At 34.2% G+C, this 72,089-nt stretch overlaps 3 protein-coding genes across 6 annotated transcripts in view; all 3 read left to right on the forward strand.

Moving 5' to 3' along the window:
• Positions 1-17,766: 17,766 nt before the first annotated feature.
• On the forward strand, positions 17,767-19,590 carry LOC136234170 (polyubiquitin). Its single transcript, XM_066023951.1, has 2 exons — positions 17,767-17,924; positions 18,041-19,590. Exon 2 carries the CDS (start codon positions 18,041-18,043, stop codon positions 19,412-19,414), a length of 1,374 nt encoding a protein of 457 aa, XP_065880023.1. The 5' UTR covers positions 17,767-17,924; the 3' UTR covers positions 19,415-19,590.
• Positions 19,591-20,390: 800 nt separating this feature from the next.
• On the forward strand, positions 20,391-26,842 carry LOC136234171 (protein translation factor SUI1 homolog 1-like). 4 transcript variants are annotated; one of them, XM_066023954.1, is made up of 5 exons: positions 20,391-20,595; positions 22,664-22,781; positions 24,709-24,914; positions 25,538-25,591; positions 26,565-26,842. In XM_066023954.1, exons 2-5 carry the CDS (start codon positions 22,745-22,747, stop codon positions 26,607-26,609), a joined length of 342 nt encoding a protein of 113 aa, XP_065880026.1. In that variant the 5' UTR covers positions 20,391-20,595; positions 22,664-22,744; the 3' UTR covers positions 26,610-26,842. The 4 variants fall into 4 exon arrangements, with proteins under 4 accessions (XP_065880026.1, XP_065880024.1, XP_065880028.1 ...); XM_066023952.1 differs by having other exon boundaries at positions 20,394-20,595; positions 22,653-22,781; XM_066023956.1 differs by lacking the exon at positions 20,391-20,595 and adding an exon at positions 20,607-20,695.
• Positions 26,843-70,710: 43,868 nt separating this feature from the next.
• The window catches only part of LOC136233085 (MYB-like transcription factor ETC1), a 1,636-nt gene continuing 257 nt past the window's right edge, over positions 70,711-72,089 (forward strand). The window contains exons 1-2 of the mRNA XM_066022635.1: positions 70,711-70,848; positions 71,974-72,052. Coding sequence (XP_065878707.1) covers positions 70,794-70,848; positions 71,974-72,052 — 134 coding nt within the window. The 5' untranslated portion in view covers positions 70,711-70,793. The remainder of the gene's footprint in view (positions 70,849-71,973; positions 72,053-72,089) is intronic.

Genomic DNA, 72,089 nt, shown 5'->3' on the forward strand with positions numbered 1-72,089 from the left:
TTTTACTTGTGAGTTGGGAATTAACGCTTAAGGACAGCTTCCAACTCAGCACTCTGATTATTCAGTGTCAGCTTATACAATTTATATTCTGAGTAAATTAAGCAAGCAACACATACATATATATTGAGAGAAAGGGTTAGAAATTACTCAGCAGATTTATCCTGGTTCGGCATCACCGCCTACGTCCAGTCCCTAGAATCCTTCCGGGCTTTTTCAATCCAATACTGAGCTCTTTAAAGGTAGAGCACAAACCGTTTACAAGCAGTTGAGAATGCAAGAGTACCTTCCTCTATTCGTCTACTCAACTCTACTCAGCGCTATAACCGAACACTTAGATTTTCTCTACCGCTGAGTACTAAAACCGAGTACTCAGCACCACTCTCTCAATTTATACAATTGATACAAACTTGTTCTTTTTAGATGAAGAACACTTTAGATGAATACAAATTCAATATAGCTTTTACACAGAGATAGAAATTTGGTGTAAGATTTTTTTCTTGTTTGAATGTGCTTTGTATGTATGCTCTTTTTCTTTTTGTAATTCGGCAAAGGATCTAAGAGTTAGACTTGTCCTTTTATAGTGAATTTCTGATGCCACAATCATTTGAATTCGGATGTATCCGTTGAATCCAAACGGCTCCTTGCGTCATTCACTGGTCAGCACACAGATATTGCAGGCCAATCCTGTCGTCTGAAATTAGTAGGCGTCAGGGTTGTCTTCTTCCGACAGGTTCGTCTTCTAGCGCCAATTTCATCTTTTAGCTAACGGCCAGTTGACCCATGCGTCTCGAAACCGTCTATTTGCATGATTCCAAGGCTTCTGAATTGACGCAGATCTGTCATTTAGTAAACGGATCACTGGCACTGTCTGATGAACACTCAGCTTGACATGTTAGACGTTGCCTTCGATCTTTGATATTGACGATACTGAGTTACATTATACTCAGCTTCCATGGTCAGCTTCGTCTGCAAGCTTTAGTTCCGAAGAAGACTTTTCTTCTATGATGCTGAGTTGTGTTCTACTCAGCTTCCATGGCTCATGCTGACTTCGTCCTGTCTTACTTTTTATTTCTTTTCTCATTTATAATTATACCCAATCATTGAACAAACACATTAGTACAATTAAATCAAAGCACTTAAATTTAATTGTCTCTTAATCGTGGATTAACTTAAATAATTTTGTCAAATCAAAATCATGTGGAAAGGTGTTTCAACATAAGGAACAAAATATTTGTGTTTTATAATAATGTTTGAAATTTATCCAACTTGTCAATATTAGGGGTAAAATTACTCTTATCTGTCAACGTTATGGGTAAAATTGCACTATTTTAGATGTTAGGGATAAATTTACTCCTGACTGTAAACGTTAAAAATATTTTCGTGCATTATCCCAAATATATATATATATATATATATATATATATATATATATATATATATATATTATATAACTCAGATGGAATTCAAATAAATTAATTAAATTAAATTATAATGATAATTATAATTATGAAAAATACAAATAAATTTTAGTTCAAAAAAAAATACAAATAAATTTAATATATAATTGTTATATCTAAACTGATTATATTTTGTTATTTGATATGTAAGTTTATATTTTATATCATCCTTGTTTTTAATTTGGTAGATTTCAAAGTTGAAATGATGCCCTCGTTTCATGTCACGCTAGTAAATAAGGACATTAAAGTCCCGTTTGTTTGGGGGAAAATATTGTGTTCTGAAAAATTTTATGCAGGAAAATAAAATATTTTTTTGTGCTTGGAAACAACACTAGAAAATATTTTTCAACCACTAAAAACGTGAAAAAACACAAAAAATATTTATTAAAAACATGGAAAAAAAAGTGGAAAAACACAAAAATGTGAAAAAAAGTTAATGTTAAAAACACGAAAAATGGTTTTTCACATTTTCGGCATTTTTTGTACGTTTTCTCGTGTTATTAACGTTATTGTGTTTTTTTGCATTTTTTCATGTTTTCACTTTTAGTTTTTCGGTTTTTTCTTTTTTCACGTTTTCTTTTTTTTCGCGTTTTTTATTTTTCTCACTTTGTTACTTTTTCGTGTTATTCACGTTTTCATGTTTTTCATATTTTTCATGTTTTTGTGTTTTTTTACGTTTTTCGTATTTTTCATGTTTTTGTGTTTTTTTACGTTTTCGTGTTTTATTTGCATTTTTCGTCTTTTCATGTTTATCGCGTTTTTCACTTATTGTCACATTTTTTTGTTTTAGCATTTTTTCGCGTTTTCGTGTTTTTCATATTTTTTCACGTTTTTGTATAATTCGCGTTTTCTCACTTTTTCGCGTTGTTCATGTTTTGTACTTTTTCAAGTGTTTTTTTTTTGCGTTTTTGTGTTTTTCATGTTTGTTCACCTTTTCATGTTTTACGGGTTTTTTTTCATATTCTCGTGTTTTGTAACGTTTTCACGTTATTCATGTTTTTTCGTGTTTCATATTTTTGTATTTTTATATTTTTTAACGTTTTTCCCATTTTTCTATAAACGTGTATGTTTTGGGAAAAATGTGTTACCCTTTTGAAAATGGTAAAACATTTTCCTTTATTTCTTCCTTCATTTTCCATTGACTTGCCACTTATTTTTCTTTGACTTATTTTCCTACCCAAACAAATACTGGAAAATTAGGAAAATATTTTCCTGCAGAATATTTTCCCCCAAACAAACAGGACCTAAGAGTCTGTTTGTTTTACCTACTGTTAGTTGTTGCTATTTGCTGTTAGCTGTTACGGTTTGATATTTGCTGTTGGAAAAAACTGTTTTTTCAAAAAGCAGTGATTCTCTAATTTTGTAAAATGTTGTTTTTTAGGTGTAAAAAGCAAATAGAATGTCACTAACCAAACACTTAATGTTGCTTTTCAGGTGTAAAAAGCAAACAAGATGTCACTAACTAAGCACCTAAAACTCTCCCTTTTGAAGTGAAAATGCAAACAGGAACATGAAAATGAGCAACCAAACACCCCTAAAATCTGATAAATTTTAAATATGATATGTCTATGTAAATTTAAAAGTGTTAAAACAAATTTAATATAAAAACATTAAAGTTTAGTAAATTGATTTAAAAAATAAGTGAATTTAATTTTAAATAAATAAAAAATATCTGATACAAAACTTTAGGAAAAAATATAGAAAATATAAATAAATAATATAAAATCAGAGTAATCTCAAATCAATTTCAATTTTAGTGTGAAACAACTAAATACTCTTCAAAATTAGTTGTAAATCACCTTCCAATAACATCACTTTATGGCCATATTGTCTTTTTTTCTCCTTTCATATCAAATTAAAGATAAATATTTCTTCTTCTTTTTTTTTTTTGTAAATTAAAAGATAAATATTTCTCATTGCCTATTATTTGCCTCCATCATTATGTCAATATTGAGTACTACGCTTTGTAGTTACGTTGGTAAAGCAAGCTGGGTTTGTAGAAAAAATCATTGTCCTATGAAATAAATCTATTGGAAGTACTATTAAGGGTAATATTGTTGCTTTGATCTTTTAAAGAGGAAAACAAATGTGATGTTGGGGTTGTTATAAGGCGGTCTATGAAGCTTTAAGACACTCTTTAGTATTTTTAGATCTCGTTTGTTTGTCGGAAAATATTGTACAAAAAAATATTTTCCTGATTTTTTGGTGTTTGTTTGTTAAAAAAAAAATTAAAGGAATATTTTAAGTTAGGTGTTGTTTGATAAAACTGAAAATTAAGTGTTGAAAAAATAAGTACTAAATTTCAAAGGATGAATATTATAAGTGCTGAAAGTATTGAATGATATAACTTTTATAAAAATATTAATTGATAATGTTTAACTTAAAATGTTAAGTTAAATATTTTGATTTACCAAAATAAGTGATTTTTAACTTAATTAACTAATTTAAGTGGTGGAGAAACAATCGTTATCAAACGCACTTAAATTAAATAAGTGCTGAATATTTTAATTTAAGTAATTAAGTGCTTTATCAAACAATACCCTAGTCAACATAAAAATAGATATGAAAAAAATGAAAAAAAAATATTTTACTCTTTTGAAAATAGTAAAACCTTTTGGAATCATATACCATAAATAGCAATTTTTTTGTTGAAGAACCGTCAAATAGCAATTTCAAATAATTGAATTAAGTGAATAAAAGATACTCTCTCCGTTTCATATTACATGTCTCTTTAGAGAGTTGTATAGATATTAAGGATATTGAAAAAAAGACATTGTTTCCCATTATTTATTGATTCTAATATTTATATATTCTATAATAAGTCCATTATTCTAATTAATTTCCGTAAACCCGCGCTTTATAACAGAAAAAAAAGATGACTTAATGTGTACTGATCATATAAAATGACATGTAATATGATATAAAAATGTCACATCCGTATCCTTAATTTTAATTATTATACCCTAATATTATGTTACATTATATTTATTTATTGATTGGAGAGTTAATTGAGTATTATGGATATAGTTTGGAAGCTAATTTCATGCTTTGAGTGTAAAATTAAAAGTTTAGGGTAAGTTTTAAAAGAAGTTAAAGTTTAGAGGGACCAAAAGAGAGATTGTCCCTTATTGGGAACACAAATCTCACAATTCAATATGTGAATTTCGTGCATAGTGATCAGGTGCATATTCTATTAGCAAACTCATCTCATCTTCTCCATCTTTGTTCTTCAAACACCCAAAACCACCAATGTTTGATCATACCATGATATCTAGATATTGCACCGTCGGATCAAGCTGATTTTTTTACAGTAGGTTCTAGACATCCTAATACACATTGTGGTCGGTGTGATTTTGATTTGGAGATTGCTACATAGGGTTCGAATTTTTTACAGTAGGTACCCGGTGTGTATTAGGATGTCTATAACCTACTGTAAAAAAATCAGCCCGATGTCTAGAACCTATGTAGCAATCTCCAAATCAAAATCACACCGAGCACAGTGTGTATTAGGATGTCTAGAACCTACTATAAAAAAATCAGCTCGATCCGACGGTGCAATCTCTAGATATAATGGTATGATCAAACATTAGTGGTTTTGGGTGTTTGAAGAACAAAGATGGAGAAGATGAGATGGGTTTGCTAATAGAATATGCACCTGATCACTATGCACGAAATTCACATATTGAATTGTGAGATTTGTGTTCCCAATAAGGGACAATCTCTCTTTTGGTCCCTCTAAACTTTAATTTCTTTTAAAACTTACCCTAAACTTTTAATTTTATACTCAAATCATGAAATTAGCTTCCAAACTATATCCATAATACTCAATTAACTCTCCAATCAATAAATAAATATAATGTAACATAATATTAGGGTATAATAATTAAAATTAAGGATACGGATGTGACAATTCTCCCCACCTTAAAGAATTTCGTCCTCGAAATTCATATTCTCTAGTATATCTTAATTTTCTTCCGAAACTGTTTTCACGATCATGAAGTTATTTCGAATCACCAAGATTTCTCATAATAATTATCGAACCATAAACTCTAATATTTCATCTCACATCCTTTATCATTGATCATCATTGACATCTCTGTATCAATCATTTATATATAACTCTAAGTAACTCTAACTTTCAATCCAGTTAATTCCATCACCAATGTATCCACAATAAAACTGCAAATATCATATATTCAATTTTATATAATATGATACACTTTATATTTGTATCTTCCTAAAATTAAACCAAATCCCACTTTAATAAATTTAAATCACAATTGATTTCACTCATATATATCAAATATATTTCACTTATCTCCAAGTTCTGTAGATTTCTAAAAAATCACTTGTGAACCACTAATATCTATGATATTATATTGTTCTTAAACTTCAAATAATCCGAATCAATGATTTGCATTAATATATAATCTTATTTTACCATAATAACAATACTTGTATCTATAATTTTTCACTCCAATCATGATACACATTATTAACATCAATCATCATCGATCAATCAAATATGAACCTTATTATTATGATACAATTTCCTATCAATAAAACTCATTTCATAAAATCTTAATGTCAATATCACTCTTATAATTCTCCATTTAACTCCTCAAATTCAATTGAACTACTATACTATATTTTTTTATATATATATATTCACCACCATATAGACCATTAATCCAACCAAATAAACTTCAATCTTTTCTCCAAACCATATAACCAAGGAATATATAGTACCTAAATTACGATGATCAATGTTTTTTCTTCTTCTTCTCCAAACTCCAAATGATATCTTTACACATATAGAAGTCAATAAAATTTATAATGTCATCCAATTTTCTTATTGACCTATAAGCTTTTAATTTGATCTTTATATAAACTTACATTCTAATCCTCCAAACTTCAACTAAAAAAATAACTTGACTATAATAAAAGTACTATATAAATTTAAATGTCAATATATGTATCCTTAATTGCGTTTAAGATCAATTTTTTTTTTATCCTCAACATTCATATCCTAATTATTTTCTCAAACAATATTTATTTTCATGTATTAATCATCAAATCATGAACTCTAAGATTTTCTCTCACTTTATTTATCATTGATCACTAACATTAGTATTTCTCTACACATCATTTATATATATAACTCTTATCCATTCTAAACTTCAACCCAATGGAGTTCACCAATAAAACAGTAAACTCAAATTTCATATCTCATTTGTTCAGCTTCATATTCTATAATACACTAAATTCATGTTATAATCTCCAAATTATTAATCAACCTCCAAAACCATTAATTGAAATCTCCATGTTGTATCTTTCTCAATCTCATATCTATTATTTTCAATTTATCAATTTATCATTTCTTCAATTTCCTATATTCTTAAGAAGACCAACCTATGTCATTTCAAAGTCTTCTAGCCTTATTTCACATCTAATATATATAGTTGTAAGCTAACTATTAAACTCTCCAATATCAACTCCAAGTCATACTTAAGATCATGTATGTAAACCATGTCACCAAATATCAACTAATTTACTAATTTTCAAACACCCTATATATTACTAACCATCAAATTTCATTTTTACATCTCATTAGCTATTTAATCAATCCTCGAAATTTTTCAAATTATTTCTTAGCTATCACCAAATATCCATATTCCTCAATTGCTATCAACTATTTCTTAGCTATATATCACTAATTATCCATATTCCTCAATTACTATCAACCTTAGGTCTGAAGAGTTTAACCTAGGCTCTGATACCAAACTGTCACACCCGACCCTAGACGACCTTAATCGGCATCGGGCGTGATAATAAAAGATCACAATCGGCACTTAACAGTCTCCAAAATTTCCCAAATACCATAAGTTTCACATTTTCAAGATTTCTCTTTGATATATTCTGAAATAATAACTCATATTCCTACTACATTAGTCCTTCAAGAAGCTCCAACATATTTACCAACTCTCCATCATATTACAATTGAAATACTAAGGTTCTAATAATAATTCCAACAATAGGCAATAACTTCCAATCCTCGCCTAATCAGTCGGTAATCTTCTCTATATCATGTACTTTCACCTAAAAACATTAAAACATTTAAAACGGTGAGACAAAAATCTCAGTAAACAATTATCAACTACATAAAGTACTTATACTCAAAATAGCTATATATTTTTTTTTTAATTTTCAAAATGCATCATATAAAATCATATCCTTAAAAATGAACACTTTATGGATTAAACCATAATAAAATACTCAAAGTTGTACTTTTAACCAAATATGCATTTTCAAATATCATAAGTTTGCTATCATTTCTCAAAATACCACACATAGTCAAAACGTAAATCACTGTATTAAAACACTTAATATAAAACTCATATCCAAAATAGCTACATATATTTTATTTGTTTAAAATCTCAACTATACAAAATAAATAGGTTCGTAATTAACCATTTACTCAAATCAACCGTAAATCAATAAATACTTCATAAATCGTATTTCGATAAATATTTCATAAACTGTATATCGATAAATACTTCATAAACTATATCTTAATAAAAGCTCCATCAACTGTATCTCAATAGATACCTCACAAATCGTATGTCAATAATTACTTCACAAATCGTATATCAATAAATATTTCGCAAAACGTATCCATCCGAGAGATAATCCCCGTATGTATCAATCCCCACAATATAATAGAATCGAGATATCTCATAATTTTGTCTAACCCTGCATGGTCTTACTCAACACTTCTTTGCCATGCCCTATTAGGTCTTAACTGTGTACACAAGCCGTATTTCTCACTAAATACGGACTTTAATTAAAGCCACCTATCCGGATTACTCTTGATGGATACTAAAATTATTATAATTTCATAATATAATTTAAAAACAGAAATATATATATATATATATATATATATATATATATATATATATATATATAACTCATAAACAAACATCATAAAGTTTTATCAACACCTTTACTCAATCAATTTCCAAAATATTCCATCATAAATCATTATTGTACTAAAATCATCAATAAATAATTTAAAAATATACTTTATTTCAATAAATCATAAATTCATCAAAATTGCAACTTTAACAATCTTTAATTAAAACTAAAATTTACTTTGAGAAATAAATTTATAGAAAATCACTTAATATATAAATATACCCTTATTCATAAATCAATTATCAATAAAGTTTCTCAATAAACTTTTCTTTGAATTTTAACTCTTCAAAATATCAAATCTTACACAAATATTAATCAAATATACTAAGTTCATCAAAACCAAACTCAAATCATGTATACATAAACATATATTATATGTTGAAATTGACATGCAAATACATATATAATCAATTGAACCTAACTTTAAGCTCATGTTAAAAACTAAATCATAAAAACTCCAACTAATCAAATGCATGTCAAAAATCACAACAAAAATCTAATTTTTCTGAAAAATATAGAGTTATATATACATATATATACATAAAAACTTTAAAGGGTAGTTGATAATTACTTACTTTAGCACTAATTGAGAGAAAAACACATTAAAACCTCAAATCCACCACCATAATCTGCCTAGGTCGAACCCTATGTAGCAATCTCCAAATCAAAATCACACCGACCAAAATGTGTATTAGGATGTCTAGAACCTACTGTAAAACAATCAGCTCGATCTGACGGTGCAATCTCTAGATATCATGGTATGATCAAACATTGGTGGTTTTGGGTGTTTGAAGAACAAAGATGGAGAAGATGAGAAGATGAGATGGGTTTGCTAATAGAATATGCACCTGATCACTATGCACGAAATTCACATATTGAATTGTGAGATTTGTGTTCCCAATAAGGGACAATCTCTCTTTTGGTCCCTCTAAATTTTAACTTCTTTTAAAACTTACCCTAAACTTTTAATTTTATACTCAAAGCATGAAATTAGCTTCCAAACTGTATCCATAATACTCAATTAACTCTCCAATCAATAAATAAATGTAATGTAACATAATATTAGGGTATAATAATTAAAATTAAGGATACGGATGTGACAAAAAAAACATCTCTAGAAAGACATGTAATATGAAACGGATGTAGTATAATTTTTTCGTTATCACGTTACCACAATATTATAATTAAAATTAATACTTTTCAACGTGATTGTCATGTTGCTATTACAATGTCTTTTTTTATCTGAATTGATTGTCATATTGCTATTACAATGCCTTTTTTTATCTGAATTGATCGGAATCAATTTATTGAAATAAAAAAGAAAAAGAAAAATTTAATGATTCTATTAAAAAAGAACCTTGAATGAACTTTTTGAAACCAAACTTCAGTGACCACAAAATTTAACCATGTACTTAACCATAAAATGTACTACCATGTTGCCAATTAGTATTAACAATTTGAATTGATAGCTCTAGAATTACAAATTCCCAACAATTTGCAAACCAGAAGTATAAATACCAAATATTACAACCATAACACCAATTCCCCCAATTAGTACCAACTCACAACTAAACCAAAATAAGCTACTTTTTATTTACCTATAAATTCATTTAGATGATGCGGACAAGTCTTAGTAAGTTGGAGTCTTGCAAATGAATTTTGTATAGACTCTTAAACATGTTTCAAAGGATCCCAATATGCTCAATCATATATTTACTACCGAAAATATTTCCATCTCCAATCTCTCTTGTCCTAGCCTCTTCAATTATTTGTTCTATAACAGCTTCAACCTCGGGATAATATGAACATCCAATGACAAAATATCAGTACTTTCGAAATTCTAAAGAATTACCATTTGGAGTGTTTATATTATTGTACATGATCTCTGCTCACCACAATCATCATCTTAACTTTAGCAACAAACTTGTCTTCAGAAAAATCTCATATTCTTTCTCTTTCTCTTACTCAACCACCCAGTCTCAGCCACTACAAAGTTTACTAACTGAACATTCTAGTGGCTGACAAAAGACTAAAAGTAGACTATTTGTCAATCAAGCATATAGTAGAAAAATATCATCAATTAACTTCTACCAAAAGTGCAATCTACATTTCTCCAATTGATTATATCACAAAAAATAGCATCGTATATCAAATCATTTTTAGCAATTTGAAAATAAAAACAGAAAAAGCCCAAGAAATGCAAGAGAAAATCCTAATCCAACCAAATTACCGGATAAATGGTGACGCTGCAGAGGAAGTCCGAGAATCGCAAGGGACAAGTCCATTCGATTCAAATGCAAAAATAGAAGTAAGAGAAAAAAAATCAAAACACAAATTAAAAATAACCAAAAAAACACAATATATGGGTAAAAACAAACTAACCTTGGAGATTCATTGAAAGAAGAAGAACATCATGAAAACAGGAAAAGAAAATGCTAAACAACAAACAGTGAAGAGGATTTAGGCATAGCAAATAAAGAGAAGTTAGGATAAAAAAAAACATGATAATGAAAGGGATTTGAAAAAGAGAGAACATCTGGATTGGAAGTTTGTTTGTTCAATACGCTTATTGAAAGTTTCACAACTCACAAAAAGGCCTCTTAGAATTAGTTATCGAAATGATACTTATACCATTTCTTATAGACATTTATCTTTCCTCTGAATCTCACATGAATTAAACCTTAATGTATAAAATGAAAGACTCCAATGATCCTGAATTCACTTGATATTTTAAATTTAATTTATGAAGTAATGGAGAATCTAATTTGTCAACCTAATCAAATTCACACATACCTTGCTTCCAATGACTTCTAAATGAATGTCTTCAATATCTTGTGCAAATTCAAGGTTGATATGCTTCAAATTATGGTATCTTGACTGCAAAAAAATCAGAAGTACACTATTTGCAAATCGAACATATATTATTAAAATACCATCAATTAAGTTCTACCAAAAACTCAATCTACATATTTCCAATTGATTATATCGCAAAAATAGCATCGAATATCAAATCATTTAGCCATTTGAAAAAAGAACAAAAAAACACAAAAAGAAATTACCATGATTACTAGTGAAAGAGCTGCTATAAGTATATCTCCAGCCTTATTCATCTCACGAAAGACAAGGACCTTAATTAAAGGGAAAAAGGAACACAAATTATGGAAACTATTCAAAGTAAAAATTGATGAGCAAAATAAAAAAGACAGAAAATAAAAATACCATCCAGAGAGGAGGGTGAGAGATGAAAGTGTGGTGAAGCCAAGATCTGACAAGTAGAAGAGAGATTAGGTCTCTTTGAGAAAGTTTGGTACTCACTATCTTCATCACTCTACGCATGGTTTCTCTACTCCATGTATATGTTAGCTAGCTCTTATTCTTCCTCCTCACTATTTTCCATTCTATCCTTCCTCAATTGCGGTGTATTCCTCTAGCTGGTCGAATTTTGATGATTTTATATGTGTGTGAGAGAGGCCTAACAGGTTAGAATTTGAAATAGGTAGGGGTTTATCGCGTGAAAGAGGGTAACATATATAAAAGGATGGGATTTGGGAGCTGTTAAATTGCCAAAAAAACAGGGATAGGGAGGAATTTGATTTTGAATTGGGCATCTGTTAGTGCGGAATAAAAGAAATATTTAAATTAAATAAATATAAAAAATTCAAAATTCCAACAAAATGATACGTCAACTTTTTACTCTCATATTGTGCCACATAAATTAGGAGGTACTCTATTCTTGTGGGCAAATTATTAGAAGCACCCGGTTTTCCATGTCAAATGGAGGACCTCTCATACATATTTTGACACATATAACACGGATCCACATATATTATAAGAGACCCACTATTTTAATTATTACGAGGGGTCACACTATACGTGTCCAAATATGAATTGGAGGTATTCCGAGTGACATGAAAGACCGGGTACTTAATATAAGAACTCATTCTCGTGACAAGTGTTACTTTTGTTCCATACTTTATATATATAATAGATTAGCTAAAGTTACTGCTCTTTCGTGATAGTATCAGGTGGGTACTATCCCTTATCCTGCAACATGTTATTTTGGAATGTTATACCAAGATTGTTTGTAAAGTTATTATTTCACAAAATAAACCACAAACTTTGTGAAAAAAAATAGAGTTTTACGTAACACGTTTGAACTTTACGTAGATCTTTAAATTTTAGACATAATTTACATAAAGTTAGACTTAATTTATGTAAAGTTGTTATTTTACTAAATAAACTCATCAACTTACAATGAAAAATCAAGTTTTATGTAAAACCTTTGAACTTTACATAAATCCATAATTTTTAGATTAAATTTATGTAAAGTTATATTTTACAAAAAAAAATTGAAAAACTTTACAAAAAACGAGTTTTACTTAAAACCTTTGAACTTTACATAAATTCTTTATTTTTAGAAATAATTTACATACAGTTTGACTAAATTTACATAAACTTGCTAGTTTATAAAAAAATCCACAAACTTTGTGAAAAATCGAGTTTTACGTAAAACCTTTGAACTTTACATAAATCTTTTGTTTTTAGACATAATTTACGTAAAGTTTAACTTAATTTATGTAAAGTTATTATTGTACAAAAAAACCACAAACTTTGTGAAAATTAGAGTTTTACGTAAATCATTTAATTTTAGACATAATTTACATAAAAGTAGACTAAAATGACATAAAATTGTTAATTTGCAAAATAAATCCATAAACCTTTTAAAAAAACTAAAACCTTTGAATTTTATGTATTTTTTTTTATTTTTAGACATAATTTATGTACAGTTTGACTTAATTTGTGTAAAGTTGTTATTTTACAAAAAAAAAAAAAACAAAAAACAAAAAAACACATATATGCATTGTGAAAATTAGAGTTTTACGTAAAAACTTTGAATTTTACGTAAATCCTTTATTTTACACATAATTTATGTAAAATTGTTAATTTATTAAAAAACTCACAATTTTTTTGAAAAATATAATTTTACATAAAACCTTTGAACTTTACGTGAATCTTTTATCTTTAAACATAATTTACATAAAGTTCGACTTAATTTACGTAAAGTTTGACTTAATTTACATAAAATTGTTAATTTACAACAAAGATTACATTTTTTTTGAAAAATAGAGTTTTACTTAAAAAATTTAAACTTTACGTAAGTTCAAAGGTAAAGTTGTATTTAAAAAACAAATTAACTCTGAAAAAAACTTTGAACTTTACATAAGTCGTTTTTTTTAGACAAAATAAAGGTAAAGTTGGAATTAATTTACGTAAAGTTCATTTTAGATAAAAAAACCCACCAACTTTGTGAAAAATAGTGTGTTACGTAAAACTTTTGAACTTTACGCAAATCCGTTATTTTTATACATAATTTACGTAAAGTTTTATTTTACGTAAAGTTTATAATTTACGTGCAATTGGATGAAATTTATGTAAAGTGGTTATTTCATAAAAAAAACACAAAACTTTATAAATAGAGTTTTATGTAGAACCTTTGAACTTTACGTAAAATTTAACTAAATTTATGTAAAGTTGTTATTTTAGGAAAATAAAATCCACCAACTTATTAAAAATCGAGTTTTACGTAAATCATTTGTAATTTACGTAAATGATTTATTTTTAAACATAATTTACATAAAGTTGGATTTAATTTACGTAAAGTTGTATTTAAAAAAATAATTAAACTTGATTCATAAAAAAAGACAATAGCAAAATTAGTTATTAGCATTGCTATCGTATTAAGTTATTTGGCCTGATCTCAAGAAGGCCCAATACAACATAAAGAATTCAGATGGATCCTGGACAGTGCAAGGAAAAGAAGAATGACGATATCGACCGAAGCATTGACTTTAGGTCATCTTCATATTACCGAAGGCAACCTTAAGAGTACATTTGCGAAGGACACATGGACCAATCAAAGTACTGGACTCCAAATGCACGCTCCTCGCTCTCATAATCATGAGAATCATTAATCCAATTTTCAAACTCCTTCATTTTGCTACTGAGTTCATTACATTAAACAATTATTTTGCAAGTTATATCCACAAAAATTGCTTTTTCATCTATGTTCTATAGTGTTCTTCATTAATAATTATTATTTGGGGCATTAAGAAATATCGATTTGGAAAATTCTTAACCGTACACAAGAATTTCAACGGGTTAGAATATCTTACGAGAGGGACGTGGTTGATTATTACTCAGTGTAGATGCGCTGTTTCCTTTTAAAGGACAACGCAACCAACGTGTTTCAATCCACAAATCCATAGGCTATTTTAAAATTTTCTCTAGTTTATTTGTTGTAATTGGTAGTGTGTATTTGAACTTATTAGTATGCTTAGTTATTGGCCCTGTTTGGTAAAGAGCGTTTTGGGATAAAAAGAGCGGTTTTGACCAACTTTAGAGGTTTGACCACTAAAACCGCTAATTGGAGTGTTTGGTGGAGAGAGGTTTGGGAGAGAGTTTTGGGATGAAAACGCTAATTTAGAAAAGGCTCTTAAAATGAGCTTTTTCAATTAGCGTTTTGCAATATTAAAATTAATGGACTTCTTTAACCCTAATAGATAGACTCCCTCTTCTCATGCGCCAAAATTAATGCTCTTATTCGTCTTTTTGCACAAACCGCTATTACCAATCAGCTAATTTTTATCAAACAGGTCTACACAAACAGCTAGTCAAATCAGCTAATGTAATCAGCTAACAGCTAACAGCTAATGTAATCAGCTAACAGCTAACAGCTAATTCCCAAATAGGGCCATTATTTATTAGTTAGACAATACTTTTTCAACACTTCTCACTTTATTTTTTTCTATTCTTTTTTCCATGTCTTTGTCTACCAAAAAAACACAGATGCCAACTATCACATATAGTTGCAAAAACATACTACACGCTTTTGCTATAGACTTATCTTTAGCCCTAGTAATTACATCACTCTTGATGATCCAAATGACGAATTTGCTGATAACTTTGTGCCCATTAGCTACATTTATCACACGTCTTTTATTTATAGGACCAAACAAGGTGAAGGACATGTCTTTGATCTAACTGCCGACAAAACAAATAACTACGATGAGGCTCTGAAAGCTGCTTGCAAGGTTATCAAAACACTAAAAAAAACGTTATAAATTTGATATTGTTGCTTACAATTATTCCAAAACAACTGAACATCGAGCTTATTATGAAACCACCTTAGGGGAACACAACAACAGTCTATCAGTTTTACTATATTTGGGAAGATGCAATGTTATATTGACTTGTAAAAAAACTATTAACACACTTATAAAGGGCATTAAGCATGTTGTTTTCGAAAATGAATAGTTTGTTTTCGTCCTTTTAATTAAATAAAATAAAACTCTTTACTTTCTTTTTCTTTTTTTTATACTTTTCTTCCCGAAGTGAAGCTCAGATAAAATTCTCGTAAAATATAAAAATGAAGATAATATTGATTTTTTTAACATATCATACATCATCTTCGATTTGAGATGGTTAACCAAAAAAAAAATCTTCGATTTGAGATGTAATTAAAATTGTTCAAATGTTATCATCACCCATCTTCATTTATTTTTCCTCTTAATTATACTTTGTACATTTCTCTAAAAAAAAAAAAAAACTTTGAACATTTACCTTACTTTATCTTGCTTTAAAAAACCTCTTTCCAAACAAAGTGGTAGCCAACAATTATAATTATTTAAAGAGATAAGGTTCAAAAATATCCCTAACATTTACAGTTTGGAGTAAATTTATCCGTAATGTCTAAATGGTGTAATTTTACCCCTAACATTGGCATCCAAGATCAATTTCACCCCTAATGCTGCCAGATCAATTTGAGAAATAATTAATCAAACTGTTTCATAGTCATGAACCTTGTCATATATACTTCATATGTAAGTCATCTTATTACTCGCATATCATAAACATATGATTAGACTAAAAATATTTTTTAAAAAAATTAAAAACTATAATTTTTTTTTTGTACGAGATAGACAAAAAAAATTCAAAATATTTCACCGAATTTATAAATATTGATCTTTAGTTCTATTATAAAATCACATGAAATGTGAAATCATTTTTTAAAAAACAAGATATGCAATTGGTGCAGAATAAAATATCCGTGTTTTATAATAATGTTTGAAATTGACCAAATTTGTCAATATTATGGATAAAATTGCTATTGGTTACCAACGTTAGGAGTAAAATTGCATAATTTAAGATATCAGAAGTAAAATTGCTTCTATCTATAAACGTTAAAGGTATTTTTGTAAATTATCTCTTATTTAAATTGAATTAAAGATCAAAATAGTTTCCAAAAATTAGTAGTTAAAGATGTTTTTGTAAATTATCTCTTATTTAAATTGAATTAAAGATCAAAATAGTTCCAAAAAATTAGTAGATATGTTTAATTTAGTCTAAATTAAAATTTGAGTATCAATTTAGTTCGGAAGTTTTAAAAGTTAGTTGATACATTTAATTTAGTCCAAAGTATTAATTTAATTCGAGAGTTGGTAAAACTTGATAATTAATTTTAAGTATTAGGTGTTTCTATACTTACCGTTTTCCCTATCGCTTTTTCTCCTCTTCTTTTAGAGGATAGGATTGAGGTTAGCTTTTCTAGGCTAATCCCGGTGTAGTTGCTTGTTTTGTTTTGCTTTTCTTTCATTTTCTACAAAAAAAAAAAAGATTGATTTAAATTAATTTATCAAACTTCAATTAATTGCTGATTTTAGGAGCGATTTTAACTTTTAATAATAATTAAAATTAGGGTCTTGATACTTACAGTTCTAATGGTTGTAAATAAAAATTCATTAATTACTATATTATTAGTACTAATTTAGATTTTCAAGATAATTTTATAATAAAATTTATTAATACTTTATGAAATATTTATAAAAACTAGTAAATCAATTATATTTTCAATACAAATAAATGATTTAGAATTAAATTTTTTATTTTATTTTATTAAAAACATGTGGAAAATTAATGATTATATACAACCTTCAAACCTTCAAGGTTGTATATACCTTCAAGGTTGTATATATTATTTACCTTAAAATTATTATTGAGTTGGTATAATGTTGACATCACTTAAAAAACATATGGGGCTACCAATAATGAATTGAGCCATTAATTTGTGAAATAAACAATTTCCCCGTACCAAACAAGGTAGCTTTCAAGTTTCAAAGATGTCATTATCATTTTCTTCCGTGTAAACTCCGTCTAAATAAACGTTAACTTTGTAACGAAGAAACGGGCCCTACATAAATCATCGGATTCCCATTTCCAAACGGCAAGGCTATCGTTTTCTCCATGCCAACTTGCAGACGACACGTCATATGGACACGTGTCGTATTACAATTGCTCGGCTCTATCATTTGCCGTGACGAAGTCGGCTATTTCCTCCTATAAATCAGACCCAAAATCCCCATCCCTTCCACCATTGTTATTCTTTCTCCTTTCTCTGTGAAGTTTCAGAATCATTCAAATACTTCTTTCAAGGTATGATGTTTTTAGGGTTTTCTGAGTTCTTTGTTTTCTGATTTTGATTCTGTGTTTTGTTTGTTAGATTTGGATTTTTGCTTAATTGCGTTGTTGTGTTTTGTTCTGATTTACAGATGCAGATCTTCGTGAAAACCCTAACCGGAAAGACCATCACTCTCGAGGTTGAGAGCAGCGACACCATCGATAATGTCAAGGCAAAGATCCAGGATAAGGAAGGAATTCCCCCAGACCAGCAGAGGCTGATCTTCGCCGGGAAGCAGCTGGAGGACGGCCGTACCTTGGCCGATTACAATATCCAGAAGGAGTCCACCCTCCATCTTGTGCTCCGTCTCCGTGGTGGTATGCAGATCTTTGTCAAGACCTTGACCGGAAAAACCATCACTCTCGAAGTTGAGAGCAGCGACACCATCGACAACGTCAAGGCTAAGATCCAGGATAAGGAAGGAATTCCCCCAGACCAGCAGAGGCTGATCTTCGCCGGAAAGCAGCTTGAGGACGGCCGTACCTTGGCCGATTACAACATCCAGAAGGAGTCCACACTCCACCTTGTCCTCCGCCTCCGTGGTGGTATGCAGATCTTTGTCAAGACCTTGACCGGCAAGACAATTACCCTCGAGGTTGAGAGCAGCGACACCATCGATAACGTCAAGGCTAAGATCCAGGACAAGGAAGGAATTCCCCCAGACCAGCAGAGGCTGATCTTCGCTGGAAAGCAGCTTGAGGACGGCCGTACTTTGGCCGATTACAACATCCAGAAGGAGTCCACCCTCCATCTTGTCCTCCGTCTCCGTGGTGGTATGCAGATCTTCGTCAAGACCTTGACCGGAAAGACAATTACCCTCGAGGTGGAGAGCAGTGACACAATTGACAACGTCAAAGCGAAGATCCAGGACAAGGAAGGAATTCCCCCAGACCAGCAGAGGTTGATCTTTGCCGGAAAGCAGCTTGAGGACGGCCGTACTTTGGCCGATTACAACATCCAGAAGGAGTCCACGCTCCACCTTGTCCTCCGCCTCCGTGGTGGTATGCAGATCTTCGTGAAGACCTTGACCGGAAAGACAATAACCCTCGAGGTGGAGAGCAGCGACACAATTGACAACGTCAAGGCGAAGATCCAGGACAAGGAAGGAATTCCCCCAGACCAGCAGAGGTTGATCTTTGCGGGAAAGCAGTTGGAGGACGGTCGTACCTTGGCCGATTATAACATTCAGAAGGAGTCCACACTCCACCTTGTCCTCCGCCTCCGTGGAGGAATGCAGATCTTCGTGAAGACCTTGACTGGAAAAACCATCACTCTGGAGGTTGAGAGCAGTGACACCATTGATAATGTCAAGGCGAAGATTCAGGACAAGGAAGGTATACCCCCAGATCAACAGAGACTTATCTTTGCAGGGAAGCAGCTAGAGGATGGAAGGACTTTAGCTGATTATAATATCCAGAAAGAATCAACCCTTCACCTTGTCCTCCGTCTGCGTGGTGGAAACTAGACCGAATTGTTATCGGTGGTGCTTGTGACAGCTTCAATGGCTGTGTTTATGTTCTATTATGTTCTTTAATTTCCTTGAGAAGTGTTTGTGTTTGGCCCTGTGAAGGCCTTGTGAACAAAGTTGTTAATCTTTTATTTCAATAAATCAAGTACCGAGTACCGAATTTCTGTGTTCTACATATCGTTTCTGATAATTTACATATGGATTCATTCTAATTACTGTCATTACCCTGAATCATCAATGTTTGGAGTTTGCTTGATCTTGTTCATGTCTATTAATTAGTTCAGCAATTACATAATTCATCGAGTGCCTAATTTCTGTGTTCAACACGTTCCTGATTATCATCCCATGAATTTATTATAATTGTAATTTTCAGTCTTTCCCCTGAATCATCTATTTCTGTAGTTGCTTGTTCACGTCTCTTTCTGTGATTCTTTCAGGCCAATCTGAAAGACCAACCCATAGTGGAAGAGGCCACCCCCACCTAATGTCAATGACAGAGATCAACCCATCTGTGAGTACTGATTTTTGCATTGAAGGGGTGATCTCAAAATTATCTCGGAAAAGACCAACCCATCTGAAAAAGATAGGATTTATTTCATTAAATTGTGACCTTCCATGCTTATATCAATGGATTTCAATCCATCTGAAGAAGATAGGATTTATTTCATTAAATTATGACCTCCATGCTTGTATCAATGGCAGAGACCAACCCATGTGAAAAAGATACGATTTATTTCACTAAATTGTGACCTTCCATGCTTATATCAATGGCAGAGATCGACCCATCTGAAAAAGATAGGATTATTTCGATTGAAGTGTGACCTTCCATGTTTATCTCAATGGCAGAGATCAACCCATCAGCAAGTGGATTGGACTTTTAACCTTTTTATTTGCAAAAACTTAGATTAGCTAAATTCAAGGAGCAACCTCTCTTTATCCAAATGTAAAATATAAGGAGCTGGATTAATGTGAATTAGGTGGGCAAGACTTTACATATTTGTGGCGTAGAGAATTTCTCTACGAAAATAAAAACCGACAAAAAATCTCATTACTTTTCCTTATTCTATTATTATTATTATTACTACTCTATTGTTGTATTGTGTCTTGCTTCCATCATTTCTCTCTTCCCAATCTTATCCTGTTCTTTCTATTTTGTCTCTTCCTTTACACAACACCAGGTAAATAGCTCTTCCTCTTTCTTTAGATTGATCTATCTCGATCTCGATCTCCTCATCCTTGTTTGATTTTGCATCTTCTCTTATGTTCATGATTTGAAGGGTTTGTATTCTGTGAATTTTGATTTTGAATCTTATGTTCATGATTTGAAGGGTTTGTGTTAAGAGAGAACATATTTGAATTGAAATCTCAACCTTGGTATCTTCAATGGAGTTTCTTGGATACATAGATCCCTTAGGCTCCCGAGATGTCTGTTCAAGAGTCGCTGGTTGGGCCTTTCTGGGCCTAGCTTCTTGTTGGAAGCGTGTCTAAGCTCCAGAGATTTTGAATCTTTTCTTATGTTCATGATTTGAAGGGTTTGTGTTAAGAGATAACATGTTTGAATTGAAATCTCAACCTTGGTATCTTCAATGGAGTTTCATGGATACATAGATCCCTTATCAGAGTCTTCGTTTGTTATTTCTAGAACTGCATCTACTTGTTCTCTATCTTATCCTTTGTAGTTTCAGTTTGTGAATCTTAGGTAGAATCAATTTCTCAGATTAGTTGATTGATGCACAAAGAGGGTATTCAATCGAAGCTTTTATATGCATCACAGTAAATCAAAGAAAGCCATTCATATCAAGGGTATATCCTATCCTTCAGTTCTGAACCAAGTATCAATATTATCCTTTATAGTTTCAGTTCGTGAATCTTAGGTAGAATCAATTCCTCAGATTAGTTGATTGATGCTCAAAGAGGGTATTCAATCAAAGCTTTTATATGCATCACAGTAAATCAAAGAACGCCATTCATATCAAGGGTATATCCTATCCTTCAGTTCTGAACCAAGTATCAACATTCAAAATGTCTGAACCATAGTTGTCAAAGCCGTAAGAGGCGCTAGGCTCCCGAGATGTCTGTTGAAGAGTCGCTGGTTGGGCCTTTCTGAGCCTAGCTTCTTGTTGGAGGCGCGCGTTAAGAGAGAACATATTTGAATTGAAATCTCAACCTTGATATCTTCAATGGAGTTCCTTGGATACATAGATCCCTTATCAGAGTCTTTGTTTGTTATTTCTAGAACTGCATCTACTTGTTCTCTATCTTATCCTTTATAGTTCAGTTTGTGAATCTTAGGTAGAATCAATTCCTCAGATTATTTGATTGATGCACAAAGAGGGTATTCAATAAAGAAAGCCATTTATATCAAGGGTATATCTCTTTCAGTTCTGAACCAAGTATCAACATTCAAAATGTCTGAACCATAGCTGTCAAAGCCCTAAGAAGCGCTAGGCTCCCGAGATGTCCGCTCAAGAGTCGCTGGTCGGGCATTTCTGAGCCTAGCGCCTTGTTGCAAGCGTGTCTAGGCTCCAGAGATGTCGCCTGAAAAGCCAAAAGGCGGGTCCTTTCTGAGCCTAGCTTCTTGTTGGAAGCAGGTGTCACCTGAAAAGCCAAAAGGTGGGCTCTGTTCAAGAGTCGCTGGTTCGGCCTCTCTGAGCCTAGCTTCTTGTTGGAAGCACGTCTGGGCGCAGTTTTATAGGGCAGACTGTTTTTTCAGATTCCAAGTTAAAAAGAAGAAAGAAGCAGAAGAGGAAAAAAAGCTTTCAATGGAAGAACTATGGAAAAGTTTAATGAGTGATGATGGACTATGGTTTTTGTGTATTTAGTCTTGATCTAAAATAGTTATTAGATTGGATGAACTTTACTCTTCAGATTTAGAATTCATCATTATAAACTACAAGCATAGCAAGAGTTAGTAGTTAATATGGAATCTAGATTAATATTATGAATAATTGGATAATTGCATTTAGAAATTTTAATTGTTCTATTTATGATCTTTTATATTATATTTTAGCGCGTTGTGTCATTTAGTCATGCATCTAGGCCTTGCGCCTAAGCTCCAGGATCCCTTGGGGACGCTTCTTTAGTGCGCCTTAAGCTTTTAGTAACTATGTTCTTATGAATATCTTTCTTTCTTCGGATTCGCTATGTCGATTTTTCTTTCAGAATAACTGTTAGTAGTTGTTTTTTTAATCCTAACTGAACTTTTTATCAACTGAAATTCTTATCAATGTTTTAGGCTTATTGCAGTTTTTTGCTCATTGAAGTTCTTCAAGTATATTCAGAAGCATAGTCAATTTTTGTGGTTCCTTCAATTGATCAGAAAGGTTCATGTCTGAACTCGACATCCAAATTCCAACTGCCTATGGTATGTTCTTATTTTGCAAATTATCCACTTATACATGGAAGAACTTTAGCACTTAGATTCTAGGAATAGGTACAAAAATACTCCAATTGTTGTTAGCTAAGAATAAGTTCACTGTTAACGTTATAAATTTTATAATTGATGTTAATTGATGTTGATAAGTTGTGCTGTGAATTTTGTTATTCTACTTCATATGTCTGTCATGTTATTACTCAATGCATCGTGCGAGGAGAAATTATTAGAAGCACCCGGTTCTCCATGTCAAATGGAGGACCTTCCATACATATTTTGCCATTTGTAACATGGACCTACACGTATTATAAGAGGCTCTACTATTTCATTATTAAGCGGGGTTACAATACACGTGTCCAAATGTGGGTCCTCCAAGTGACATGGAAGACGGGGTGCTTAATATAAGAACTCTTGTGCGAGTCCCATCTCGTCCAAATTTCAACATGTTTTGGACAAAAAAATAAAATGATTGAAAGGCTTCGATCTTAAAGGCATTCCTTCCCTAGTTTGTTCTGAAATTGCAAAAGAACCCGAAATCTTTGCTTTCGTATTTATAAATTTTATACAACTGGTGCAGAAGGTTTGAACAAAATATTTCTATTTTGTTTAATGATGTCTGAGCTAACACTAGGCTCTCAAATATATCATTTATGATTTTAGGGGTAAAGTTACTCTTGGAGTTTAACCTTTGTTTCACAAAGGTTACCGAATTTCATTTGCTTTTAATAAAATCACTAAACTTATATTTATTCCAATAAAGTCATTCTGACCAATTTGTGAACAAAAATCTACTGGAATCTTGACATGACTCATAAGTGACATATGGAATGTTTCTGACTTCTATGGCTGACATGGCAACCATCTCTGTGCCACGTACACATACTAAACCACACAAAAAATCATATTTTTGTCTGACATGGTGCTAGTTAGCATATAGTCAACTGTCCTTTATGTCGGTCTACAGTCCTATAAGTTTTTATACACAAATTGGCCTATAGAATGACTATATTGAAATCAAATGAGAAGTTCAGCGATTTCATTGAAAGAAAATAAAATTTGATTTCATTGAAAGAAAATAAAGTCCAATGACTCCCGTGAAATAGCCCCAAATTTCATTGACCGTCAGCACAATTTAGCCTAATGCTAATAGAAGTAAGGCCTAATACATCCCCTGCCCTTCCAAGTTGTCCAAAAATTGCAGCCGACTCCAGAACTTTAAAACACACTTGTTTATCTGGAACAAATAACCCTTCAAATAGGTTAATATTTGTGATTTTGGGAGTTTTTTTTTTGCTTTTTTGTTAATGTACCAGCAGATTAGTTAAATGTAGCAACAAATATTTTGGACATCTTTTATGTTGATTTTTTTTTTTTTTTTTTTTTTTTTTTTTTGGATTTAGGGCTTATTTGTACCAAATAAGCAACTTGAGGGATTATTTGTTCTAAATAAGCAAGTTGAGGGGTTAGTTGTAACGCTTTGAAGTTCAAGGTCAGTTGCAGAATTTGGATAACTTGGGGGGCTGGGGATGTATTAGGCCTAGAAGTAATTATAATCTTAAATTTGCACCTGAAATCAGACCTCTTAGCATCAGTTTTTGGATAACTTGGGGGCTGGGGATGTATTAGGCCTAGAAGTAATTATAATCGTAAATTTGAAATCAGACCTCTTAGCATCTCTATGTTGCACGGGAACTCCTCTTCTTCAGTAGCATTTCCATTTCGTGTCCGTGTCAATTTTGTTTCCGTAACCTGGCTATGTATTGAAGATTATATTTTAGAAATAACACTTTCCATTTCCTTGCTATATAGCTTAGCATTTTTTGGTTCAAAATCAAACTACTGCATATTACTGATACAGTGCAAGTTCACATTTTCTTTCCATTTTCAACGCTTTAGCAATTTCTTGTATGATTCTCAGATCCGTTCGCTGAGGCAAATGCTGCAAATTCTGGTGCTGGAGTCAAGGAATATGTTCATATTCGCGTTCAACAGCGAAACGGTAGGAAAAGCCTGACGACAGTCCAGGGTTTAAAGAAAGACTTTAGCTATAACAAGATTCTCAAGGATCTAAAGAAAGAATTTTGCTGCAATGGTACTGTTGTCCAGGATCCAGAGCTGGGACAGGTACTCTTTTCTTTTCTGAAGTGTCAAAATAGGTTGTCGTTCATGTTGTATGCAATGTCGGAGCAAGGGAGCTGGGGGGTGCTGGAGCACCCTTAGGTTCCAGACCTATATCACCGCTGCTGGGACTGCAAAATTACACCCTAAGACAAAACGCGCAGCCCTAATGAGTTCGAATATAATATTTCTTTATGTTAGTTTTGGTCTAGGATGGAAAAAAAAAAAAAATTAAGCCTAGCATGTGCTTTTACCTATTTTCTGCATCCCAGGATAAAAATGACATCGCTTTGGTTTGCAATAGGGGCAAAAAGAATTTAAACACAACTCGTACGGGCTAAATTTTTTAATTCTTATCTTTTTGCACCCTTAACCCGCCGCCAATATTTATATGGTTCATATAAAAAAGATAATAGTCGTGTCAGTAGGATTGTTTTTGTAAATCGTGTTATGTCAGAAATTGACAGTCCTAGTTCTTTAGCAGTGTTATATATATATATATATATATAGGTGTCAGTCCGATTGTCTTTGTAAATCGTGTTGTCAAATCAGACAGTCGTAGTTCTTTGCAGTCTTAGTTATTTGGGAGAGAGTTCATATGCTCAGTTGTGGAATTTCTGTCATTACAGGTTATTCAGCTTCAAGGTGATCAAAGGAAAAATGTTTCCACCTTCCTTACTCAGGTTGCTATGGTTTTCTTTCTGATAAATTACATTTAAATTTATGGTCCTTGAACTTTATTGCTACTCATATTATGATCTTTAAACTTTAGTTCATGGTATAATTACATTTACATTTATGGTCCTTGAACTTTATTGCTACTCATATTATGATCTTTAAACTTCAGTTCATGGTATAAAAATCCTCGTACACTACTGTAATGTCAAAATTCTAATCAACAAAAATCCGTTAAAAATTTAACCAAATGATGAATCTAAAATTAGATATTCGGCCATAATTTTTGGTGAAACGGATAGAAAAAGATCTATGATGTAGTCAAACTTGTCTAGATCGTCATTTCGCTAACTTTTTACAGATTTTTGTTGTTTTGAACTTTCATGTTAAGAGATCCAGTCTATCTCGAAAGAACGGATCACAGATATTCTGTCTTCCCATTCTTTTTACCAAAACCGTAAAAGTCAGCCCTTTCTTGTTAGACAGAGACCGAAAGAATCTCATAGCGTAGTTAACAGCTTCTTTCTTTGACTTGGTTTGCCTTCAACTGAGCGGGCAATGGATGTATTTTACCAATTTTCATCCTATTTGCTTGTTTCCTACAAGGTATAAGTTACAAATTTAGCCCTATGGTGATTAAGAGAGCCGATATAGTGTTAGCGTACAAAATCATGTATTCTTAAGGCTAAATTAGATTAATGAGTTTACTAGATGGTGCAATTTCAACTCTCATTAACGAATAGTGAGTTTTTTCTATTAAGGGTGGCCAGAATACTAGAGGTTGCAGGATGTTCATAACATGAAATTGCATAACAAAAAAACTAAAATGAAGTTTGAAATTGCACCATCTCATAAACGTTAGGGTTTGCACTGTTTTGCACGAATAACGTAGGACTAAATTTGTATCTCGTCCCTTTTGATAATCTTAGGCTGTGCAGTTTCTTAATATTATTATATTGTTGACATGGATTTGGTGAACAGGCAGGAATTGTGAAGAAGGATAACATCAAGATTCATGGATTCTAACTGTATTTGAAGTGTAGCTAATGCAGAAATCAGAATACATTCAACTCTTCAATCAACAAATCTCTAGTTTCTTCTTTTTTGATCATTTACTGTTTTTGATATTGTTTTTAAAGCGCTGTTAGGCATTGAAGTGTTTGGTTTATAAGCTTGGATTATGATTTCTGAGCATTCAAAGCTTCTGATATTGTATCAATTTTAATCTCTGATTTTGATATAACATAGATATTTTTCGAGTTTTCTGTTCCGATGAACACTTATTTTGTTGGGAGCGAAGTTCAAACTATCTTTCCGTCCAGTACTCAAATGCTGACGGGTTAGTAGAACTGTTGACATGTTTCAGACCACATTCCGAGTCTGGCACGTTAGTATAACTGCTTTGAGCGGTTTTGGACTAGTGTAGTTCAAAACTATCTGGCATGTTAGTATAACTGCCTTGAGCGGTCTTGGACTAGTGTGGCTCAAAACTATCGAGATATGGATGTTTGTCTTCAAAAAATGTTGTGTCTAACCTAACACTTGAAATTCTCATTTTTAAGGCAAACCGAACACTCCTAATTATCTTAGACATAATTAATATTTGAATGATTTAAATTGACAGTTAAATAACAATCAAACTAAGTAAATTTGCCAGTCGCTGTTGGATCTAAGAGTTAAAATTTGAGGAGGGAGAGTTAAAAATCAGTTCTAATAGTATCCATAGATTAAATTTTGTTTAACAACTATAGGTAGGTAGGATTCCTTCTGAAAGAGGACCTGATTCGTGAACTAGAGGATCAATAGAAATGGAAGAGGTGTCTTCTTTGAAGATCGTTTCGACTTATGTTTACTTTATTTTATAAGTTAACTTCTCGTGAAAAAGTAATACTGCCGCGTGGAGAAGAGAAAGTGAGAGTGACCCCGTATGGGTACGCCTACAACGCCACCCGGATGGTTCTTATCTTTCACCTTGGCGAGCTTTCTCTTTGCTTCGAGCTTGTGGATTCCAATCTTTACCAATTCTGTCTTTGTTCCACGAGTGAATTCATATTTCTCATCACAAGAAGGAAATACCTTAGTTGAGTTCCAAGCCCCATTTGTCCCTGCGCTTAGTTCATCTTGTCTTCCTCCTATGATGCTTCCTTGGTTGTTGGGGGTGGATTTACGGGTAAGGTATAGCTAAGAATGTTGGATCCCGGGTAAGATAAGTGCCCAGAGGTTCGAAGATGCTCGACGTTACCCAGAGAGGGTAAGATTGGATCTGTTCCCTTACTCGAACCAAGCTAGCTTGGCTAAGAATCCAATATAGAATCTTTACCCCATGCATCAAACCTTAGGGCATTACTCAGAGAAAGAAAGAACAAAACTAAACAACCAAGCTCGGTGTGCTCGGATGCTTCCGATCAGTCCTTGGCAATGGGATCTGCTACGCTTACTATCATGGTCAAGCCTTGACCGTCCGGGTCTAACTAATCCCGCTTGGAGACAAACCAATAGGAATCCAAATCAGTGCCAATCACATTAAAAAATGGATTGAATTCTCATTACATCCAATAAGTAATCTTAATTTTTATTTTTAAAGTTCAATTTAACTTCTCATTTATCAAATCTCACTTCTCATTATTCTAAAAAATAATGTCAAGCAAAGGTTCAACGCCTTACCACTCGGACCAACCCTCATTGGCTAAGTATGTTAAAATCTTAAGATGGAAATTAAAAGCATTTTAAAACTTAAATCTAATAAATCTAAATCATACAGTAAACGACTAAATTCATTTTAGTATGGAGATGAAAATAAAAAGCATAATAAATCTGAATCTAATGAATCTACATCATACAGTAAACGTACTAAATTCATTTGAGTATGAAAATTACCCTGTATGTTAACTTGGGTCCAACAATAGCTGCAAACAATTAATACAAATAAAAACAATGGCTTGTCTATTCCAATATTTTTTTTGAACCTAAAAATGAAACTTAAATAGATGATGGATTTGCATCCATATGAATAGTGTTCACAAGCCAGTCTGGCACAACAGTAGAAACAAAATCGCTAGTATTGGAACAGGCAAGCCTAGCTACCAAATAAGCCGCACTGTTCGCTAAGCGAGAAATAAAAACTAATTTAAAAGAAGGGGTGGATCTTAGCAGGATTCGAAAATCTTCCACAATCATACCAAATTCAAAAATGCCCTGCTTGTCAGAGTGAATGGCATCAACCACAGCCTTAGCATCAGATTCAAAGATAACAAAAGAATAGCCCAAATTAGCAATCCATAACAAACTCGTGCGGATTGCAAGAGCTTCAATGACACGTGGTTCCTTAATGCTTGGGATAAGACTGCTGCTACAAAAGAGAAAAGCTCCATTTTCATCCCTAATCACTGCTCCCATTCCACTACTATTTAATTCTTTGAAAATGGCCCCATCTATATTGCATTTGATAAAGCCCGGGCTAGGCGTATACCATTTATGTTGAGGGATTGGCAAATAGTGGTTACCTCTAATGTGTGTGCCTTGTGCTTGCGGGAGTGGCTGTGCGGTTGCCGTTTGTATGTGTGTTGTTTGCGTGTTTCGGTTGCCCAAGGATGACGCCTTCTGTTGATAGGCCTTCCAGTCCTGAACAGCCTCTAAACTGATTCGCCAAGCCGTGTCTGCCGGCCACCATCTCATGTGCCACAGGACTCTGTTTCTGTGGTCCCAGATTGCTTTGAGTGCACAACAGGTTCTAACAATTTCTTCCAAATTCGAGTTGCTCAAGGCTTGGAGAAACCACTCGTCAAGGTAACTGTTACCCACTCTCGGCACAGGAATGCCTGCTACACGCCAAATGTCACCTGCGAAACAACAATCAATAAATAAATGGTTATCCGTCTCTACTTGCTCCACACATACTGGGCATTCAGCTGAAATGGGGACTCTTCTCTGGACTAACCGAGCTCTAGTGGGTAAGCACTTTGAACACAGACGCCAAATAAACTGTTTCAGTTTAGGGGGGATCATCAACTTCCACAACCTCTTCCAACCTTCATGAACTCTGCTAGCTTCTACTAGCCCCATACCTGACAAGTAGCCAGAGTGAACATTATAGTGTCCATCCCTTGACCAATGCCAGATCCTCCTATCTTCCCCTGCATTGTATGGCAAGATAATATCACAAATGGCCTGCACTTCCACTTCGCTAAAGCAGCTGTTTAGTCTCTGCATATCCCACCCTCTCCCATTTTCAAGGAGCAAGTCCGCCACCATCAGATTTTCCATTCCAGGGACCAAAAAGGAATTTATGCAAAAACCCTCTAGATTAGGAACCCACTCATCCTCCCACACTCTGATTGATCTACTATCATTCACTCTCCATCTAACCCCTGTTTTCAGTATACTAATGCCTTCCCATATGCTTCAAACCATACTAGGATTATTGCCTAATTTGGAGATAAGTAAGTCCTCCCTAGGGTAATATTTAGCTTTGAACATTTGACTCGCTAAAGTATTTGGGAATTTTAGTAATTTCCATCCATGTTTACCTAACATTGCTAGGTTAAACACATGTAGATCCTTAAAACCCATCCCACCTGAATCTTTAGATCTACACAATTTACCCCAATCAAACCAATGAATGTTTCTTCTACCCTCAGGTTTCATACCCCACCAAAAAGAATTCATTATTTTTTGCAGCTCATCACAGGTAGATAAAGGTAAAAGGAACGTACTCATACAAAAGGTTGGCAAGGCTTGAGCCACAGACTTAAGAAGCACCTCTTTCCCAGCCTGGGACAGGAATTTGAGACCCCACGCACCAAATTTCTTACGAAGCCTGTCAATCAGGAAAGCAAAAATCCTGCGTTTGGAACGCCCAATGAGAGATGGTAAACCCAGGTACCTGCCTGTGTCGAGAGGGGTGCACACCCCCAATAATGCTTTGATCTGTGATCGCAAAGGTTTAGACACATTTAGACTGAAGAAAACCCCTGATTTGCTCAAGTTTACTGCCTGGCCCGAAGCCACTTCATAATCAGACAGGATGTTCATGACCTTTCTAGTCTCATCGATAGTTGCCCCAAAGAACAAAAAGCTGTCATCAGCAAAAAAGAGGTGTGTTACTGCCGGAGCCCTTCTGCAGATCTTACACCCTGAAATAAGCCCTTCTTCTTCAGCCTTTCTGATAAGTTTAGATAAGACTTCAGCACACAGGATAAACAGGTAGGGAGATAGGGGATCCCCTTGCCTCAATCCTCTACCAGGGACAACTTGGTCAGAGCACTCCCCATTCACTGCCACCTTGTATTTCACAGTTGTTATGCATAGCATCATCCATCCAATCCAGGTTTCATGAAATCCCATTCTGCCCATAACTGCTTTGAGGAAGTCCCAATCCACTCTGTCATAGGCCTTGCTGATATCAATTTTTAAGGCAACTTGCCCAATCTTCCCTCTATTCAATCTCTTCATATAATGTATGCTTTCAAAAGCCACCTGCACATTGTCAATTATAGACCTTCCAGGAACAAAAGCAGATTGAGTTTCACCAATAATCTTAGAGAGAACCCTTTTCAGATGATTAGCTAAGGCCTTGGCAATTATCTTGTAGATGATGTTGCATAGGGCGATAGGGCGAAAATCCTTCAACATTCTAGGATTGTCGACCTTTGGAATCAGAACAATTGTGGTATTGTTTATTCCACTTGGAAATTCCCCCTCACTAAGCCACTTTGTACAAGCTGCTCCCACATCTGCTCCCAATGTGTCCCAAAATGCTTGAAAGAAGCCCGGATTTAGCCCATCAGGACCAGGGGATTTGTTAGGACTCATAGAAAATAGAGCTTGTTTAAACTCTTCCTGGTTAAAAGGAGCAATAAGTGATTCATTCATGTCAGGGCTGATACACGTGTTAATTGCCTGCACAGTGTCACCCCTACTCAAATTCGTAGCCGAGAAAACATCCTGAAAGTAACTCTGTGCAAGGTCCAGCAATTCGGCTTGGTTCTCAATCACAACCCCATTCTTATCTGTCAAAGAGGTAATTGAATTCTGTTGACGTCTAGTTTTGACACTAGCATGGAAAAATTGTGTGTTTCTATCCCCTTCTGTGAGCCAGAAAACCTTAGCCCTCTGTCTCCAATAACTCTCCTCAGCTTCCAGGGTATCATTAAGCTTTCGTTTGGCTAGGAAATAGGCGGCAATGGAATCCCTGTTTCTACTACCGTGAAATCTTTCCATTTGGGTCCTCCATTTTCTAATTTGGCTTTTAAAACGCATATTGAAACTTTTTCCCCACACTGCCATTTTCTGCACACACTCCTCCAAATTTTCCTGAACTGGTTTACCTCTCTGGTTTCTCCAGTGACCTCTGACCAGATTATTAAAATCCTGCTCTTTTAGCCAAGCCTCCTCAAAATGAAATCTCCTTTCTCTACTTCTACTTCTCTCCCTTTCCAGCTGGAGAAGGAGCGGAAGGTGATCTGAATACCCAGTCATACAAGTTTTGAGGTAATGGTTGTCAAATCGATTCCGCCACTCAGCCGAAGCAAAGCCCCTGTCCATTTTTTCTCTAACCCATAGTTCGGACCCTCTACCTCTTTCCCAAGTAAACCGGTTACCGTTCAGAATCAGTTCGCTCAGACCACACTCCTCAATTGTTTTAGCAAACTCCTGCATTAAAGGGTTAGGGTATACCGCTCCACCCATCTTTTCATCAGAGTTCAGAATACAATTAAAATCTCCAATCACTATCCAGGGGACAGAATCATCCCTGGCTAATCTTCTCAGTAGTTCCCACGACTCAACATGCCTGCTACGATCAGCAAACCCATAGAAGCCCACCAATCTCCAATCCCCCTGAGGAGAGTTAGTGATAATTGCCTCAATATGATGGTCAGAAAAACTTTTGATTGCCACTTGAGTCCCTGCTCTCCACAACAAAGCTAACCCTCCACTGCGACCTCTTCTACTGACGGGGAATGCTCCCTCAAACTTTAACTGTTGTTTTAGCAAACTTACTCTCTGATCCTCTACTAGAGTTTCCATCAAAAATACAATGTTAGGGCTTTGGGACGAAACAAGCTCCTTTAAAGAGCGAACTGCCCGGTGGTTTCCCAGGCCACGACAGTTCCAGCTTAAGCAACTCATTCCCCCCGGTGGCCCTGATCTTTAGGGCTCGCCGAACCAGTATCTGTGGAACTCTCCTTATCCTTTCCAAGAACAGAGACTTCCCCCTCCTGCCTATCCTCTCCCTCCCCCTCCATTCCCTTCCCCTTATCCTCCCTTCTTCTCTTTCTAATATCATTTATTTCCATCTCAGTGTCTTCACCCTTGTCTCCCTCCTCCTCACCCCCTTTTTCCTTCCCCTCATTATTCGCTAGTGGCTTAAAGAAAGGCCCTGTGAAAGGATAGATCATAATTTCTCTCTCCCCATCTCTTACTTGCTTGGTCGTCCCCCTCACTCCCTTCCCTCCCCCTGTGTTAGTTATATCCCTCAAAGCTCCCGGCCCCCCTCCCCTTCCACTTCCCAAACCCCTCATCCCTCCTCCCACACTTCTATCTATTAGCCATTTTGCCCCACTGTTATCTCCCACTCTTCTTACTGGGGTTTTAAGCCATTCCCCCCACTCTCTCTGGATCTCACCCCCCTGCATATTGAAAACTCTCTCACAAAAACGTTCTGTATGCCCCAGACAACCACAAACATAGCAAAAAATCCCTAGCCGCTCATAATTGAATGTAGCTAAGGCCCACACATTTCCAGTACTTCTTAGTTTTTTAAACCTTTTCAACGGGCGGTCGCTATTTAGACTGACTCTGATACGCATAGACTGTCTGTGGATACCGGAATTATTGTTTATATCATACTCCTCAAAGGTCCCTAAGAAATTTTCCAGTTGTTTACCAACTATTTCAGACATAGTCCCCACAGGAAGCCCATAAATTTGCACCCAAATAGAGTAATCAATAAATTCACATCATCTATATGCACGCCCCAATTCCATACATTCATAATCAATATGTAAATGTCAAATGACCACGGACCTCCAGCAATCACCCTATCCCTATCCATCGGATGGAAAAATTCAAAAGAGTAGAGGTTAGTACTTACCTCTTGGATTTCGACCCCTCTCATTGGTCTCCATAGAACCGCCATCCTGTTTTTCATACTCAAGAAGTTGAGTGGTCTGTCCGCCACAAATCTTCCTAAGAATCGGAGCCCTGTATCATCCACCACCACTGGAACCGACGGTGTAATCAAGTCGAGATTACCTCCCTCATCTCCTTCTATTCTGAGCCTCTCTAATTCCCTTTCCATTTCTGAATACTCCCAACAACAACTATCTCAATTAAAGCCAAAACCAGGGAGAATCCCCAATTTATGAATTCCAGGCACCCCAAAGCTCCTCAAAGAAAGTCGCTGCCCCTGAGCCACGCAAATCGGCTCAAGAAAAATCTCTGCCCCTGAGCAGTGATATCAAGATCAAGAAAGACCAAATCACCTCAAGCCCAAAGCAGAAACTAAATCGAAAATCACACAGGCATCACAGAACCAGACAACGCCTCAAAACACAAGCCACAGCCAAAACATAAAACCAGAAATCACAAAGCAGCATAGGTCATCCAAAATCAGAGGCTACACATCAATGCTGAATCAAGGTCCATAAAAACGAGATTGCCTCAAAGCCTAAGCCGAAACTAAAAACGGAATCAAAAACTTCAACAAAAAACAACACAGCTCATCCATCTAGAGACTAACCTTCACTGAAATTGGAAGGACCACTCTCACCGGAGACCACCGATCGGCGACGACGCGGCTAGGGTAGCACCGGCGGCGGCGGTTACCTAACGGTATTCAGACGGAAGAGACGAAGCAGCGGCGGCGAGGCTGCGTTTTTTCTGATATCGCGATTCTTTTTCGATTGTCTATTCCAATATTGATTAAATTTTATATCCACAGTTCTAGATTATAATATCATAATTCACACATGATCAGCATGAAATATTTGATTGGTAAATTGCATAATGCATATAGGCTATAGCTTGTCTCCATCACCAATTAATTTATGGAAAATGACACATTTTGACAGCAAAAGCTAGAATCTTGGGAGTGGGTTATCTATAAGTATCACAAACTCTAACGTTAATGTCACAAAACTTCATGGACACTGCTAAATGGTTAGAAAAATTGGAGATAGAAGGGATAGAATCCATTAAAATGTCATAATTGCCCCTTTGTAAAATCAGACTTTTTTTTTTTTAATTTTTTTTAGTTATTGAAACTTGAAATTAAAATACATTTAATGTTTTATTAAAAATAGTGTTGAATTAATCCTAGTTTCCCATCATTCCTATTGTACATCCAATATTGAATATTGATCTATTGCACCGGATTTCTAAGTGAATTTGAAAAGAAAATATATTAATTATTTTTTAATTATTGGAATGAGTAATAACTAGTTAATTTTAGGAATTAATTCATCTCCAGGATGTGATAACTTTCATTTAATTCTAATACAATAAAAAACTAAAAATTAGTCCTTATATTTTGATAATTTTAATTTAAACTTCTCTATTTAATTTTGGGATAAGTTATCAAATAGGGTTATGGTTTTTAGGAAAGTATCAATTTAGGTTCCATATATAAAATAGCACAAATATAGACTTAACGTTTAAAAAATGTATCAATTTAGGACTCGATAACAGATTGGACACATCATTCTTATTACTTCGTTAAGTTCTGATTTCTCCCTCCACGTACAATTGAACTTAACGGAGTAATATCAATGACGTGTTTCGTTCCGTTATCGAGGCATAAATTGGTACCATTTTTTAAACGTTAAGTCTATTTTAGTGCTATTTTATACGTCGAGCCTAAATTGATACTTTTCCAAAAATCGTAGGCCTATTTTTTAAAAGTTCAGATCGATTAGGCTCAGTTCGAGTTCGAGATCGGCTCGAGCTTTAATGAGCCCGAGCTTCTTTGGGTTCGGCTCGAAAGCTCGTGAGTAGGCTCGAGAGTTTTTTTTATTTCTATTATTAATTTTTATTTTTTTAATTTAAATATATTTTAATTTTGTAATTTTTTTATTAGTTATTATAATTAGTAATTTTAAACCACACATAAATATTTGGTCCAAAACTCAATTTGAAACTATATGGTTGTAGACTACATATTAAATTAAAATTTGTTAGATTCTATATTTGTTTAATCTTATTACGGGGAGGGATCAAGTGAGAACCTCCTCTTAGGTGAGGACACTTTCTTAGGTGAGGACCACTAAAACTACGTAGTTTTGAGTCTAAAAATTAAACAAAAAACGTTGCTGCCATAGGGGTTCAAACCTTGGACCACTTGTTTACACTCCAAATTACTTACCACTGAGCCAATTACTTTCCTTGTGTAATATGTGCCGCGCTGATTAATATACCATCGCACTGTAGCTTTCATTGTAATATTTGACACATGCACTTATTAATATTGATTAAATATGCATAATAATGAATTATTAATAGAAAAAAAAGGAATGTGTATAATAATGAATTATTAATAGAAAAAATTCAAGAACATGCTTCAATTTCTTATTTATTTAATTCCTTTATATTTTGTAATTTATGTTATATAAGAAAATATATTTTTTTAAACATACGTTATAACATATAATTTAACTTTTTTTTTTTGAAACAACATATATTTTAACTTTTAAAACGCGAACTATGAAGTTTAGAACGTACGACATATTTTTTAGAACATACGTTATGTTTTTTAGAACATGTGATATATTTTTTCGAACATGAGTTATAAATTATATTTTTGGAAAAAATAAAAAAACGATCCAAATATCTACTGATTTTTTTAGAACATTATACTTAATTTTTGGAACACAAACTACAAACTTTAGAACATACGTTATGTTTTTTAGAACATGTGTTATGTTTTTTCGAACATGAGTTATAAATTATATTTTTGGAACAAATGAAAAAACAATCCAGATATCTACTGATTTTTTTAGAACATTATACTTAATTTTTGGAGCACAAACTATAAACTTTAGAACATACGTTATAAATTATATTATAGAACAAATGAAAAAATGGTCCATATATTTACTGTTTTTTTAAACAACAATTGTTTTCCTTATCCATTATGGAGCGCGCTGATTAATATACCATTATCCATATAGCTTCTATTGTTTAATATTAGACATATGCACTTATTAAATATCGATTAAATGTGCATAATAATAAATTATTAATAGAAAAAAAGAAATGTGCATAATAACGAATTATTAATAGAACAAAAAAATCCAAAAACATGCTCCAATTTTTTATTTATTTAATTCCTCTATATTTTTTGTAATTTATGTTTTTAAATGTTAAGGACGGAATTCTAAATAATGTTACATAATTCTAAACTTTATAATTTATGTTCTCCAAATTAAGTATAATGTTTAAAAAAATCAGTAAATATCTCGATCATTTTTGCATTTGTTCTATAATATAATTTATAACTCATATTCGAAAAAACATAACGCATGTTCTAAAAAACATAACACATGTTCTAAAGTTTATAGTTTATGTTCCAAAAATTAAGTATAATGTTTTAAAAAAATCAGTAGATATCTGGATCGTTTTTTCATTTGTTCTATAATATAATTTATAACTCATGTTCGAAAAAACATAACACATGTTCTAAAAAAACATGACGTATGTTCTAAAAAATATATCGTACGTTCTAAACTTTATAGTTCGTGTTTGTTCTATAATATAATTTATAACTCATGTTCGAAAAAACATAACGTATATTTTCTTATATAACATAAATTACAAAAATATAGAGGAATTAAATAAAAAATTAGAGCATATTCTTGTATTTTTTTCTATTAATAATTCATTATTATGCATATTTCTTTTTTTTCTATTAATAATTTATTATTATGCATATTTAATCGATATTAATAAGTGCATGCGTCAAATATTAAACAATATTTAGAACATCGTCCTTAACATTTTAAAACATAAATTACAAAAATATGGAGGAATTAAATAAATAAGAAATTAGAGCATGTTCTTGAATTTTTTTTCTATTAATAATTAATTATTATGCACGTTTCTTTTTTTTCTATTAATAATTCATTATAATGCACATTTAATCGATATTAATAAGTGCATGCGTCAAATATTAAACAATAGAAGCTAGAAGTGCAGTGGTATATTAATCAGCGCGCGATATAACTCACAAGAAAAGTAATTAGTTCAGTGGTAAGTAATAAGGAGTGTAAACAAAGGGTCCAAGGTTCAAACCCCAATGGCAGCAGCATTTTTTTTAATTTTTAGACTCAAAACTACGTAGTTTTAGGTAGGGGTGAGCAAAATAACCGGTAACCGATAACCGAACCGAAATTTTAGTTTGGTTCGGTTATTTTAACAATCTGGTTCGGTTCGGTTTTTATTTTAGCTAAATTTGGTAATCGGTTATCGGTTCGGTTATTGAAAAAAAATATCGGTATAACCGATAACCGAACCGAACTTCATATATAAATATAAAAAATATAATTTTATCTTTATATATATATAAATAAAAAGTCCAACCCTAAAAAATACACTTTTATCTTTGTATATATATATTTTGGTTTAGTAGTCTTTAATTTATTCAATTGTAACTTTTGTACAAGGATATTATTTGAAAACTAATTAAATAAAAATGTAGAAAAAATTAAATATTTTATGTTTTCGGTTATTCGGTCGGTAACCGAACCGAACCGAAAATTTTCGGTTAAATGAAATTCGGTTACCAAACTTGGTCGGTTCGGTTATGAAAATAGGGCAAATTTCAGTTCGGTTAACCGACAGTTCGGTTCGGTTAGTAACCGAACCGATGCTCACCCCTAGTTTTAGGTGGTTCTCACTTAAGAAAGGGTTCTCACAAGAGCCCTCCTCATCTTATTACTTTGTTTAAATTTGTTGTACATTGTATGTTATATTTGTTTTTTGGAGTTTAAATTTGGTATTCCTTTAAGGCTGCTTTTAGATAATAAAATGTTAATAAAATACAATTAAGTATATTTAAAACTTTAAAAAAAATAAAAAACGAGTTATCCGACGAGCTTCGAGCTCAAACCGAACCTATACCGAGCTCGAGTCGAGCTTCAAAATTCCAAGCTTGACGAGCTTCGAGCTCGAGCCGAGCCCGATCTTTGAACTTATCGAGCCGAGCCTACCCATATTCGGTCTCGGTTCGGCTCGTTTGCATATCTAGTTCAAGTATTTGAAATTATGGTTTAAAGCAATATGATGTAATTAGGAGTGTCAACGAGGCAGATATTCCATGTTATCATTTTCTCTAGAAGATTCATCTTAATGGAGATGGATAATATATATTGATTTGATAAAAGTTTAATTAGTTTCAACTTAATTTTTAAACAAGACGAGCTTGCGCATGATGAATCTCAACTTAAAAACTCATGAGTAAGCTCGATTACAGAGTCATGAATAAACTTATGAGAAAACTAACGAGCTAGTGGTAACAAAGCTCGTGAACAAGCTCAATAAAAGTTTGTGATCAGCTCACAAACAGAATATTGAGCTCGAACTTGTCAATATTATAATGAGCCGAACATGGGTATGCCAAAGCTTGGCTTCATTATAATTAGGGCTGATCGAGCCGATCCAAGCCGAGTTTTGGCCTGTTCAAGTTTGCCTCATTATAATGTTAACAGGCTCGAGTCGAGTTTCAAGCTCAAATTTGTGTTTCAACTTGGCTCGTTTAGAAGATCGTTTGTTCACGAGATGCTCACGAGCCAACTCGTTTATCTTGATAACGAGTTTAGTTCGTGAGCTGCTCATTTTTATTTTAATCATGAGCTTTATTGCGAGCAGCTCGTTTCTTTTGTTCACAACGAAATAATATCAAATAAAATAATAAAATGTTTAGCAAATGAAATAATATAGTTTTACATGAATAAACATTAAAAACCTCATTTTAGTCATTACATAAAAAAATACTGCAAGGCGAGGAAAATTTTGGACAATTAAAAAACACTGGCTTTGCAAATTATCTGAAATTTAAGGTCTAATTTTATAAATTAACGAGACCACATATGTTTTTTTGGCTCAAATTGACTCGTATATGATTTAACTGCAAAATTCATAAAAATACATATTATTACTCATATGCAAACTTTTAAACAGGGAGTATTATCTTACCAATCGACTAAACCACAAAGTTTATTTTTATATTTTGTCAAAAAAAATAATTAAATGAATAAATTTTTGATAAAGAATAAAATATTATAAAAAGAGATAGTCCTAAAATATTAAAATCATAAAACTCATTTGACTCCTAAACTAAAATTTCAAAGTCGATTAGGACTTTAAACTATCAAAATCTTTAATTAGGTTCGCGAATTCAGTAAAAATCATCAACTGAGTCTTCATCATATCCTAAAATCAGAAACTGTGACTATTTAATATTAACTGTGATGATCTTTGTGTTGGCTCAAAATAGATTTCAGAAAAAATATCTAAAATTATTCAACCAAATGATTTTCGATGATAATTCAACTAATGATTTTTTGCTTAGAATGAGGATTCAATTAATAATTTTTGAATAATTTAAGGATCAAAGTGATGATTTTGATAATTTAAACGACTTTAATTTTGAAATCCTGTTATGCAAATATTAAATAAGAGTTGCTATACACATTTATTTTCATAGAATTAAAAGTGAATTTTGATACTTAAAAATTACGTAAAAAGTATAATTAAGTCCTTGAACTTTATTTGTTTTAAAGATCAAGCCCCTGATCAATTATTTTTCCAGAGCCCTTAGTCATTGATTATGTTATAGATTTGGCCCTTATTGAACTTTTCATTGAGTCTGAAATTTTTCAATTATTCCACTAGGTTTTTCCAAGCTCGATCTTCTCCTCTCTTATTTTACGATTTTCAGCATTAGAATCATCGTATCGATCTTCTCTTTTTCCAAATTCGATGAAAAAGTTAAATAAGGGTCAGATCCATAATAAAATCAATAATAAAAGGCTCAATGTAAAAAAATAATTGATCAAAGGCTTGATCCTTAAAAGTTTAGGTGCTTAATTATGTTTTTTTTTTGTCTAAAAAATTAAAAGAAAATGATTAGTAAATATTATATTTAATATAGTGTTTTAGAAAAAAGAAAAAAGATTTTTTTTATAAAAGTAAAAAGATTATATTCAATATACATGTATATAGATTACTATAATGCATGAATAAATGCTATCAGTTAAAAACGAAAATCCAATTATAATAAATGCTATAACTTTTACTATTTCCAATATATAAATGAATAAATATAAAATATAAAAATATAAATATTATATAAGGGTAATTTGGTATAAAAACTTTTTTCCTCCCATTCTATCCGGATAGCTTTATTGAAACTTCATTTTAAATATTGAACTCAAAATTTACAAATTAAGCATTTAATTTCACAGAACTTTCCCTATTAAATTCATCCAACTTTATATTTGATTTTTTTTATTCGGATTCTAGTAATAATAGTTAATGGACACATGCACATGCACAAGGTAGGGATATCCACTCCCAAAATTAGAGTGTACCACGGAATCGATAAAAATTTAAAGTTAAATTTACAGATTACATACTAATAAAAATTAAATTTTAGTAGAGTAACGTATCAAACCTCAAATCTGACAAGCAGAGATGCAACTCCTTAAATGATATATCACCAAACACAACCCGCTTAAATTGACTCGACACATGCTAAAAGGGGAATAAGTATGAGTCAATTTTGGACATAAATGGACCGGGTTAAGATTGGTGACCAGCCATTTAAAAAAAAAAATTATCCACATGTCTATATACCCTTTTGGTGATTATTAATGTTGAAATTCAATTAAAAAGACTATATGAAAAATCAAATTCAAAGTTGGATGAGCTTGATGTTAAAAAATAAAGTGTTGTGTTGATGGGTTCATACTTGACCCTAATAAACATACCGCGTGTGATTAAAAAGGGGCTAATTGGGCTAATTAAATGTATAAAATGAGAACTAAACTGCTTTTTATGCCGATCTTAAAATGACAAGACGAAACAGCTGTCATGCAGCCTGTTTTGCAGGAGAAAAGTTGAAAGAGTCTCGTCGGACTGATGGGTAAAAGCGAGAAGCGCTGAGGACGGCAGAACAGGGAGGCGGTAGCAGGGATGGACCAAACAACATGATGAAAAATTCCGGACCTTGAGTGTTTAAGTGTCCAAAGTCAACACCAATTTATGAAGAACAATTTCACTTTTTCTGAACAGTCTATTTTTGTAATAATCTTTGTACATTTCCTCCTTATTTATAGCGGACAAGTAGGAGGAGGAAAGAGGTACCTTTTTGGATCATTTTGGAGAGCCAAAGCTTCGTCTCTTTAAGGAGAACTCTCTGATATTTTAACCTAACTCCATTGATGAGGAGTTATTGCATATTTTGTGGATGTTCACTCTGTACCATGAGTGAGCAGTCGATTGAATGAGCTAAGCCGGCCAAGGGCAGGAACTGTAAGTTTTCTTAGCTTATTTATGAATGAATGTGGTTTATACCTTGGATGTTTAATGATGTTTTTTCATGTATGTTTCATTAACTGCTATCTAAGTGTTTATGAATGATGGGAGACTGCTTTCATACTCGCGTATCTATCATTGAAAATGTAAAATCAGAAATAGAAATATAATGGTTTTATATCAAGGGTTTTCTGAAAATGAAATGCTGCTTATTGTTTAATGCAAGAAAGAACCACTTTTGGGGACGCTTGAATGTGTAGTAAATCTTAGAATCTCAAGAACACACGAGAGTTGAGTTGATTGAACCTAAAGCAGAGACATTGACCACACCATATTACATTCATGAATAAATAGACAAAAGTTATACTGCAAGCTCCCTGTTCATGCTAGGCTTAGCTTGTTCCACCTTTTTATTGCGATAAATCATTATTTTCTGATCGCACCTTTTGAAGATATGTTACATTTAGATTATTCTAATCAAATCATATGAAACCCATTTCCAACTAAAAGAAAGAAGTTACTGTTACTACGAACACCTTGTTCTATAAGGTTTTTCTGCTAAAATTATTCATCAATTTCTGAGGAGAACGATACTCTACTTATTGAGATATTACTTGTACCTAGTGCACTTGCTAGAGTCTACTTTTAGGACAACATGTGTCATTGATATTCCATATGAATATACGATTTAGAGCAATCCTAATGGTTGATAAGAGAGACCAACTAGCAATATCAAAACGTTTGGACCATCTACCAACAACCATTAAGGTTGGATCATTTTTTTTGGGCGCAAAGCTAGCAACCCGCTGGTAGTGATAGGTCCAAAATTTACTGAGATGGAGTACTTATTGTGATTTGTGAGTTTTACATAAAAAAAATTGAAGTCTCGTTCATAGTTTTTATAAAAAAATTGATGTTTTCCGACGACCAGTAGATGTTCAAACTCCCTTAAATCTATCCCTGCCTGCTGGAATGGATAGGTTGCTTGATCTTTTTTTTGTTGATTTCTTAAAGCCAGATAGATGGATGAGAATGGATAGGTTGCTTGATCTTCAAATGATTGGATGCGTGAGTTCCACATTGTTAGAGATTAATATAAAATATATGATTGAGCCTTAATTATCAGTTCGAGCTTTTAGTTCAATCGGTTCCATGGCAAGGTATTAGAGCCTCTAGGACCAAAATCGTCGAGGGTTCGAGTCCTGGCAACCTCATTAATTTGTGGAATTAAACACATGTCAGGATGGGCCTGTATTGTGCACGCTGCAAGCCCAAGGGGTATTTACGTGTGGAGATGTGTCATAGATTAATATATGTGAAAGCAAGTTATGAAGAAATGATCAACAATATTATTGAAATCTCTTGAATGAGATGAAGAGTACATTGTTGTTTATATACAGAAATTGAAGAACATTAGGCGCCAAATTAGTTACAATGGTAACTGAATGTGTAACAGATAAAGGACACGTGTGTGGCTCTTGTGGATCTTGAATCAACTGACTGAAGGTAGAGATCAGGTGTATTCAGCTCCAGAGTGCTCGCATACTCGTGCGTGATACATCAGTGGCGCTCGTGCGTGCGTCCGTGCGCATTGCTCATGTGTCTCGCGCGTGCGTCCGTGCCACATGTGCAATGTGTGCATATATCCATCATGCCCCCCTCAAGATGAATGTGGGTCAATTGGGACAAGATTCATCTTGAACAAAGATGGTAACATTTGAGAAGTGCTGAGTACCTTAGTGAAAATATCAACAATTTGAGCATGAGTAGACACATGAGTGATGTTGATGAAACCTTGCTCAACACACTGCCTAGCATAATGGCAGTCAATCTCAATATGCTTAGTAGTTTCATGATCAACTGGATTTTTGGCAATGGCTATTGCAGCTGCACTATCACAAGAAACAGCAATAGGTAATGGGAGTGAAATGTTGAAGTCAGAGAGAAGATAAGAAATCCACTTCAATTCACAACAGGTGGTAGCAAGACTTCTATATTCTGCTTCAGCTGATGACTTGCTAACCACAGATTGTTTCTTTGACTTCCATGAAACCAATGAAGATCCCAAAAAGACACAATAGCCAGTTATTGACCTTCTAGTAGTTTTGCAGCCACCCTAGTCCGAATCACAGAAAGCTGTGATATGCATATCACTGTCTTGAGGATAGAACAAACCAAGGTGCAATGTGCCCTTGAGATACTTCAAAATGTGAATTGCTGCCTGATAATGATGAATGCAAGGCTCTTGCATGAATTAACTCAATTGCTGTGTGCAGTAAGCTATATCAGGTCTGGAGAAACCAAGATATAGTAATCTGCCAATGATCCTTCTGTAGGAACCTAGATCTGTTAACTTCTCTCCCTTATCTGTAAGTACAATGCCTGAGGGTAATGGACTAGGTGCAGGATTAGTATCCTTTAAACCAACATCTGTTAGCATATCTGAAATGTACTTTACTTGAGAGAGTAGTATGCCTCCTGCTGTCTTGGCAATTTCAATGCCTAAAAAGTACTTCACAAGACCAATGTCTTTGATAGTGAAGAGTTGATGTAAATGATCTTTCACCTTGAGGATACTAGACTCACTTGAACTGGTGATTAAAATATCATCCACATAGATGATGACAGCAGTAAACACAGCATCAGTTGTGGAAATAAACAAACAATGGTCAAAAGAAGATCTTTGGAAGCCAAACTGGATGAGTTTGGAGGACAACTCTTTGTGCCATTGTCTCCCTGCTTGCTTTAATCCATATAAGGATTTCCGCAGCTTGCAAACCTGGCCTTGTTCTGCCTTGGTATAGCCTTGTGGAGGGAATAGATAGATGTCCTCTTCAACAAAGCCATGCAAGTAGGCATTGTTGACATCAATCTGGTGTACTTGCCAGTTCTGCATTGTTGAAATTGCAGAAATCTGCGGAATTCTATGAAGAACAGAGTCAAAAATCGATTATCTGACTTGGCTCTGATACCATGTGAAAGCAAGTTATGAAGAAATGATCAACAATATTATTGAAATCTCTTGAATGAGATGAAGAGTACATTGTTGTTTATATACAGAAATTGAAGAACATTAGGCGCCAAATTAGTTACAATGGTAACTGAATGTGTAACAGATAAAGGACATGTGTGTGGCTCTTGTGGATCTTGAATCAACTGACTGAAGGTAGAGATCAGGTGTATTCAGCTCCAGAGTGCTCGCATACTCGTGCGTGATACAGCAGTGGCGCTCGTGCGTGCGTCCGTGCGCATTGCTCATGTGTCTCGCGCGTGCGTCCGTGCCACATGTGCAATGTGTGCATATATCCATCAATATAAAATATATGATTGGGTCTTAACCGAACACACCATTAAAAATACTCTTATAATATTTAAAAGACCATGAATGCAACTAAGTTGTTAGAAATGGGGACGATCCTATTCATATTTTAACCATTTATAAACAAGAACTTATTGGTAAAAAATGAAAATCATAAGAGATGTATGTGGATTGATATATATCCTGTTCATATTTTAATCAGGTTATCCATTTAAGCCTATAAATAGAGGTTTAAGTTCCCTTTCAAAATACATCGAAGACATCTATAATTTAATAGTATTTAGTTCGTAAATTTATCGCATTTCCTCCCAAAATTGTTTGATGTAGGAATTGTGTGAGCAGTAATACAAAATCACAGTTTGATTTCTTCAATTACAAAATATACTAGCAATTCTCACTACAAGAACAAGTAACCCATTCATTGTTAGAAAACTTTATAACACTTGCACAATCCTAGGATAAAAGTACCAAAAATTTAATTCAATACCCTTAAACATGAAAACACATTATATGTGAATCTTAGAAACAGGAACTCGAGCATCTATTGGTCATCTGAAAACTCCATGAGACCTTTATATAGAGTTTTAATTTTTTTTAATAAAGAGCAACGTAAAAAAAATGCTTGTGATTTTTCTTATTTTGCAAACATAGGTCCGTGGTTTAAAAGTTTGCAAATAGAGGTATTTAGTATGTTTTTTTTTTACAAAATAAAGTATTTAAAATTATACTGTCAAGTTATGATGATAATCATAAACATTTTTATTCTTTTTTAAATTACATTTACATGTTGACAAAACACAAACACCAAAATCAAATTGCATAATGAACTTAAATATCAATTTAGTTCATAAACTATCAAATTAGTAAAATACGTAAAATTTTCACCATATGATTTATGGTTTCGATTTAGGAAGCTGTATTTTGGGGCTGGGGTCGTGTTTTGTCGATATGAAAGAATAAAATTTTCAAGATAAAAACGTCAGAACTTACTTAGCATTGTAATTTGAAATAAATTATTTTGTAAATTAAACCATACCACAAACATTATTTTGTTTCTTTAAAATAAAGATACCTAAAATATTTTAATTGAACATAGGTAGGTATTATATCTGAATCTTAATACATGAAAAAATGAGAGACGATAGATCTTAGGCTGCTTTTTCTCTTTTCAAATAATACAGATCGAAATCGAACAATAAGGTTTTGATCTTAAACCTATAAAGAATTTTTTCTCAAACCTTGCTTGAAGGAGTCAATCCCAATGGAATAGTAACTCAAGCTCTAATGGATGCTAACATTGATTGATTTCATAAAAGTTGTCTTTCCATACAAATGAGGAGGTTTATATACCTCACTCAATTCAAGAACAAAAAACCTAGATATCCAACTAGGGTTACAACTCAAAAAAAAAAAAAAAAATAGGGGTAAATAAGGAAAATAAAGGATAAGTGGTATTTAAGTTATTAATTCTAAGTGGCAAGACAGTAAATACATGAGCGGAAAAATAGTAAAATCGGAAAAAGGATAGCAAAACTGACGCATTGTCTCAAAGTTCGGATTGCAGGAAATCACTCCACACGCCGAGTGAGACAACCCACACGACATGTGAGTCACTCCACACGCCAAGTAGGAATGGCACACGGCGTGTGGCTGGTACTCTGCCTGTCGATGCATAAATTTTGTTCCTGCTCCACTCCAGCAGCAACCTCACTCGGCATGTGGGTTGACTAACACGCCTTGTGAGGTTTTTTTCCTTTGATCCATTTTCGCTCCAACTTCGGGTCTTGTGTCGAAAATGTCCGTATCATTCTCCCATTGTTCAAAAAAGTTGGACTCCGACTTGCCTTTGTTGGTTGCAAGAGGACCATTCGGCTTCCATAGGCTTAAATCCCGCATATTGAAAGAGGTTGATATCTTTTCGATCCAATTGGGGAGAGCTATATGATATGCATTGGCGTTCACCTTCTTAGTCACCTTGTATAGGCCGTACTTCCTTGGCTTGAGCTTACTACTCAGTTCATTTGCAAGCCTCTCTTTGCTTAAATGTACAATGACTTTATCCCCGACTTCAAATTGGAGATCTCTCTGAAGTTCATCCACCCAAGCCTTTACCTTGCTATTGCTATTCTATTCCCCGATGCTTTGCTTCACATCTTGGTGCATTTGGTGATAGTCATTGGTTAGTTGTTGGGCTTCTATATACGCTCTCATTCTCCCTTCGGGGTGTCCCCAAGGTCAAGCGGGTGGTTCAGAGTCTTAGTGTACACAACCTCAAAAGGTGTCTTCCCCGTGGTTGAACTTACGGCGACATTGTATGCAAACTCAGCTTGTGCTAATATATAATCCCACATCTTCGACTTGTCTCAATATTTACTCCTCAATAGATTACCCAAGGTTCGGTTGACCACCTTCATTTGCCCATCCGTTTGGGGGTGTGCGGTAGTGCTATACTTCAAAGTGGTCCTAAGAATAGTTCATAAGGTACGCCAAAAATCACTAACGAACTTGGTGTCCCTATCTAACACTATACTTTTAGGAACTCCATGCAACCAAACTACCTCTCGAAAGAACAACTTTGCAATTATCGTGGCATCATTTGTCTTACGACACAGGATGAAGTGTGCCATTTTACAAAATTGATTGACAACCACAAAGGTTAAATCCATACCTCGTTGAGTTCTTAGTAGTCCTAACACAAAGTCCATGGAGAGGACCTCCCGTATTGATTCCAGCATCGACAATGACATAAACAAACCGGCATTGGTGGCATGCCCTTTAGACGTTTGGCAAACCCCACATCGGGTCTCATATTGAAGATTTCTGCATCATCAAATGGATGCTTGTGTTCAAAGTACGTTAAGAGGTGTTTTGGAAAATAAACCACAATTGCCGCTCGTTGAGTAAATCCATTAATCACGTCACATTAAGTAAATTCAAGAGATATAATAATATTTTCGAAGCTCAAGGGTCTAATTGAATTTTCATTTATCAATTTCAGAAAGTTATTGATATATTCAAATTTTAAATTCAGACATTAACTAAAATATTTTAATTGATCACCCCTAAGCATTGGATTACCCTATATCTGAATCTTGGGTCCAACAATAGCTACAAACAATTAATACAATTAAAAACAAGCCATGGTCTATTCCAATATTGATTGAATTTTATATGTACAATTTTAGATTATAATATTTCACACATGATCAACATGAAATATTTGATTGGTAAAACTTATTTCTTATCCTTCAATTCTTTAATGCTGGATGGTGGAAAATTGCATAATGCATATATCTTGTCTCCATCACTAATTAATTTATGAAAAATGACATTTTACCAGAAAGTTAGAAGGATAAATAATTTATTAATCCCTACATTTTACATAATACTTAAAAAACATATTGTAAGGTCTTTATTCTTTGTAAATATTAACTATTTGGTCATTTTGCCTATTTTTTATACTTTTAACCTTTATATTTGGTATAAACAGACATACAGAAAATAACAGAGTAATATGGTCATTTTGTATTATACTATGACAGTCCTGAAAGCTAAGATATTTTTGGTTAAAAATAAAAAAAAATTAGACAAAATGACCAAAGAGTTAATATTAACAAAAAATAGGAACCTTATAATGTGTTTTTTAAAATGTGAGGACTAAACATTATGTTATGATAAAAAGGTGGAAACTAATAAATTATTTATCCATAAACCTATGTCAGAAATGAAATGTCCATCCTCCAAAATTTTATTTTTGAATATTAAACTCATCCAATTTTGTATTTGATTTAGCAAGATAGTTCCTTTAATAAGATTCTATTAATAATAATCATTGAAATGGATGGATGATACGTTAAATAAAATTTCCACATGGATTTATTAAAGAAAGTGACAACCTGGTTAAATCGGCCCTAGAAGGGCTAAAGAGGGGAATGGGTACGAGTCAATATTTTTGACATAAACGAGCTGGATTCGGTTTGATGATTATATGGAAATTTTGTTTAACATGTCGTCCATATGTCCATTCTTGTGACTCTGTTGGAATTCGATCAAAAGAACTATAGAAGAAATCAAATTCAAAGTTCGATGAGTTTGACTTTCTGAAATAAAGTTTCGTGGCATTGATGTTCCATTTATGATAATTAGAGAATCATGGATAACTAACATGTTGGAAGTGGAGTTAATCACACCCGTGATCCTCTAAGCAGGGCCGGCTCCGGACTGTTTGAGGCCCTAGACGAGATACGAAATATAGGCCTTTTATACAAAAGTAAAATTATATATATATATATATATATATATGCAATATCCTCTCTTTTGACATAAAAATACTTTAGAATTGAAAAAAGATGAAAAAATATATATATTCATGTAATATAAAATTTAATATTTATCGAAAAATTATTCTAGCCTTTTGAGATGCAAAATTACTAATTAAAATTTTAAATTCAATGTCCTTTCATGTCTCTTTTTCAATAGATAATAAAGTTAAACCATGTGCTTTAATAGTATATATAGCTGTTTTTTTTTATGTCATTTAAAGTTAAAAAAAAAGAGACGTTGCAAGATTTTGAAAAACGGTAAAATACGGATTTGACAGACAAATATATAAAATATAGACTCAATAGACCGGTGTATATATAAAATTTGGATATTTGATTGATAGATATATATTGGATTTGGATAGAAGAATAAATAAATTCCATGATGGTCCTAACATATTAAACTAAAGATACATATGAGGCCCTACTTTTTTTGGGGCCCTAGGCGGTGGCCTTGGCTGCCTTAAAGGCAAGCCGGCCATGCCTCTAAGTATAAGGAATGAAACACTAACGCAATAGAACTTAAATTTTTAACATCAAAATTATCAAACTCTGTACTTTTCTTTTCTCATATAGTCATTTTGACAATAACAATCATTGAAAAGAACATGGGGCTGACATGTAAGTCAATTTTTTTTCATATGGATTATTTTTTTTTAATTTAATTTCGACTTGCTAGGTTTTATTGATGTGAGAAATCGAAAGAGAGTGGAGGGATAAAATTGAATGAGCTGAGTTTGGTGACATATATTTTTTTTTTATTTATGTATAAAAATTTGACTTGTGTGTTGTCTATGTGTCTTTTTAGCGATTGTTATTGGTAAAATCAGAATAAAATGACTAGAGATGAAATTAAACAACATAAAGTTTGATGCTTTTGACATTTAAGATTTTAAATTTTATGCGTTTATACTTGAAGGACCATAAGGGTTAATACACGAAAAATGAAAGATCGGAAATCTCATGACTTTTTCGCTTTTTAAATGGATGCTTGTGTTCAAAATAAGTAAAGAGGCATTCTGAAAAATAAACCACATGCCGCTCACTTGAGTAGATCAATTAATTATGTCACATTAAGTAAATTTAAAGAGAACAATAATATTTCCAACGTTCAAGGGGCTAATTGATTTTTTTATGTCAATTTCAGAAAGTTATTGATATATTAAATTTTTAAATTCAGCCATTAACTTTTTTTTTTTTTAATTGATCACTTCTAAGTAGGGCTGCACAAAACTAACCGAAAAACCGATTTCCGAAACCGAAACCAAACCGAAAAATAGGTTAACCGTAACCGATGGACTAGTTTATGGTTTTTATTTTAAAAACCGATGGTTAACCGAAACCGAAAAATAAACCGATTATGTATTAATAAACATAAAACTAGTATAAATATATGTAGAAATTTAATTATCAATCTATAAATATACATATTTATATTTAATTTTTAAGTTAAAAATATCAAAATAACTTAAAACTTATTTGTTTTGGCAATTTTGTTAATTAAATTTGAAGTTACATATTTTTATTTAATATTTAAATAATTATATATTTATTTTAAAGTGAATAATTAAAGATGTAAAGTGACATTTGCTACGAAAAGTCACTAATGGTTAACCGACCGAAATATAGGTTAACCGACCGAAGTTTATATTAACCGAAATATGGTTAACCGAATTAAATGGACTGGTTAATGGTTTTTATTAATGGACTGGTTAACCGACCATGTGCACCCCTACTTCTAAGCATTGATTGAATTTTATATCTACAATTTTAGATTATAAATAATTCACACATGATCAACATGAAATATTTGATTGGTAAATTTTGTTTCTTATCCTTCAATATTTTTTAAGAAAAAAATAAAAAATAATATATCTCGACATAAATTACAATTCATAAATACATTATTGAAGTTTAATAAGCATTTTTAATATCATATCGTGATAGAGTAATAGTAGACTGATTTAAACTTTTTTTGACACAGCCGCGAGAAATACACTCCACTGATAATCGATTTCATAATCTTTTTCTCTAGGAACGACTTCATGATCTTTCAATGAGTCAGATCCATGTGATATAGCCAAGACTTTTCTGCTTTTCACAAGGTTGTAAAAACGCTATGTGCTAGTCGGACGGATAGGGCCCTTGAGGATTAATCGAATTTGTATTTTTATATTTTTAATTTGTTAATCAACAAATTATTATATAAATTCAATTAAAATATGTATTATACTACCAAAAACAATAGTATAAAATTATTTAATATAGAAAAACATGTATATTTGGAACATATATATCTTTAAAAATGTGCAACCATCAATATTTCAATAACAATATCATTGAAATAATTCAAAAGTGAATTATAATAAAGAAAAAAATAAATTAATAATAAAAAATGATTTTCTTCATCGTCGTCTAGGCGGAGCCTAAGCAGCTAAAAATTGGTTAGGGGCCAAAAAATCCGCCTAGAATGACTAATCAGAGAAAATCGATGCGGATTCTCGATTTCAAACGCCCAGACAGGGCCTAGGCGGGCTTCATTTTGAACAGTGGCTTTTCATGAAGTAAACCATGATAACGTTTATATAGTGAGACATACAACAACTACTCATAAAGGGAGGAAGACAAACAAACTATAAATAAAGAAGAAAATACAAAATCTACCATAACAGATCAATTAACGTATTCAAGCAAAATAAAGCAAAAACTATACTTATCTTCCGACTAAAAGCCGGAAAGAAACTCAAAACCTAGATAAAGAAGACCATTTTTTTTTTTTTTTTTGACGACATTATCTTGTCCTTGAATTCTTCAATGTTGGATAGTGAAAACTACATAATGCATATATAATGTCTCCATCACCAATTAATTTATGAAAAATGACACTTTGCCAACAAAGCTAGAATGTTATAGTCTTCCAAGTATTAAAATTGTAACGTGAATATCACAAAAATTTATCTTTAACATTAAACCCCCTTTAATCGGGACATGTGGACGACACGTTAAACAAAATTTCCATGTGAATTAATTTTAAGAAAATGATAACTCGATTAAACCGGCCCAAGACAGATTAAAAAAGGGAATGGGTATGAGTCAGTATTTTTGGCAAAAACGGGCCGGATTGAATTTGGTGATGTGTCATTTAATTTTTTTTTATCTATATGAAAATTTGTTTAACGTGTTGTTCATGTGTTCATTCTAGTGTTTGTGCCAAAATTTGGTAAAAAAAATTCAAAATTTGATTAGAAGTTTCATAACATTGATATTCCATTTGTGATACTTATAGAACTATGGATGCAATTAACGCGTTGGAAGTGGGGTTTATCACACTCGTGATCCTCTAAGTATAAGGAATGAAATAATAATGCTACAAAAGTTAATTTCTGATAATAACAGTTACTGAAAAGAATATGCAGATGACATATGTAAGCTAAAATTTTCAAACATGGATTAAATTTTTTTTTTTTACCAAATTTTGCTTGATAGGTTTTGCTGATGTGAAAAATTGAAAGAGAGTAGATGGATGAAAGTGAAAGAGTTGAATTCGAAGATATATATTTTTCTAAGTTATGTATAAAAATCTGACTTACATATATTGTCTATGTATCTTTTTCAGTGACTGTTATTATCAGAATCAGGATAAAATGACTATGGACAAATTTTATGATTCTAATATTAAGAAATTACGTTTTATGCATTTGTGTTTTATTTTTAGTATTTGGAGGACTATACATATAATTAACCCATCGGAAGTGGGTATGGATGCTATTCACCAGTTCACCATTTTTTAAGAAGAAATTGCTGAAAAGATGAAAAATGTGAAATTCATGTGGATTGGTTTTCTGTTGCATCTCTTCCTAATGCTAAAATGCAAGTAAAAAAGGACTAAATCCGTATTTGGTTTTTACGGTATCCAAAATTTTATCATTTGTCGTCTGAAGTATTTTTATAGGTGATATTTAATGATTTTAAATGGAAAATTAAATAATTTATTAAATTTTATATATGATATAATTTTTGACACATGATATGTAAACATGACAATTGTTTTAAGTTTTTTCCTATATAGATTTTATACGTGGATAAATAAAGAAATAATTTTATTTTCTTATTTATCCACGTATTAAGTCTAGATGGAATGTTTTTAAAAACAATTATTATGTTTACATGTCACATGTCAAAAATTATAACATGTGATAAAATTTGACAAATCAATTAGTTTTCATTTAAAATGGGTTAAATGTTGAGACGATAAATGTTAACAAATAATATATAAAGGGTAAATGACAAGATTTTAAATACCCATGAAGCTCAGGAAAAAACATCATAAGGTTTTGAATTTTTTTTTATTAAGATCTCAATATTTTAATTCTATTGGATGAACTTTTAACTAGGGTAAAAATGTCATTCAAAAAAAGATAGAAATAAACTATTTAAAAATTCTTATAAAATCAGTTTTTTCAAATTAGTTTTTTTAATCAAATAAGTTTTTTCAAACCTCTATTCACCCAACACCACTATTAAATGTTTGACTAGTCAAAACCTTTAAAATGACTCAAACCTCTAATTTTACCTGGCGTCGGAGCCTGCTGTTTGCCCGCTTGGACCGGGCTCTTGGCAACAATGAGTGGTAGGTTGCTTACCCTAACACGGTCATCCATCATCTTACTCGTATAAAATCTGACCACAACCCTCTCCTAATCTCTACTGGCTCGAGCACTAATCTGCCTCATGACCGGCCTTTTTGTTTCCTTAAGGCTTGGTTTGATCACCCTGACTATGACAAAGCTTTTCTTTCCTATTGGAGATCCCCAATGACAATCTCTTGGACAATATTCAGTAGGTTTGAGCTGATCTCCAAGGCTGGAATAAAAGAGCTTTTGGCAATATTTTCCATAGGAAGAGGAAGCTTCTAAGTCGAATTAAAGGAGTCCAAAAAGCAATTGAAGATCACCCATCCACTCATCTCCACAATATTGAACTATCTCTTTTGTCCGAACTGGAAACTACTCTTAGGCAAGAGGAATTCTTTTGGTATCAAAAATCTAGATGTAATTGGATCAAAGAGAGGGACAAAAACACCTCTTTCTTTCATGCGGCTACTCTTGGTAGGAGGCGGCGTAATCTGACCCTGGGGCTTAAACTTAATGGTTTAGGTTGGTGCATGGATGACCGGGTTATTAAGGAGGCATCAATTTCTTTTTATAAAACCCTATTTACTGAGGATAGCACACCTCATGCCTTTTATAGTGATACCATTGGGGGATTTCCTCAGCTCTTTGCTATGGAATTCAGTATGCTTCAGGCATTGCCCCTCGATCTCGAAATCAAGGATGTTGTTGAGCGATTTCTTCAAGTGCACGATTTCGCTTGTAGTAATAAAAAGATATCGATCCCACAAGGAACGTTTTTTTCACAAAAACTTATTTAAATATAGTTTAAATACGACTTAAGGTTTATTTAATAGATAATCGTTAATTGAATTTGGTTTTGAGATTGATTTAATAAGAATCAGATTAGAATATACGTAGAATGTTAGAAATCAATTCTGTTTTGAGTTTGAATTACAAAACAGAAACATTTAGTGTTTAAGACCAAGAGAATAATTGTACTCGTTTGCATTAAGCAAAGAAAACAACTTTAAACTTTATAAAAATTATATATGTGTAATAAACGTAAACTCCTTCAATTAAAAGGCTTTGAACCGTAGAGAATCTCCCCTGGTTCTGAGCGGATTTCTACATTGACCAAATTTATACTTGTTTTCGATAAGCCGACCTAACGATCATATCGTCCGTAAGAATGAATTTGCCAAAGTGTTCAACAAAGTTTCCTTGTAAAGATTTTGAATTTAACTACGTTTTAATGAAAACACCAGAACTTTACTTCAGATCATTTACCAAAGTAACTACATAAGAATTTATTGAATTGCATGAACTTTATTAGATGAAGTGTGAATTGATACAAGTTTACAGAGAAAAAAAAGCATGGAAGAATTCAAAACAACATTGGAGTTCTGGGTCGTCAATCCTTTCCTCAAACCTCGTTAGAGTTTGTCAGGCTCCGGGGTCGAATCCGCTACTTAATCTTCTCGCTGAATCTTCGGAATAGAGATTGTTCTTCTACTACCAAAATGTAAACTAGTCTTGAACATATCTTAATCTAAATCTAATTGCTACTGTGTTTGTAATTAATTTAAGAACAATGTGTGTACATCAAATTGTTTTTACAAAATCGAACTCTAACTCTGAATCGTTTCTGACTCAGAATTTCTGCATAAATTCTGTACTAATCTCTCTCTACAACTCTGAAATCAACTCTTTATTTATAGATGTTGAAGAGTCGTGTTTAAGAGTCGTGTTTAAGATTCATGTCCGCTGCGAAGAGACGTTTCTATCCATCCAAACGGACGCGTTTCTTTGAATTTCGACATGTGAAGGATGTGCTGCAGGAATTTCTGATGTTACCGAGATGGGAGAATCTCAGCCGAGATTGAGGAGTAAAATTTCTATCTTTAGAACGCAAGGGAAAACGTCTGGGAGACGCGTGTCGCGACCGAGATTAGGGAATCTCGGTCGCGACACGGGAGTTTTTTCCCGGCATCGACTCTGTTTCATCATCTTCGATTCGGTGCGTTGATTTTCTTCGTCTTTTGCTCGTAACTTAAGGTTTTTCCTTCGTTTTTGACCTCTTTTCATTCCTATTTGGATTTTACCAAATATTTAGGTACCTTGCATGAAAGAAACATATTCGGACGTAAAAGTACTCTAAATAGATATAAAGAGCACGATTTCATAGCAAAACTGATGTAAATATTGATATTTTAGGTATATTTTGGGCTTAACAGATGTGCTTTTCTCCATGCATCCGTGGAAGGGCCCCGGGGTTGACGGGCTGCATGCCGGGTTCTTTCAACTCCATTGATAGACTATGGGGCCGAACATATGTTGTATGGTCAGGAAGGCCTTCCAAGAAGGGGACTTTAGTCATGACTTGAATAAAACGCTCATTGTCCTCATTCCAAAAAAAGATCGACCCGAGACTTTTGGTGACCTTCGCCCTATCAGTCTTTGTACCATAGCGTACAAGATCATCACTAAAGTTATATCTAACAGATTGAAAAAAATTATGCCTAAACTCATTCTCCCTCAACAAACGAGCTTTGTTTCTGGTAGGAATATTAACGACAATATTATAATTGTGCAAGAAGCAATTCATTCGATGAGATTCAAAAAAAGGGAAAAAAGGTTGGATGGCTCTTAAGGTTGACCTTGAAAAAGCCTATGATAAACTCAATTGGCAGTTTATCCGAGAGACTCTAGAGGAAGTGAGTCTGCCTTCAAACCTGATCAAACTTATTATGAAATGTATTACCTCTGTTACTTTCCAAATTTAGTGGAACGGAACCATCTCGGAGAGCTTTGCTCCATCTAAGGGGGTTCGTCAAGGTGACCCCATGTCCCCCTATATTTTTGTCATCCGTATGAAGAAGTTATCCCATAGAATCAGTCAGGCAAAATCTAGTGAGGTGTGGCACCCCCTCTCATTGGGCAAAAAAGGACCTGGCTTAAGCCACCTTTTCTTCGCAGATGTTCTACTCTTATTCTCTCATGCTGATGTGGCTCAAGCTCAGGTGATTCAAAAAATTCTTAAAGATTTCTACAGCGCTTCTAGACACAAGATTAGCAAGGAGAAGTCAAATATCTTCTTTTCTCCCAACGTGGAAAACACTCAGAAAACCCCGTTGGCCCGTATCATTGGTTTCAGAATGACGGGTAACCTTGGTCGTTACTTGGGAATGCCTCTCTTACACGCTAGAATCAACAAAGAAACCTACCATTTTATTCTTGATAGGTTTAACCAGAAGCTCTCAGGCTGGAAGGCTAAGTCCCTTTCCTTTGCGGGGCGTCTCACTCTTGCTAAATCTTGGCTTGCTTCAATCCCTTACTACTCTATGCAATCCACTCCCTTGCCTAGCTCCTTGTGTGCGCGGATTGAGGAACTCATCAGACATTTCTTATGGGGCCTCAATGGAGGCAAGAGGAAAATGAGTATGGTTAAATGGGACGACATTTGCCTTCCTCCCAATTATAGAGGTCTTGGTTTATGAAAAATGAGAACAATGAACAAATCTTTCCTCATGAATTGGGTTTTCAAATCATTAGCAAGCCACACTCTTTTTGGGTTCAAATTATCATGAGTAAGTATAAGTGCACCTCATATTTTGATGTCACTATCAAGCCAGGGCAAATTTGCTCTCCTTTATGGCGGGCCCTTATGCAAGTTAAAGATGAAGTCCTTATAGGCACTAAATGGCATATTGGTGATGGTTCCCGAGCCCGCTTCTGGTCGGATGCTTGGATGGGAGATTTAGGCCCTCTGAAATTTCTCTCTACAAGTATTCTCACTGATTTTGATCTAAGGTTAAAGGTGAAGGATATGGTGGATGACAATGGAAATTGGAAGTGGGATGAGTTTGCTACTATATTACCCGAATGCTCCATCCTTCAAATTGTTTCCATTCTCCCTCCACGGGACGATCGCAGGACTAATAGTTGCTTCTGGGTTGGCACTTCAAGTGGCAGGTTCAGTGTTAGATCGGCTTACGCTCTTCAAGAGGCTTCTCTTGGTTCTACCATCTCCTCTGATTGGAGATGGATCTGGGACTGGCCAGGCCCTCAACGGATCCGATGCTTCCTATGGCTTGCACACCTGGGCAAACTGCTTACTAACGCTGAAAGAAGCCGAAGACACCTATCCCTCACTAGCTCTTGCTCGATTTGTAATTTTGGGGATGAAACTTTAATCCACATTTTACAGGATTTCCCTAACCTGCAGTTTTGACGCCTTTATACAGGAACCGCCTGACTCTTGGCTCTTGAAAAATCTATAGGGGTCGTCGCACAGGCTGGGTTTTGATGGGCGTGTTTTATTTGGAGTCGCTTGCTGGTTTCTTTGGAGGAACAGAAACGCTGTAATTTTTGAGCTCAAGTCCAAGACATGGTTTGAACTATGTCAGAATATTAGGGCCTTCTGTAATGAGGTTAAAAAGACAAACAATTTACTGTTAAGTGATTCACAGTGACATCAACATCCCAAATTCGAAAAGTTAATTTCTTGGAAACAACCAACTCCGCACTGGGTTAAGCTTAACGTTGACGATGCCTTTAAAGGTAGTGTGCGCTTCTGCTGGCGGATTAATTCGGGACCAAAATGGAAATTGGATCGCTGGCTTTGCAAGGAATATCGGTCACTGTTCCATTACCAAGGCGGAGCTTTGGGGTCTTTTTGAGGGTCTCTCACTGGCTTGGACCAAGAGGCTCCGTTTTGTTGAGGTGGAATCGGATAGCCGAACCGCGATCAATATGATTCAGGACCGAGAGCAATGCCCCAACGACTTTCATAATTTGGTAAATGCCATTGAGGATCTGCTGAGTCGTGACTGGATGGTAGCTGTCTCCCATATTTACCGTGAGGGAAACAGAAGTGCGGACGGGTTAGCGAACCTTGCCTACGATCTTCCTTTGGGCTTGCATATCTTTGACCAACCCCCTAAAGCAATTAAAGACCTTCTTCTTCAGGAAGTCCTGGACGACGTCTCCTTTCTCATGCTGTGTTTCCAGTAGCCCCTAGGCTGCTCTACCTAATAAAAAAAAAGGATCTACATCAAACTCCAACCGTTTTTATATCCATTTTTGTACCGTTACTAACATATAAAAATATTTAAAACAAAAAATATATAAGAAAACGATCAAAATTTCTCTTGTTCACTAGCGATTTCAGTGAAAGAGTATTTTTTACTACGTAGGAAACCTCATTGATATTTCTCAAACTTTTAAATTACAAGGATATCTTTAGAAATATGGAAACCTTTATACTGATTAATTACACCTATGCTCTGTCAATTTTTTTCTTATTTTCTTTATAGCCCCTGAATTACAAAATCGAACATAACTACGAATTTTACTCTTTAGTAATATAAAACCCCTTTTACCATTTAACAAATCAAAATTATCAATAATGATCCCAAAATAAAAAAATCCAAGAATTAAAGTTGTACGGAACTATACTTCACATGCAATTACTATTGTTCAATTTTTCAAATCACAAATTCCGAAAGGTTTTTCTCTTTAAACAATCACTTTTTCTCTCCTAACCAAATAACACTTAAATGATATCAAGATCCAAAAATTCAAGATTTAAAATTATTTAGAATATTATTTTCATCAGCTCTACAATTGGACGTTACGTGCTATTGGATTAGTCACCTTAGTTAATAGTAAAATAGGCTTTTATATTGAGTTCAGGGAAAATTTCTAAAACAGTCCAAAAACAAACTGATCCTAGATCATTCAGATTATAATACATAAGTATAACGGTTGATGTGTGACAATCTGAATAGTTCAAGAACAACTGATCTTGAACCATTGTAAGAACTTTTCAAGTTCACAAACTTTATATCCGTGTTAAAGGCAACATTAGCCATTAAAAACAAACACATATAATTATTTTAAACTAGTAACTCAATTCCAATTTATCTCAATAAAATCATTCCGACAATTTAGTGATCAGAATACATTAGTATAATGACATAGCTGACATATTATTATTAGTCAATTTAGATTTCTAACCAAAACGACATGTGACAGTCATATATGTATTCCATGGTTATTACCAGTGTTGTAAAAATCGGTCAAGTCGGCGACTAATCGGCCGATATATCGGTGTTTTTTACAACACCGACCGATTTTATATAACTGGTCGGCATAAGTCGGGAGTCCGATTTTCTTCCGCCTAGGCGGTTCAAATCGGGTTAAGTCGGACAAGTCGGGTTAGGCGGGAAAATCGGTCTAGGCAGAAAAAATCGACTGAAATGGGTTAAAATCGGCCCAATTTATAAATTACAATTAGTAAAAAATAATACAAGTAATCAGTATTAACTAATAACTATTTTATTATTTATTTAAAATAAATATTTATATTTTTCTATTATATAATATTTATTATTATTATTATTAGATAGTATAATTTATATTTTAAATGTGTTTATATAATATTTATTTAATATAAATCTAAGAAATAGAAAAATACAAATCCGATTAATTTTCGATTAATCCCCGATTAATCTTTGGAGGTCTTGTCCGCCCGACTAGCGTTTAGCGACTTTTACAACACTGGTTATTACTGTGTCGATTATTTTTATGAAAAAAAAGGACCTATTCATGAAGTTGGTGGAGGATAAGAGTTGGTTAAATGTAGTTATGGACTTTGAGAATTGAGAATCGAAGGGTTTGATCTTTTGAGAATTTAGGGTTAGAAATTTAAGTTACTGGTTATATATATTGTGAGTTTTATTTTAACTGTGGTTAGATTTAGGCAACTGGGTAGATTAAAGATAAGAAAAATTTAGTTTTTCTTTTGTGAAAAAACTCGACACGTGGCAGTAGGCCGACTCTGTACATAGGTTAGGAGTGCGGCCGTCTTAGGTCTAAAGAGGACCAAATAACATGTTTATTTTGGGTTTAAAATGGGTCCAAATTTATATTTTTAAATTTTTAACTACATTTTTTTTATATTAAGGATCTCTTATCTCTTATTTCGATTAGGACCCATAAAATGATAGGACCGATTCTGTGTGGAAGCCAGTTGTTATTTTAGTTAGAGATTTGAGTTGACTCGTATTGATGTGTTAATCATATCATCATTTCAATGATTCTAATCACTAAAATCACTGAAGCGGCCTAATTGAGATAAAAAAAAATTAAAGTTAAGTGATGTTATTGAGACAAATTGAAATTGAGTAATCATTTCAAAACAACCATATAAATTTAGTAAATAATAGTGTTGGGGGCTAATTTTTTTTTTTTTTTTTTTGTGTGTGTGTTTTAGCAATAGGTTTTTTTTTTATAGAAATTGGGACGAGACAGAACTTGAGCGGGGTGAGCACCCATGGCCCAAGAACTGTCAAACCGCAATATATTAATAAAAGAAAAAAAGAGAGTGTTTGAACAAGAGAAGAAGAAGGAGAACAAATAAAAAGAAGAGGAGAGGAGAAAAGATAGGAAGAGTCAAGAAAAACATAAGTGTGAAATACTACAAATGTCATCATTGATAAACCTGTGACAAAAAGCAGGAGCTGAAGGCCACCAATTGATCACTGAGGAAGAGACTCCAAACTTTGTCAATGTATTTTTTTGTTTTAATTTAATTAATTTTGCAATAAAATAAAAATGTGATAAAAAAATAGAAAATAATATCAAAAGATTATTATAAAAAAGAAAACAGAAATAAAAAAGAAAAGAAAGGAAATAATAAAAATCAGGGGTAAATTTGCACCATTTTTCCAACAACCCGTCCAGCAACTTCGGCAACGAAAATGGACCCTGAAATAGTGAAATATCGGACATCAGTATTTTTTTTAGAAAGTTCGGGATGTTAGCTTCCCGGAGTGTAAAAAACGGAGCTGTAACGAAGCCGATAAATTTTTCAAAGAGCAACAGTGCTGAAAACGGGTTTGAACTTGTCTACACATTTGAGGAACGTATTTCACGGCCTTAACCCCATGTTCTTTTTTTAATTTATGGGAAGGTAATGGGATCATGGATGAGAAATTTAAGAGCCACTTGTTGAATGAATGATTTGATAATGATAGGAATATGGAGATAGACAGATAAGTAATAGGCACAATAATGAATTGAATCAGTTTAATGATTCTGGCTCAGAGGCCTTGTATTTATAGTGAGCCAATAATAGTTTGTATAGGAATACAATACATAAGTATAGTCGTATTGAAACTCTACCTAGCTAGGAATATAGACAGAGTGAAACTCTAACTAGATAGGAATCTATTTACAGAGATAATTAGAATATTATCTCTAACACCCCCCCTCAAGCCGATGGCGGGCACGAACAAAGAGGCGGGAGCGTAGCATCGTGAAACGAGCCGGAGCTAGCGGCTTGGTGAGTATGTCTGCAACCTGATCATCGGTTGGAATAAATCTGATACTAAAAAATCTTCTGTGAACTTGTTCACGAACAAAATGATAGTCTAGCTCAATGTGTTTCGTGCGAGCATGAAACACTGGATTTGAGGTGAGATAGATTGCTCCAACATTGTCACACCATAACTGAACCGGGGTGGGTAATGGAAATCCGAGATCGGAGAGAAGAGATTTGAGCCATAGCAGTTCGGCAGTGGCATTTGCTACTGCTTTGTATTCGCTCTCCGTTGAGGATCTGGCTATTGTGGGTTGCTTGCGGGTCTGCCACGATACAATGCTGGATCCAAGATAGACACAGAAGGCACCCGTGGATCGTCGATCATCAGGACACCCTCCCCAATCACTATCTGAGTAGCAATGGATGTGCTGTATTGGTTTGACAGACATGACTATGCCAAAATCTGATGTACCCTGAACATAGCGTAAAACCCTCTTGGCTCCTTTCCAGTGTTCATCAGTTGGACAGTGTAGAAACCAGGTTAGAAGAAGATACTATAGGGTTGGGATTAGAGAAATTACCTGGATACGGGCCGAGTAGAGATGGTAGTTGACACGATGTGCTTACCCCTGAGTTGCTAGATGAAGGTGATGATGCAGTGATTGTTGATGCAGGAAAGACTTCTTCATTGTGCTGCACAAACTTGCAGATGTATATGCGTCCGGTGGCATATTCAAGACAGATATCCCCGGAATGATTTTCTGATGGACCAAGGTAGACACATAGCTTGGAGCGAAAATCAAATTTGCGCTGATTGTATGGACGAAGAAGGGGATAAATACCACTGCCAAAAAATGCGTAAGGCCTTATAGGCAGGTTGTTTCTTGTAGAACAAGAAATAGGGTGACTTGTTGTTTAGGATTTTGGTGGGTAAGTATTTAATTAGCCTAATGATGTGTATCATGGCATAGTTCCAAAATTTTGGAGGTAAAGATGCATTGGCTAGCAAAGTAAGGCAAGTGTCAACAACATGTCTAATTTTCCTCTCAGCTATACCGTTTTGTGCATGAGTGTGAGGGCATGCAATCTTGTGTATAATGCCATGGCGTTTGAAAAAAGGTTGTAGTTTTTGAAACTCCCCCCCAAGATCAGAGTAAATGTTTTTAACCCTTGCACTATACTGATTAGAGATCATGGCATAAAAATCACAGAAGGTTGAAAAGACATCACTCTTATTCTTTAAACAAAAAACCCATCCAAATCTGGTGAATTCATCAATGATCATTAAAAAATAACGGTGACCAAGACAAGAAGCAACTGGAGCTGGCCCCCAAACATCCAGATGTAAGTTTTCAAAAGTAAATGTGCTAGAGCGACTAATAGATGGTAAAGAGTTCCTAGCAAGCTTGCCTAATGGACAAAAAGAACATTTGCTAACTGGTTTTGAAGAGGATAGATTGTTTCCTTTGAGAACTGAGCTGACTGTCTGATTCTAACAATGTCCAAGCCGTGCATGCCACCTTTCAAAGGACACCTTCTCTCCAACTAGCGCCTCCTTCAGGGTGGGTGTAAGCACATAAAGTCCATCTTTACTCGGGCCCCGTAACAGGATTTCCCCAGTTGTTTGGTCCTTCACAAGAAAATGGTTAGGCCAAAATTCAAAGAAACATGAGTTGTCACGGGTAAATTTTTGAACAGATAGTAAAGATTTGGTAAGCTTGGGAACAAGTAGGGCATCATTAATTTTCAAATTATTGATATTTGAATTTCCAAAGTGAGAAATTTGCAAACCTTGACCATTGCCAAACTGAACTGTATCATATCCTGGATATGGCTGCATTTGTTGGAGTTGAGCTGGATTTGCCGTCATATGATTAGTTGCTCCTGTGTCTGGGTACCACGGCTGATTAGGACCCATGAATGGATTCGGTGGTTGTTGCCATGCCATGTGCGCTTGTGGGCCAGGATTTTATTGTGTTCTTGAATTGTTCTTTGGTCTTTTGCATTTGTCAGCCCAGTGGCTTGGATCACCACAGTTGTAGCACTTGCCACTTCTTCTTTTCTTTGGATTCTGCTTCTTTGCTTAATTTGCTTCCATGGTGGATACATTGGCCTCAGGCTGAAGCAGAGTTGTCTTTCTGGTTGATTGAATCATGCCCTCAACTATCTTCAAGCTATGCAAAATCTCTTGATAGTTGATGTTTGTACCGCGCTGAGTTACAAGATTTTGAACAGTGGAGCGATACTCTTCTGCTAAACCTTTGTAAAGGACTAACGGTAGTAGATGCCGAGGATACGGATTCCCTGAGGCAGCCAGATCATCAAGGATGGATTTCACTTTTTGCATATATGCCGTAACAGACATTCCTCCTTGCTCAAGTTCATGCAGTTCGACTCCCATCTGAAACTGCTTGCTGCCTGTAATTAGCCCGTAGGCATCCTCTAAGGCTAGCCAAATATCATGTGAGTATTTGAGATATGCAATCTCAGAAAACACCTCTTCGGTGATTGAATTTAGGAGCAAAGTCCTAACCACATTTTCTACATCATCCCATTGAATAAACGATGGATTTATGATTAAATCCGCAGCTGATGTCACAAAACCTGTTCTAGGAATAAATTTGGGTGGTGGTGGTGTTAAACTAAGAATGTGAGGAAGAAGATGATAGGTTTGAAGGGTAGATTCCATGGACATTCTCCATGCTTTGTAGTTGTTCGGGTTTAATTTGATGTTGATATTGATGTTTGTGGGTGGTTGTCTAGGTTGTTCAACATGAGTGGGTATAGGTTCTGGATGGACAAGATTGTTTGTATTATGAGGGATGGATGAAGAAATAAAATTATGTCTAACATTGGTTGACGGTGCATCAACAGTGTTATGAAAAGAATTTGAGAAGAAAGATGGTGAGGGATCATAAGATAATTGAGTATTGTAACAAAACGGTGAAGTATGAGATTCAGAAATAACCTGATTTTTGTTACTGGCTTCAGCCGCCTGATATGCTGCTAGGGCAGCCAGAACTGATGGAGAAAATAGAGTCGGAGGTGTTGCAGATTGTTGTGCCTGAACGGATGGCTGCTGAATCGGAACTTGCGGATTCCGTATTTGTGGAATAGCCGCCTGATATGCCGTGAGTGCGGCTAGAATTTCAGTGTCGTTGGGTGTGGTCGGTGTCGCGGTTTGCATTGGAGCCGCGGAAGGAAGACGGCTCGCGGTTTGGATCGACGCTGCTGTTGTTGTTGGGTGTGCAAACGGTGAGCGTGCGCTGGCCGCTTGGAATGCTCTAAGCGCAGCTTCGACTTCCGGGGCCAGCGAGTTCGCCGCGCCGGTTGCCTCCTGATTTTGCGCAACCTTCGCAGGCTCCCCCCCAGCCATGGTCGTCGGAGGTGCCGTAGTGGGCGCACGGGCGCTGGCCGCCTGAAAAGCATGGAGTGCCGCCTGAACTTCTGGGGACAGCAGATTCACCGCGCCTATTACGGTTGAGTTTTGCGCAACCTGCGCCGACTGACCCGCAGCCGCAGACGTCGAAGGTCCCACGGTGGGCGCACGGGCGCTGGCCGCCAGATACGTGTGGAGCGCATCGCGGACATCCGCCGGAAAGAAGTCGCCTACCGTCTTCTGTGGTGGCAGAACTGTTGCGGTAGGAGCAGCGACGGTGGTGGCTAGGAATTCCGATTCTCCAGTGACAAACGGTGAGGTGAATCTCCACCCCGACGATGCAAACGACCCTCCGAGGGTGTCGTTCACGTTTTGAGCAGCCGCGGGATCAGAAGCCGTGGTTGGTGCGATGGAGACGGCCGCGACGCCGGTGGCGGCAGCGGCAGCAGCGGCGGTGGCAGTGGCTTTTGCGGCGACGGAAGCTTTGTATTGGGAATAGGTTGGGGGATTGAGGATGATCAGAGGATTCGGAAGATGCGGAAGTTGATACTAATGATACCATGTTGAATGAATGATTTGATAATGATAGGAATATGGAGATAGACAGATAAGTAATAGGCATAATAATGAATTGAATCAGCTTAATGATTCTGGCTCAGAGGCCTTGTATTTATAGTGAGCCAATAATAGTTTGTATAGGAATACAATACATAAGTATAGTCGTATTGAAACTCTACCTAGCTAGGAATATAGACAGAGTGAAACTCTAACTAGATAGGAATCTATTTACAGAGATAATTAGAATATTATCTCTAACACCACTAACATTGAATTTGTTGCTCAAACTACTATAAATTGAGCTCAAATCCTTCATTCCAAAGCTCCACTCAAAATCAATCAAACGTAGAACAAACTAATTTGTCTATAAAATTCCTTGCCAAAATCGGCCATTTTATCAATCTTTAGGTTTCAGAAATCATCCTTTAGCATCTAATCAGTTTAAACAAAGTCTCAATTTCCAGAATTAGTTCTTCAATCTCCCGTTCTTCAGAAAAGCTTCCAATTTTTAGAAACTTCAAATCTGAAATTCTCTTAGTTTACTCAATCAATTCTCAAATCGTTTTTTGCAATCTCTTAGTTAAGTCATTTAGATCATTACCCAATTCTCGATTCGAACTCTCTTAGTCTAAATCAAATTTCACGATTGTCATCTTCCTCCGAGCTTTAAGCATTTTTCGTGAAACCGAGATCACCGAAACTCCATTTTCGAGTCATTCTCAGTTTACACACCTATTCTAAATCACGTTTAAAAACTTTTTATTGATCTCAATCAATTAAAAAAACCTAGAAACAAGCTTTTGAGTTTTTCATTATTTAAAAATTCATCAAACAATTTTTCTGGTGAGCCGTTTTCCAAATTTTATTTCGTAAAAAACGACCCATATAGTCTTCTTAATCGTCCTTAAAACACCCTCCCTCCACCAAACAGAAGCAAACTTTTGGTTTTTCAACTATCAAACAATTATTCTGTCGCTGCATTTTCAATAATTTATTCTGACTGCTTTACTCGACTTTTTTTCCTAAAATTCCATTTCTAGACATTTTCTTTGCACACTAACTTTAAATACTAGCCTTTGTTTGGTTCAAATCCGATCTCTACAGCCCCCGTAATCGATCCCGAAAGTCCCACAAAAGTATCAGTTTAGTCCCATTTTACTGATGACTTGGTGATAAATTGCTGGTGCAATCCCTGAACTCTCTGAATTGCTCCAAATTCGCCCAGAATTACCCGGACAACGCAACAGCTCCCGAGCCGATTTTCCAGAGTTCTAATCCTCAATTTCACACATCCCAACGACATCAAAGAGATCGGTTAATTTTATTTCATCCCGTATATATTTGTTTTTGTGACGTATTTATATTTCTAGGTTTAAAGTTATCGTTTTTAAGTTGTAATTTTTATGCTTATTTGTAATACAAAAATATTAAAAAATATTTACAAAATCAATAAAAATATAAAAGAAAATTAAAAAAACATTATATCTTTGTGTCGTTTTATTGCTTTATTTTTGGTACTTATATTAAAAAATTGTTTTTCCGACCGACCTATCAAGTAACGTCGGAGCCCAATACCGTTGTTTTTATTTTCAGTCCTTGTAACGATCATCAATCGCTTTTCGTGTAGAATTCAAGTAATTTAGGTGCATTTTATTTATTTACTTTATTCAATTACCATTTTACCCTTTCAGAAATAGCTTCTCTGGCACGCCCGCATTATTTTTACCATTTTTAATTCTCACGAACGCGTATCAAGGTTGAAAATTGGGATATTTTGAAAATATCGCCAACAAATAGTAAAGTTCATCCAGTCATATAGGGATGTAAACAGGATGGGGAATGCATTTCCCATCTCCGTCCTCGCGAGTTAAACGGGAAGAAATTTATCCCTATCTCCGTCCCGTGGGGAATCCTCATTCCCTGTTTATAGATGTTTCAAAAAAAATTGTTGGGCCCACGAGTTCACCAACAGCTCCACCATTAGTATGATATTGTCCGCTTTGGGCCAAGCCCGCACGGATTTGTTTTTGGGCTCCTTCCCAAAAGGCCTCATACTAAGGTAGTTGGTGAACTTCTTTATAAACTATGTAACTCCCTTGTATCTTTCCGATGTGAGACTTAGGATGTATACCTAACAATCCTCCCCTCAGACCAATGACCATAAGACCACGAGCCTCCCCTTCAGCGATAATCTGTCTAATCATCTTGTACCGCCGCCAATCCGCGAAACACCCTGCCTGACCACCACAATATCAAGAAGACTTTCGACACAAGGCACCAAGCACAGATTTCCCATCGCGAGGTCACACTGAGAGCCTCCCACATCTCCTTAGATCTCATGCACCATGACTCCGAGCATTGCATGCACGTTCTCCCAGTCGAACCATCGGCTCTGATACCATTTGTTGGGCCCACGAGTTCACCAACAGCTCCACCATTAGTATGATATTGTCCGCTTTGGGCCAAGGCCACACGGATTTGTTTTTGGGCTCCTTCCCAAAAGGCTTCATACTAGATATTTGGTGAACTTCTTTATAAACTATGTAACTCCCTTGTATCTTTCCGATGTGAGATTTGAGATGTATACCCAACAAAAATTTTTCCATTCCCTGTTACATGCGGGGAATCACCGTTTATGTTAGTAATACTTAAAACTTTTAAGAATAAGGAACTAATAATATCAAGCATCAACAATCATTATCAAATTTTTCAAACCACAGAAAACTAAAAATTGAAAACAATCAATCACTTAATTAAAAAATACTTAAATCATAAAAAAATTAATTATCACGAAAAATAGTCAGGGATCCCCATCGAAGATTAGAGACGGGGATCCCTATAGGGTGGAGATATCTTTTCTCATCCCCACCACGAGAGACAAAACTATCTCCATCCCTGTCTTATAAACGGGATTTTTATCGGAAATTTCCATCTCTATCGGAGCACATCACGGTCAGAGACACGATATCCCCGCCCCATTTACATCTCTACTATGATAAATATAATTAAGGTAATTTTACATTAAACAAGACAATAAAGGTAAAATTGAGGAGCCATTATGGTTTATCCATTTTTTTTATACTTATCCCTAAATTAAAGCACACATGTCTCTCGTGAAAGGAAAAAAATAATCATAAAGATTATTATTATATTTTTTGTTTTGTTTTATTTGTCTCAACAAAATATTTAGATGTAGTTCTTTTCACTACTAGTCAAGTGCTAGATAAGATAACTACACTTTTTATATATCACTACACAACTACCATTCTTCAGTCTTCCCTTCTTCACCACCATCCGTTCTTATAAGATTCTTTTTGGTAAATTACACCCATGACCATTCAACTTTATCAATTTTCATAGTATTACTACAGTAAAACCTCTATATAGGAATACACTTGTGACCGGTCTATTTGTATAACAATTGGAAGTTTATTACTAAATAAAGTTTGATAATAGAGGTTATTACCAAGTTGAGACTGAGTTTTTTTATAATAAAATAGATGTTATTCTTATATAGAGTATTCCTATATAGATGTTTTACTGTACTAAACTTCAAAATGCAACATAAAATTCACTGAACTTTACATTTTATTATGCATGTAGCAATTAAACTTTAACTAACTCATAAAAATAATTTTTAACGATCTCAAAATGAAAATATTCAAGAATTAAAGTTGTTCAGAATTATATTTACTATGAAACCATATTTTTTATTTTCAAAATTACCATTTTTGAAGCCATCTCTTTCTATAAATCCACTTTCTCTTCTAACCAAACAACATTTAAATGATCTCAAAACGAAAACTTCTAAGAATTAAAATTGCTTAAAATATCATTAATTCCTGGAATTTTTTATTTTGAGGTATTCATAGAAATTTAGTAGCCACAGGTGTAACAAATTGTAAAGTTCAGTGGTTTTTATATTATATTTTGAAGTTCAGTAACCATACTGTACAAATAGGCAAAGTTCAATGACCATGAGTGTAATTTACCCTGATTTTTTTTCTTTCTTTTTTATTCTAAAAAACAGTGCTTTTTCGTTATTATATTTATTTTCATTATATATATATATATAGATATAGGAAATGCCCCTATTAACAAAACTGAATAGGATCATAAGTTTGGTTGGTGATAGATAGGAGTTGAGTTATTTTGATCCCCACATGGCTGATTCTGAACATTCTTCTACTTCTGATGAGATCTACTTGGACTATCAAGGTTCTTAATTCACCTACTTACTACTTTTTCTTTTCCTCTGTATTTTCTTCAATTTCTCTTTTTGTTCCAACGTTGGATTCAGTGGCAGAACGGGGTCTATTGCATTCTCGGCTACCGAAATCCGCTCTTAGATGAGTGTTTTCAGGTGGCCTGGAATCTCATTCTTGGCTCCGCGGCTGATTAGATTCTTTAGTTTTTATTGTCTGGAAGGGAGTTCATGGAGTCTGTTACATTCTTGGCCACCAAAATCCGCTCTTAGACGAGTGTTTTAGGTGGCCTCAACTCTCTTTCTTGGCTCCGCCGCTAATTAGATTCTTTAGTTTTGAGTTTTTATTGTCTGGAAGGGAGTGCACGGTGTCTGTTGCATTCTCTGCCACCGAAATCCGCTCTTAAATGAGTGTTTTCAGGTGGTCTAGACTTTCTTTCTTGGCTCCGTCTCTGATTAGATTCTTTAGTTTTGAGTTTTTATCGTCCGAAAGGGAGTGCATGTTGTCTGTTGCATTCTCAGCCACCAAAATCCGCTCTTAGATGAGTGTTTTCAGGTGGCCTCAGACTCTCCTTCTTGACTCCGCCACTAATTGGATTCTTTAATTTTGAGTTTTTATTGTCTGGAAGGGAGTTCACAGAGTCTGTTACATTCTCTGCCACTGAAAAATCCTTTTTTAGAGGAGCAGATTCAGATAGCCCTCTGACTAGAAAAAGGGTCTCGAGGTGCTGAAATACCCTAGACTCACTTTCCTGGCTCCGCCGCTGATTCGATCCTTTATCTGAAGTTTTGAATTTTTAATGTCTGTTACATTCTCGGCCACCAAAATCCGCTCTTAGATGAGCGTTTTCAGGCAACTTTTGACTGGAAAGAGGGTCTGGAGATGCTCCAATAGCATCCCAGACCACATTTCTAGCTCCGCCACTGATTTAATTCTTTTTACTGTCTCGAAGGGAGGGCACTGTGTCTGTTGCATTTTCGGCCACCGAAAATTTACTCTAAGATGAGCATTTTCAGGTGGCCACTGACTAGAAAAAGGGTCTGGAGGTGCTGCAATAGCACCCCGGACTCTCTTTCCCGGCTCTGCCACTATTTGGATTCTTAATTGAAGTTTTAAATTTGTGCTTTTTGGTTTTCAGATGAAGAGAACTCAAAGCTGGAATTCTCTGAAGATGAGGAAGAACTTGTAATTAGGATGTACAATTTGGTTGGAGAAAGGTACCTTTCTTAATTTTCATTTTCTGACACGACAATA

The sequence above is a fragment of the Euphorbia lathyris genome, chromosome 6, assembly GCF_963576675.1.
Source record: "Euphorbia lathyris chromosome 6, ddEupLath1.1, whole genome shotgun sequence".
In the NCBI taxonomy this organism is placed as follows: domain Eukaryota; kingdom Viridiplantae; phylum Streptophyta; class Magnoliopsida; order Malpighiales; family Euphorbiaceae; genus Euphorbia; species Euphorbia lathyris.

What these genes read in the sequence shown, in the direction of transcription:
- LOC136234170 (XM_066023951.1), top strand. Translation starts at nt 18,041, where the DNA reads ATGCAGATCTTCGTGAAAACCCTAACCGGAAAGACCATCACTCTCGAG.
- LOC136234171 (XM_066023954.1), top strand. Translation starts at nt 22,745, where the DNA reads ATGTCTGAACTCGACATCCAAATTCCAACTGCCTATG. An exon ending in CCAAATTCCAACTGCCTATG is followed by an intron (nt 22,782 to 24,708) that starts GTATGTTCTTAT and finishes TATGATTCTCAG; the next exon opens with ATCCGTTCGCTGAGGCAAAT. An exon ending in TTTCCACCTTCCTTACTCAG is followed by an intron (nt 25,592 to 26,564) that starts GTTGCTATGGTT and finishes TTTGGTGAACAG; the next exon opens with GCAGGAATTGTGAAGAAGGA.